Source organism: Arvicola amphibius, chromosome 4 (assembly GCF_903992535.2).
Source record: "Arvicola amphibius chromosome 4, mArvAmp1.2, whole genome shotgun sequence".
In the NCBI taxonomy this organism is placed as follows: domain Eukaryota; kingdom Metazoa; phylum Chordata; class Mammalia; order Rodentia; family Cricetidae; genus Arvicola; species Arvicola amphibius.
This window is the reverse complement of record NC_052050.1, coordinates 38,855,624-38,926,141: the sequence shown is the minus strand read 5'-3', so window position 1 is coordinate 38,926,141 and position 70,518 is coordinate 38,855,624. Positions and strand designations below refer to the sequence as shown.

At 52.3% G+C, this 70,518-nt stretch overlaps 1 protein-coding gene across 1 annotated transcript; it reads left to right on the top strand.

The window, feature by feature from the left end:
- The first annotated feature begins 37,508 nt into the window (after positions 1 to 37,508).
- On the top strand, positions 37,509 to 54,449 carry Tmem132e (transmembrane protein 132E). The gene is made up of 14 exons (XM_042054875.1): positions 37,509 to 37,753; positions 38,642 to 38,722; positions 39,567 to 39,842; positions 40,981 to 41,035; positions 41,613 to 41,865; positions 42,109 to 42,164; positions 42,806 to 43,887; positions 45,605 to 45,751; positions 45,967 to 46,159; positions 46,825 to 46,968; positions 48,965 to 49,170; positions 51,070 to 51,358; positions 52,015 to 52,206; positions 52,841 to 54,449. Exons 1-14 carry the CDS (start codon positions 37,509 to 37,511, stop codon positions 53,891 to 53,893), a joined length of 4,272 nt encoding a protein of 1,423 aa, XP_041910809.1. The 3' UTR covers positions 53,894 to 54,449.
- Positions 54,450 to 70,518: the final 16,069 nt, after the last annotated feature.

The window sequence follows — 70,518 nt, the reverse complement described above, 5'->3', positions numbered from 1 at the left end:
GAAGGTCTATGGGAATAAGAGCTAATCCTCCCTTCCTCCTGGTTAGTCCCATGACACCTGTGGGGTTAGAGATACTCACAGTACTGTTGTGAAAGTTGGGGTGTAAGGGGGACCTGAGTTAGGTAAAGAGAAACCCATGAAGCCCATGTCACTAGCAACCTGCCCAGCACACTATGCTATTTCTAGCTAGAGCCAGGAGAAGATGGTGAGCCCTCAGCCTCTTTGACTCCTGAGTCAGAGACAGACGCTGCAGAGAAGAGCAGCTGGGCAGAATCTTGGGGGGGAAGTGTGTCTCTGTCTGGCCACCTCCAAGTTCTGCAAGGGCGGCAGAACAGAAGGGCCAGCTTGTATTCCTCTTTACACGGAATCATTCCTACCTCCTACCTCAGGAGTGGATCTGTATTCTTCACCCCGACACCACACACACACACACACACACACACACACACACACACACACACACACACGGGGGGGGGGGGAATGCAGCTGATTGCTGGCTTGCCTCTCCTTAGGATGGTTAAGTCCTTAGGTGACATTAATTGCCACCAGGCATTAGGGACCTAATGAGAATTACCTTCTGTGATTACCCCAGCAAGGTCTGTCCCCAGGGCGTCCAAGGAGCCTGATAGTCCTCCCCAGTGGACCTCTGAGTTCCAGTCAGCCAGCCATGGGGGAGGTGCAAGAAGAGCTAGGCAGGTACTAATATGAAACCCAAGCAGGAACGATCAGCAGCTAGGAGGGAAAAGGTTCCCATAGCCATTCAAGCCTATTTTCCCTTAAGTGACCCTTTCTGGAGGAAAAGGTAACTCACCGGATACGGCAAGGAGGGGTCGTGAAAATCATGATTTGCCGAAGGCGGCTCAGAAGGGAAACAGCCTCAGGCTGCCTTTCTTGTTGAGCTAGGATCTCACGTAGCTCAGGCTGGTCTTGAACTCTGTGTTGCACAGGCTGGCCTTGGACTCCTGATCCTCCTGACCCCACCTGCCCAGTGCTAGGATTACAAGCATGCACCACCATGCCAGCTTTTTACTGGGCATGCTAGGCAAGCATTCTACCGACCAAGCTACATCACAGTTGAAGGGCAGACAAGGTGTGGACAAGGCGTCCACCAACCTTTGTTTTGACTTCAAAGCCTCATACTCTATCCGGTATAGAAGGGTGACACACAAGTTCCTTCCTCTCATGGGACGGAGTCTGCCACTCTGGAATAGGGCCGATTAAGATCAAACCTTTCAGGATTATCCCTCATGTCATCTAATAACGCTGTCAAATCACTGCCATTGATTCCCACGTCTGAGGGTCGACTGTCGGGTCTAATTTGAGTTCCCTTCTAATGGACGAGGTGTGATGGTGGGAGCGAATGTCCGCCCCATATCACTCCCTCTTCAGCCAATGACTAGGTGGAGTACAGAGAGACAGTTTCTCATATCTTCCCAACCCTTCTGAGGCTTGCAAAACAACCTGTAGGCAGTGGCAAATCCCTCCTCTGCCCCCAGTGGCGCCCCTTGCCCATCCCTGCCCGAGGAGCTCCAACCAGAGGAGCTGGGCGCGGCAGCAAGGCTGATTCCCACCGGGTGCCCTGCAGAGACCTACGCGGACTCAGAGGCTGTGGGAGGCTGCCCCCTACCCGCGCCTCGGGTGGAACCGCTGAAAACATCTCCGGCACCCGGCGGGGAGCTGACATCCTTTGAAAAGGGACATCGGCGGCGTCTGCGGTGGCGTCTACACAGGAGAACCGCAGTCGCATCAGCCAGGCGGCTCCACTCGGATCCCAGCACCAACCTGAACCGCTGAGGAAAAAAAAATTTAAATGTAAAGCCGAAGAAAACTGAACGGCGAGGCCAGCCCTGGGCTTACTCTCATTAAGGAGCCGCGCGCGCCCCCAGGCTGGGAATGCGGAATGGACACGTGGACAGACAGGGGAGCCGGGGGAGGGGGGAGTCTCCGTGGCGCGCGAGCCGTGGGCCGCGCGCTCCGGGGCCACGTGATCACGGGGAATCTGGGAGGGGGGAGGGAGAAGGGAGCGAGCGCGCCAAGCTGGGCGCCCGCCCGCTACGGTCCTGGTGGGCGCTGGATGCCGGACAGAGGAAGAAGGTGGCGAGCATCAGTGTGTGTGTCTCTCTTTCTGGAATCATTTACGGAGGAGCGCCGTGGAGGCGGCGGCGACTGCTTTGAGCAACTGTGGCTCCCCCCGCCTCTTCCCCGCCCCCCTCCTTGGTTCTTCCCCCCCCCCCCACGTCCAAGGAGAGCTGGCCCCCCTGCCGGCATCATTCTCTTCGCTGGGCCTCCTAAGCACCAGCTGCTGCCTCCTCGGCCAGGGGCTGCGCAGGTGCGGATGCCTTAGCCCCTTGGCCGCACTCCCGCTTCTCTCCATCCGCAGCCGGGACTGGAGCGGCGATCCGCTCGCCCAAACTGACTCCGAAAGAGCTACAGCCTATTCCCTGCCGCACCAAGGCAACGGGCAAGCGGGTGTCTAGGGGAAAGGCGGGGGTGATGGGGAGCACAAGGCGTCGGAGACTCTGAACCCCGGAAAAGTTCAAGGTTTGTGCAGGTTCCCCCAGGGAAGGCGAGGAGTGATGCGAGGCGGGGCAGGGCACCTCTACTGACACAGCGACACCCCACCCGAGAGGAGAGAGGGTGGTAGCCCAGTATTGCCGTGGGCTGACTACCCCTTTTCCCATTCTACGACGCTCACGGGCTGGATACTGGAAGAGACGCTCCGGGAAGAAATGGCTCGAGCAGGGGCGCCTTAGCTGGCTTTCCCGCTCCCTCGCTACTCCAAGCCCCATCCTTCTCCATGGGGCAGCGGGTGCCTAGAGCTCCACCCTTGCTTTGGCCGTCAAGCCCCAGCCCGGCCTGGCGGCGCCGAGTCGGCCTGTGCTAGCGCAGACTTGAGTCGAGACTGGAGAGAGCACGCTGGAGTCCAAGACCGAGCACTGCGAAGGGCCAAACATCTGGTCACCCACCTCAGGCGTTCCATCTGGGCGTCGCCTAGGGTGGTGGCGACCTGCGTCGCCTGTCTCATCCCTGCAAGGAAACTTTTCCTTCCCCGTTTGGATTAAAGTTGCCTGGATTTTCTCACTCTTTGCAAAAGAAATCATTCGTTTGTTCCCGACCTGGGATTTTCCGGGCTGCTGCAGGGCGCTTGGAGGAAGAAGAAAGCCGCGCTGTGTGTGTGGGGTTACCACCGAAACCAAAGCGATCCGGGCTCGCGTTGGGGATCTGCACCTTGAAGCGAGTACGGATAGGAGAGGCACGGAGAGGCCAAGGGCTTTGGCACGCAGCTCTCGACAACCTCCCAGAGGTGGGTGGCCACAGGACCCCGGGACCGCACGTGCGGCTCCCCCCTCGCCTCTCAGATCCTGCAGGGGGCACCAGCCCTGGGAGGTGGAGACTCCTCCGGCCCAGAGCTGCGCCCCCGCTGGCTCCGAGGGTGTAGCCGGTGGTGCCTGGGACGCCCCCTCCCCTCAGAGTGCCCCCAAATTGCGCTCTCTGGCCCATGAAACCTCAACAGAGACAGTTGGGCTCCACAGTGAGTGGGAGGCGACCGATCCTAGCCTGAGACCAAGTCGCCGTGGACTGCTGCCCCCTAGGACCCCTCCCGCCCCCGCCTCTGCCATGGCCCCAGGAATGTCGGGCCGCCACGGCGCCGCCCTGCTCTGCCTCTCCGCGCTGCTCGCCCACGGTAAGTGTCGCGGCGCAGACTCGGGGTGAAGATGCGGCGGGCGCCCCTGGAGGGGGCGGAGAGAGAATCGGAGGAAGAAGCACCCTTATCCTATTGCTCCCCTGGACTCTCCGCAGGCGCTACCAGCAGGGCGTCCCCGCTTGCCTCGAGAGCCTGCTGAAGGGACCTAGGTCGGTCCAGGGGAGATTGGAGAAGGGGGCTCTTTCCCGTGGTCTCCGAGTTAGAATGCAGGGTCCAACCTGAGACCCTGGGGGCGTGTCTGCCCATGAAGATCTAGAGAGATGCTAGAGATGAGCTAGATTGGGTTCCCGGCACCCGGCCGCGTTGGCCCTTGCAGCCCGCGAAGCTGGGAAGTATTGGGACCCACGGGATCCCGGCTTCCCGGCCTCGGCGCGCAAGCGGGTTCCGAGTCGTGCGGCCCGCTGCCTGGCTTCCTGCAGCGGGCCTCGGGCAGGGACGCGGACGGTAGGGGCCCGGGAAGCTTGTGAGCTGCATCTCAATGGCCGGCCGGCTCGCGGAGCAAGGCGGGCGGGGGTCTGGGCAGCGGGCACGGGCCGGGAGGCTGGCGGCGCGCGGAGGAAACGGGGCCGCGCTCCCGCGTTCTGCAATCTGTTGCGTCTGCTCCCCAGGCTCGCCCGGGGCTCCGGGCTCCGCGGGAAAGAGGTGACGGAGGGAGGGGTCTGGGGTAGTGTGCCCGTTCCAGTGAGACAGCGAGGATGCAGGTTGGGGACGCGGGGTGGGGGGGCAGTCTCAGGACAGCCTTCCCCACCCAGAAAGGGAACTCAGATTTTGAGCCAGGAGGATGCTGTGGCAGCTTCCGCAAGCTGGAGATGCTCCAAGAGGCGAGGGGCGCTGACCTAGGCGGGAGAGAGAGAGCTGTGAGAGTATAGCTCTCTGCTGCGCCCAACGTGGACGCAGCTGACCCGGGACATTTCTGTAATCAACAAAGGACCGACTAGGGGTGAGGGACTCTGATGTCCCACTTCGAGGGGTGAGCCAAGGACAGAATAGGAGAGAGGTTTGGTGGAGCAGGTCATCTGGAGGTTTTAGACCCCTCCACGTGTGGTGGTCAGCTTTTGCCCCTATCTGTGAAGTTCCTAGGAGCCTGGTTGAGCCTGCTGTGAACCCACCTAAGGTCTTTAACCAGGGTTGTTGCTCACCCCAACTGGGGTTCGTTTTCAAGGCTGAAAGAATAAGAAAGAATGACTTCTAGGAATTGTAGGATCCAAAGACTGGGAGGCAGAAGGGAATCAGCTAACCCCCCCCCCCCTTTGAGTGGCTGGGTTCTTCCTGCTGTGGGGTGAGCTGTTTTGCCTTTGATTCTGTGGGAATTGCTAGTCCCTTGTTTCCTCAGAAATTTGCAGGCAGTGGCTAGCGGGAATAGGGTACCGAGGACATTTAGGGGTGCATCCAGAGAAGAATCTTCATCCCTTGGAGAAATTGACTGTGGGTAAGGTTAAGACAGTTGCGTGACCCGGAGCTAGCAGGCCTCTGTCTGGGAGTGCCTCTTACCGGTGCTTGAGTTCCATTACCAGCTCAACGTTGGCCCCTGGGCAGCTCAGTTGCTATCCATAGATATTGCTACCCCCTGCATGTTCTCTGGCCTGGCTGTAGAAATCTGTTTCCCTTCCTGGCCTGTCAGAGTGATTCCTAAACCCCTGCCCTAGGCAGGCCTTCTGGAGTACCCTGCCTGCTGTGAGCCTTAGCTAGGGCTTCATGATGTGGCTATCTCTGGGCCCAGGGTACTGGGCCCAGAGGAACTGCTGTCCTTAACCTGTCCACACACAATGCTAGCACAGTACTTGTGTGGTTAGGACTAAGGGCTGACTTGGAAGAAGATAGTGGAGGAGGTGGACCAGTGCCCTATTGTTCCCACTTCTGGCTTCTTTCTAAGTCCTTCTCTAAGCTTGAATGTCGCTTTGTCAACCCATGACTCAGTGTTACTTTTAAAACTCGGACATACCCCCAACAAGCAAGAACAAAATGAAAGAAATGATGTCATGTGAAAACTAAGAGAATCTGAGCCCCAGGCCTTCATCCCGCAGGACTGCCTAGGACCCTCCAGCCACCTCCTCTCGGTTTGAGGAAGGTACACGTACTTACTGTCACTTAGGCCAACTTTCAATAGGTTTTCTAGACTATTCTAAGATGGAGGACATGGGGGTGCTGCTACAGTATACAATGCCTGGCAGGTGACAGAGGCCACAGGGTTCTGATCCCACAGCCGGACTGGAGGCCAGGCAGCCTGAGCTTCTTTCTGACTATGATGCCATTGGGCAGGATGACCTTGGACTGACTCCCTAGTGTCATGTCCCCCTCCTCCCAGCCACAACATGTGGTCTCTAGCCCACAAGTTCCTTCTCAGGTTCCATCAGACTGTTGGGCAGAGCCCTTGTGTGGACAGAGCACCACACTCTTTGTGGGCCCAGCTGAGCCCTGCAGGGTGTTCGGAGTGAGGTGTTTGGCTATCTCTTGGCGTTTCCAGTCTCGAGACTACCTCTGAAAAAAAGCGAAGAAGGTTGTTTTCTAGTATCTGTCTTTTGGGAGATGATCCTTAATTTTCAGTTTCAACAGGAGTCTGGGGGTCAGGGTGGTGACTGAGCCTGTTGGGGAGCTGACTTTCTGTTCTCTTACACAGTAGCGTTTATTGGTTCCCCATTGCCTATGAGACCAAAGACCCATTCTTTGCCCTGGTATCAGGGTCCGTCCTGATCTTGTTCCAGTTTGCATCTTCCCCACGGTGCTCCTGACCTCTGTCCTTCCTGTTGCCTTAGATGCCCTGTCTCACTTCCCAGCCTTCCATAGTCAGCACCTTGCCTCCAGAAACCCCTACCCCAGCCTTTAAAGCCAAGATCCAGTAGCATCTCCACCAGGGACTCTCTCAGGCCACTCCTAGCTCCTCAAGGCTCCTGAATGTTCTCCTGCCACTTCCGGCTGGCTACCTTTTGAGCTGGCGTCCACATGTATCAAGTCCCCTAGGCCAGCCCGATGCCTTGCACACACTCTCCTGTCAGTCCTATCTCCAGTGCACGCGCGCGCACACACACACACACACACACACAGCAGTGGGTCAGGAGAAAGGAATGAGGAGAAGCTGGCTCACTGGGATAAGGACTGAAGAGGGCAGGGAAAGAGACAGGTGGGGCTCTTGGAAGAGAAGAAGGGGGAGCAGGCCCAGACCACACTCCTTGAGTGACTCCTTCAGGCTATACACCTCATGTGGCACATTGGGCCATGCTCTTAGGAAGCTACAGGCCGTCTGACACACCCCCAAGGCTTTCTCCTGGAGGTTGTGTCTCCCACTCCCCTACTGTGTCTTTCTGGAGGACTGGGCAAGCAGCAAGACAGGCCGTAAGGCCTGTGGTGGTTGTGGAGCTCAGCTCTGTTAACGTGTGAGGCCAGTAGGTGGGGGTGTGTTCTAAACTTGGTGGCAGAGAATGAGCTTTGCTGGAATGGATCCTAAGAATGGCTGGGTGCAGGGTTCCAGCTATAGGAGGCTCTGTTGAAGGCCAGGACTGGAACTGAGCCCTGCAAAGGCACCCATGAGTTTGGGGGGGCGGGGCTACAAGCCCAGCCTCCATCCATCAGAATATAGCCCACCCACCTGGGCAAGGTCTGGCCCTCTCAGCTTCAAACACTGAAAGAGGAGACTCTAGGACAACCAAACCCAACCTTCTAGTAGGCACGGATGAGGAAGCAGACATGCAGGAAAAGGCCTGGAACTCATACAGCAAGATAATGCTGAAAATTAAGCCAACCCTGAGGCCTAAACGGGGTTCCTGGTTTGGCCCAAAGCCCTTGGGCAGGGTTTTTTTTTTTTAGATTTTTTAATTGCTTTATAAAGAATACCATTCAAAATTTCCACCTCCTCCTATTTCCCTCCCGCACCCCCACTCCCCCTTCCCTCACCTCCAGTCCTAAGAGAAGGCAGGGTACCCTGACTTCTCGAGATATTCTGCAAGTCCCAAGCTAGCCCACGGAGGCCAGCTATCCTGACAGTCCTAACTAGCCTTCCCTAACACCTCTGGTCACACACCACAGCTGATAGAACTTTAGGGCTGAGTCTCACTCATTGCTGGTCCCTCCCAGCCCAGCCACAGAGGCCAAAGATCCCCAACTTGTCCCCACCTCAAGGCATTTTGTATCCAGAGTTATGAGCCCAGCTTCTCAGAGAACTGACATTTGGAGGAAGCCAAACCCAAGACCTGTTTGGGCTACAGATCAAGTTCAAGGTCAACCTGGACAACTGTCTCAAAAGGTGAAAGAGAAATCGAGGTCATATCCCAATGGCACAATGCTTGTCTGCCCTGTGCAAGGCCATTGGTTTGATTCCCTTCAGCAGCCCGAAAGCAATTCTGTAAGGCAGTTGGGACTCAGAGTTCTCAGATCGCAGGACATGCAGCATGCCTTAGCCCCGGGAAGTCCCTTTCTCCTGAGTCTGCTTTCCACCTCTGCCATTCTTAACCTCAAAGTTCTCTGCCCCCTTCCACCCTTCCACCTGGAGCAAATGCCAACATGTGGCTCTGATTGCCCTCCCTGCTCCTTTGCCCCATCCCTGGCAATCCTTCCTTCTTCCCTGCTTGAGCTCAACACAGAATTTTAATAAGAAATTAATGAGCCAGGTGTGTACATGTGTATTTTTGAGAAAACAAATGTCCTTTTCTATTTTCCTTCTCTGTCCCTTTAGCTGAAAAGCGAAGTGAGCATGCCTTGCCATCAATTCAAGCTGGTGGTGCTCTGCCTAGCTGTCCCCACGGTTGGGCCACGTACCCACCAAAACCAGCGCCAGTGCTCAGCCAGCCAAACGCTGTCAATGGAGGATGAATGGAACTTTAGAGAAGGGGACAGGTGAGGCCAGTAGGGTAACAGAGACAAGCCAGCATTCAGGGTAGCCATCACCCATGGCCTTGGCGTCCATGAGTCACTGCTGTGTCTTGCCATTTGTCACTGTGGCTCTGCTTCCTTCCTTGCCACCTCTCAGTACACACGCACAGACACACATACAAAAAAACAAACAACCAGGCCTTGTTGGCTCTCAGCACCCAGCGGGATGAGTGGGAAATAGGAGCAATTACCTAGATAATTCAATGCTTGCTGCATGAATGAATGGACGCAAAAATGAATAATTCGCCGCAATAAAAGAGGCAAGAGTAGAAAAGGTGATTGAAGAAAGTCCTTTGTTTTTGTTTTTTTTCTTATTTTACTAAATTATTTAGGACATAATCTGCTTTTAGAAAGTTCCCCTGTTTATCAAACACAAGTCCTTCCTGTTGTATTCTCTCCCCAGACTCTTTGGTCCGTGAGAATAGACGAGTAGTTTGCTTTCTTACTCAAGTGGCTTTTGCAGTTCAGTCCATCAAACAGCTGGTAATTACATACTTGACTTGTGGAGCCTATCAGCCTGTCTTTATTTTCCTGGCCCTGTCTTTGTACCTGGGAGAATGACATGTCCAGGGACATCAGGATGGATGACTAGTTCTCACAATGGTCCAGATTCTCAGAGACATCTCTATCACCAGTCTCGAGCATGAACATGAACACTGTGGGACCCTTAAGAGCAGGGGCACAAGACTCCTTCCTACCTGTCTACAGTTGAGACCAGTGATCCCACTGTGGTCCCAAGTGGCCTTGGGAAACCACTTCCCAGTGAGCAGTTCTGGCCATGCCAGCTCTAAATCCAGGCTTTCTAACCCTATACCTGGGGCTCTCTTGCCATCAGGGACATCACTGGCATGGGCAGAGGAAGTGGGGGCCAGTGAATCCAGTAGACTGCTTCAGATTCCCTTTCTCCCTTGATCTCTTACATGTGTCCAATCTCTTAATGGCGCTCTCTCTCTTTCTCTCTCTCTCTCCCTCTCCCCCCCCCTCTCTCTCTCCCTACCCCCCCCCCCGTCTCCCTTCTCACCAACCTAGTCTTCAAGAAAGTAATTCACTCCTTCCATCCAGAAAGTCACTGTCGTAGGGTTTCTATTGCTGTGATGAAACACCATATCCAAACAGCAAGCTGGGGAGGAAGGGTTTATTTGACTTATTCTTCCATGTTTCTGTTCATCATCAAAGAAAGTCAGGACAGGAACCTAAATGGGGAATAAGCCTGGAGGCAGGGGCTCATGCAGAGGCCATGGAGGGGTGCTGCTTACTGGCTTGCTCCACATGGCTTATTCAACATGCTTTCTTATAGAACTTAGGACAACCAGCACAGGGGTGGCCCCACCCAGATGGCCTGAGCATTCCCATATCAATTACTAATTAAGAAAATGCCCCCACAGGCTTACCTATGGAACCATTTTCTGAGTTGAGGCTCCCTCTCTGATACCTCTAGCTTCTGTCAGGTTGACATAAAACTAGCCAGGACACCCACCATGGTTCCCAGACAACAGAGGACTCACTAACATTACCACCCATTCTGGTTTTTCCCCATTTGAATGGCACACTGCCTGGCTTCCCTCCTGGCCATGATCATAAATGTGCCTGGATGCCATGTGACCCTTCCCTGCCAATGCCATCCTTGTGTCCCCAGAGGCATGCTGGCTCATGTGTATATGTTGATTGTCTAAATAAACCAGTGCACAAACCTTGTGTATATCGAAGTATACATAGACACCATCTTCAGCCCTCAGAAAATATTCATTTGGTGCTTACTTACTGCACGGGGCCAGCTATCATCCCAGACAATCTTGGAATGAAGCTCCTCAGGCTGCTGGCTAACTGTCCTTGGACACAGTCAGGGGGGCAATAGTCAGGAGTACACACGTTCATTGGGTATGCTATGCTGTCAGGGACAAAAGTCCTGTAAGGAGAGTGGGGAGTTCTAGAGCGACTGAGCTGACAGTTTGTCATAGCAAAGCGAGCTCCCACTGAATGGGGCATCGTTAAGTATGAACTCCAAGGAGAGAGGAGATGAAAGTGAGACCCTTCAGTATCTACAAACCTTCACGGAGGAAGCATGGTGAAGAGCCCTGAGTAGGTGTGGCCACTTGAAAAGGTGGGACGTTGGTAGGACTGGGGTCTGAGAGAGAGAGGAGCCTCCTGACCTCCCTAGGAAGCCGAATGCCAGTGTGGTCACCTCACAGGCCCACATAGCATTCTTCTCCTTCTCTGCAGTCTCATCTTTGAACTAATTATCTAACCTTGCAGAAATCCTGCTCACTGGGACCTGTGCGTGACATGTTCTCACTTGGCCTGATTTTATATCGTTTTGATTTGGGGATTTAGGGTGTTGTGGTCAAGGGGTGGAGGCTCTGCCAGCATTCAGAGACCACAGAGCCTGCTTCCTATAAGTCTCTGAGCATCCTGCAATGGTTCCAGGTCACCTGCTCTGGGACCTCTCTGCCTCCCTCCTCATTGACCTGCAAGTGTCTTGGTGTTGGCCTAGCCTCCCATGGTCAGACACTAGCCACTGATCTTCCCTGGTGCCCACATCTCAGCCAGGGGTCCATCCGTCTCTCACCTTGTTCTTCTTCTGGCTCCATAGCTGTTTGGTGCCTTTGTCTAATGGGAAGAAACTCTTCCTTTGGAAATAGGAAAAATGGCCATTTTCTCTGCTGCCAATACAGGAAAAAAAATGATCTCAATTTTCTGTGGCTGTTCTCAGAGAGGTAAAATCTGCCAGTAGCCAGCCCATGGATGAGAGAGCAGAGAGAGTAGAGAGGACAGGTGGTGATAGGGCTTAGGTCCCCTGCCCTGGGGCACTGACAGCCCTTCCCAGGACATTCTCCCTAACCTTGGCCTCTGTGTTGGGCACCCATTGCTCTGTCTGCTGAGCACTGATTGTGCCCTCCAGTTGGTACCGGGCATTGAGTCATCTCTGGAGCCAGGAGATGACCCTGTTCTGTCCACCTGGCTATGACATTCAGAGCTTTCCTCCTCCACCCTCCCTTTCCCTGCACTGGGCATTAAACTCCCTAACTCCGTTGCCCCTGGCGTGGTGGTTTGGGCCAAGTTGCTTAACCACTCTCTGCTTAAGCTCCTCTTCTGCAAAGGATGATGGTCAAAGCACTCGGCTTGCAGGGTGTGTTGTGATGATTCAATGAGTTATTTTATGCCAAATATTTCAGCAGATCGCACCCAGCACAGTACAAACGCGTAAAAATGACGGTTGTCAATATTATCATTACTAATGTTATTAGTGTGTGCCAGGAGCCATGTTGAGTGTGAAGACGAAGCTATCTGTCTCTGCTAATCTGTTCTTAAAGAGGTTTCTAATGCAATGTCTTAGAGAGAGGAGACTTGTCACTGAGCAACTGGAGCCACCACGGAAGGGACTGGGAATGCTGCAGGGAAGGTGGGAGGGAGGAAGGAAGGGAGAATTGGTAATTTAGAGAGAGCATGGGAGGCATCTGGGAAGAGGTGGTCAGGTTCCAGGATGCTGTTCTGCAGGTAAGGCAGTCAATGTTGTCTTCTCCAGTGAAGACAAAACCAGGGCAAGGCGACTGCTGGCCTAGTGCTCAGCACCTAGGGGTGAGGTGAACAGGTAAACTGAGGCTGCATGCTGGGGAGATGTATGGCAAGCTAAATGCCAGGCGTGTGCGTAGCCATTCCTTTCCGAGATGTTCTGTCTAGAGACCTCTCAAAGCTGTGACCCCATGTTCCACAAAGTGCTCAGAAGCCATTGAGAGTTGAGGTTGATACTGTACAGGCAGCATTCTTAACAGCAACCAGGTCAGGGAAAAAAATTGCAGATTGGTCCAGAGTGGAAGGAAGTTGTAGTGCTACCATCTGGAATTGTGGGTCTTGGCATGGGAAGTGGCCATTAACTGTCATCTCATGTACCCCCTTGGGCGGTGAAAAGCCCACATTCAGAATCAGGTTGGGTGGGGAGTGCTGCCTCTGTGGCTGGCTGAGGAGCTGAAAGGGCTGGATTCTCTACCTACAAAGTTTGGTCTGCGGATGTGCAAATGGAAGGTGGGGAGCCTGTGGCCCAAGGCTCAAGACATAGAACTGTCAAGACCCAGAGTGCCTGGAGCCACTTGCATTATGGACTCTTGGACAACTCATCAGAGCCCAAGCCCAGAGACCCCAGCTCCCCTCACTGTGTGATGGAGGACTCATTTTACATTCCATCCCTCAGCCAAAGGCTTCTGTGAGCCTGCGGTCTACAGGGAGGCCTCAGCAACCCAGTCACATTGGTGAGGGTGTTGGGGGCATTCCACGGTACCCCAGCCTGTGCAACCCTTAACCACTACAGTGAAGCCAGGTGACCTGAGAGCCAGGATCTTGAGAAGATTGATCCCCAGAGCCTTAGCTTCCCCACCTGCAGCCTGGGAGCATTGGAGCCTTCTCTCAGGAAGATATGCAGGGGTAGAGCCCACTGTGGAAGCACCCGGAACAAACAGCAGGCACCTGCCACAGGGCTTAGTAAACACAGGTTTCTTCTTTCCTCCCTTGCCCAGAGTCAGGCCTCTGCCTGCCAGAAAGCACATTCAAGATTGTGCCAAAGGCTTCCCGGAGAGCAGTTGTCTGCTGATTGGAGGTTTTGTTTTGTTCTGTCGGAGTCTTTTATTTTAAGCCTTAATGCCTCCTAGCAACACACTGTTGGGTTTTAGGACCACAGTAGCCATCTCAATACCCCACCCACCCACGTGAGGGCCCTGCTGCTACCCAGGTCTCTGCAGCAGCCCAGGTCCCTAGCACAAGCATGGCACTTGCCTGGAGGGGTCTTGACCTCCTGAGATTCAAGCAATCCTCAAGGTGGACAGAGGATGACCTCCACCCCCATAGTCAGGGTCCACGTGTAGGGTCCCAGGGCAGGGTTCTGACTCAGAACCCTGGTCTCCCTGCTCCTGCAGCCTGGAAACTCACAGGGACAACACGGAATGAGTCTCCAAGGCCTCGTTACACTTCTGTGTATCTATCCCTGCATGTCTACCACGGGAAGAAAATCTTACTCATCCTATAGAGTCCTCAAAAGGTGGGTCGTTAGAGCAACGTGCCCTGTATGGCACCTACAAATCTTGTGGCAAAAGTCATGGAGCCGCTGTTAGTGGTGTTATCGGCACCAGGGAACCCCCAGGAGTCGATTTCCACAGGCCTGTCTCAGTGGCCCTCACACACACTCCTGCCCCCACCACCTCTTCGTCCTCTGCTATTTTCTTTCCCCACCCACCCCTCCCCCACAGTGATGGCATGGATGGTCAAACCTATCCTGCCAGGGCTTGGGGATAGGGGTTAGGGTCCCCCACTTTATTGTCCAACAGTAATATAGCAGAAGCCATGTGTCTGCCACAAAATAATTTTAACAATATATTCCTATCCATCTGTGCAAAAGATGGTTGTTTCCTCATGGAAGCCCATAGGAAGCTGTAAGTGGATGTTTGGAGCTCCTGTTTCCTTCTGTCTGGGTCACAGCCTCAGAATTCTGCCCTTCCACTCTGCCAGCAGCAGGCTGAGTTCCTTTTTGAACCCCACCCCCCAGGCACACCAGCTGGCTGTAGGCACCCAGACTCTTCCCGTCAGAGGCACTTCCAAGGCCTACTTTTAGGGGATCCCACTAGTCCTGACCAGCTTCTCTTGATTCTTGAAAGTTCCCTGCCAACTTAGAGCTGGCCCTGCCTTTCCCGGCTGCGGTGATTCATGCTAGTGATGATGGTGACCCCAGTGATGGTGCCTGCAGCTTCTGTACCTCACCCCCACCCACTGCCGGATTCTGGCCATCAAGGTCAAATGCAGTCACCCTTCTGCTCAGTGTCCCCTCACCTCACCAGGAGAGAGAGCCAGAGCCTTTGCAGCCGCTCCCGAGCCTACCGGGACTGTCATTTCTCCCCACCCCACCTCTCTGACCTCTCAGCTCACACCACACTGGCTTCCCAGCTCTCCTCAGCATGCTGGGTGAGGTGCCTCAGAGGCTTGGTCTTCAGGCCCCTCTGTCCTTTGGTCTCTCAAATGCTTCTTCCCAGTGCAGACTTCCCTGGCTACCTCTGTCCACTCCCACAGCCCTGGGACTTGTCCTATGACATAGTCCAGAGCTGTGTCTACTAAGAGGTTGAGCCCCCAGCTGAAGGGGCCCCTGCCAGCAGAGAACACATTTGTTTTGTTGAGTGTTGTACCCAGCTCCTGGACCAGGGCCCAGCACAAGGATTCTTAGTCTATAACATGAAAGGAAGGAGTCAGTGGTAGGTGTGGCCCCCTCCTGGGCTGCTGGGCAAACAAACTAGTTCTTAAATAGGTGACAGTGACAGGAGCCAGAGGTAGAGAAGTTATCCCTTCCCGCACTTAACTCATTCACCGTTCGTCTGTCAATTCCTAGCTGTGCAATCTCAGAGAAATGGCTTACCTTCTCTGTGCTTGGTTTCCTCGTTTACATAATGGAGTACTAGTATGATCCTCATGAGGTCATTACAAGGAATGAAGGAGAAAACGTGGGCCTGGAGGAAGGTTTGGCTTATGGTACTTGCTCAGTAAATGGCAGCTATGGTTAACTTAATGCCGTTGAAGGCTTTCTCTGTGTGGAGAAAGTAGCAAACACTGGACGTGTATATGGCAGCCACAGGCTGGCACGAGGCAAGTGTGCAAGCAGGTTTGGTGCAGTGCAGTTGATGCCAGGTGGCAGAGGTGCCTGCAGAGTACCTGGTCTCACTTGGGTTTTGGAGAGGGCCAGAGGTGGCTTCCTGCTGTGTAAACCACAGCTGCCAAACTCTGTGCTAAGCAGCAACATGTTGAACCACAGCAGTGCCATGGCAGTGTGTGTGTGTGTGCCTGAATGTGAGTTTTTTCTGGAGCCTGCTCACTGGTCCATATAGTATGCAGGGAAGAGAACTCTGATGAGGCAGGGGTCAAAGGTGTTTCAGCTCTATGCCACACTGGGGGACACCCTGTTTCCTGGCATCAACCTTCTTATCTGTGAAGGAGGAATCCTGGGAGTCAGCAAGCCAGTGGGAGCAGAGGTTCCAGAAGCAGATGGTAGGTGGGTGCCTTGTGGGCATGTCAACACAAAAGGGGAAACTGAGGCTCGGAATGACTGATTTCCTCCCTTACTCTCTTCCCCCCTTTGTTTCCTTTTCCGTAGTCCACAGCTGTTCCCTCTGGTCCCTGCTCTGGCATAGGGCACCATAGCCCTATAGCCCCATCCCCCAAGAATCACATTCCTGCTCTAAGACTGTATAAGCTGGTTTGCATAAAACTATCCCTAGGCCTTGCCTTTAAAAGTCTTTGTCTTTTCTCTAAACAGCCCCTAAATGATTTCTGCAAATTGCTCTAAGTAGGAAAAAAAAGGAAGAAGGAAAAGAGAAGGAGAAAAAGAAATAATAACGTCAGTGCCCGCTGCCTGACCAGAATGTTGATCAATCTCCTGCCCGCACCTATTCCTTCCCACAAGCCGAAACCGTGCCTCCTCCCTCAGGCCGGAGGTGGCCAACAGACAGGAAGCCGTTCTCTCAACCTGCCCTGCCACTCCAGATCTCCTTGGGGACATGCACCTCCCTTGTCAGTCTACCACTCTTCAGGAGGACCTGCCCTTCTTGTCAGTGTAGGGGCTCCCTGGAAAAGCCAAGGCCTGCCCATCAGAGGGATCCGGATTCCCTCTAGGTGAGGATTGGGTGGGAACATTGGGATGCCCTCTAGAGCCTGGTTTCTTCCACCATCGTTCAGATAGCACAGGCTGGTTCCCAGACTGAGACCTCGGGCACATGTTGATTGGTTTGATCATCTGTCACCCTGCACAGCTTTCCCCAGCACCTGCTGTGTGCCAGAGCCTTCAGGATGAAGCGGTCTGAGCGCTGCATTAATCTTTGGGCATAAAGATACATCTATAGAGGCAGTGTGATACTATGTATATAGCAAAAGAATAGTAGTAGGCTCACCCCTGAGGCTGATGACCTATCCGACATGGGTTCTTGTTTCTGTTAACTGTACCATGCACGAATTCCATCTTGTGAAGAGGAACTTAAACCCAATAAGAAAGTGGTTGGTTACTTCCTTCTGCAAGCACAGCCACTTAGAGGAGATCTAGAACCAAGCCCTAGACATGGCCTGGCTCTCCTGGGGCGGGACCTACACTTGAAGCTCAGCATGGAAGCCACCCCTATAGTCTTAGATCTAGACTCCAGTTCAGACCACCCCCATGCCATCGTGACCACAGTTCTGTTGTGGTGGGAGGGCTGAGGTAGGGGCATGCAGCTCTGGGACAGTTGGCCTACTTTCTCCTGCTTCTCTCCTGTGTGCTCACCATGCTTGCTGCTGTGAAGTGTTAACTGTTGCCTAGCATTGCCAGCCCTGACATCACCATGTAGCCATAAGACCTTTTTCCTTTCCCAGGCCAGTTTCTCTGTGTGAGACATAATAAAATTGGATGAAATCAGTGATTTTTCTCCAATAATTTTAAGCACAGAAATGTATGCCACACATAACACAATACGCCATAACATCTTCATACCACATACAGATGATAGGTGTCACGATAGATAACGATAGATGAAAGCCAGTAGGTGGATGAAGGAAAGTGAGGTCTCACGAGTCCCACTTTCCCCAGGACACCATGGCAGCCCTCAAACACATCCATGAAGCCAGTAGACAGGCACTAAGTCTGCTGTCACCATGCCACTGAGAGCCCACAGGGCACTGCTGATAGAAGCATACGCGGACCTCCACGCTCCCTTTCCCTGAGACCTCAGTATCCCAATAGAGGTGTGCCCCAGGGAGATGGACTAGCTCCAGCATCCATGGACACTCGATATGGGATTAGAGCCACAGGCACCGGAAAGGCTTGGGTGGTAGCAGACAGGGGCCCGTACCAGTCCTGTCCACCTTCCCACAGGCAAACTGTTCAGATGCTGCAGAAGCACCATTTGTCATCTTGTGCTCCCTTTGATGTGCCGAGAAGGAAGGAGGATGAACACAGACACAGCCTCTGCTCCCTCTCCCACTTAATTGGAACCCAATTAAGTGAATAATTGTTACAAATGTGAAATCACCTTCCACAGCTTGGGGATGTGGCCTGCACACAGCATGAGCCGCAGGCCTCTTAGAGACAGATTTGACCTAGTGCTTGGATCCCCACTTTGACCTCCAGAGCTCCCCACTCTTACTCTCCACTAGTGACCATAAAACTCAGCCAGCCGCCACCCCAACTCATGGCTGTTGAACAGAGTAGTCCATCCAGGCTTCAGCCTCTGCTCAGACATTCACACCCTGCTAGATTGTCTCTGTGCAGGCATGGCTCACTAACCCTGAGCTCACGCATACGGGCTCACCCCTAATAAGTGGCAAACATGCATAGGAAGTAAATCAAGGCAGAGAGCTTGGTGCCACCAAGGACAGTGAGAAGAATCCAACTGGAACATCAAAAGCCTTAGGCAAAAGCTTTCTAAGGAAGGAGATGTGCTCCCGGGACTGTCCACAGTCCGTCTTTCCTGACAGAGGGAGCAAGGACAGGTATACGGAGAATCAGAGCATGGAAGACAAATTGCTCACTTTAGGGAGTGTCCTAGAAGCCCATGAAGTGAACACCCCACCCCCAGAGGTATTTGTTGACATCACTTATACCTACAGTCCTCTGGGCAGTGGAACCATGGTGGGATGGTTCATTTGGTGTAAGATTCTGCACACGGGCTTTTAGAGCAGGAAGACTTTATTAGTGACAGAGACAAAGTGGATGGCAAATCCCTTTGCAACTGTGTGTTGAGGACTTGGATTGAATTGGGGTTGTCTAGGATCTGGGTTGTCTGGGTTCAGATGTGCTTAGTCAGAGGATGATGATCTTGGCCACTCAGTAGAGTCTGCCGTCCAGCTTAGCATCTGAATTTGCTCCTATTCAATTCTTGGACTAACCCAATGCTAAAGCAAGGCAGGGAGTAGAGAATAGCTGGGACCCAGAAGCCAGCATTGGCATAAGGCTCCTGGCATTGAGATTGGTCCAGGGAGATTTCCCAATGCAGAAAGACTGGGTGGGTGAGAGATCTGGAAGGATCTCAGGGGTCAAAGGACAAGGCTTGGAGAGGAGAAAGTATATTGGAGATGGGCCCATGCTATTAGCGTGTGTGTACAGGTTCATGCTTATATGTATGTACATACGCATGTAAAGTCCAAAGGTCTATGTTAAATGTTTTCCATTTCCACACTCTGGTTTATTGTTTGAGACATGGTCTCTTACTAACTTTGGAGCTCACTGAATTGGCTAGGCTGACTGGCCAAGAAGCCTCAGGGACTCTTTTGCCTCTACCTCCCCAGTGCTAGGGTTACAGGTACCTGCCACCACACCTAGATTTTTATATGGGTCTCCGTATTTGCACAGTAATCACTTAACCAATGGAACCATCTCAGATCAGTCCCCAGACCGATCTTTGAATGATTCGGAGGAAGCCTATTTTTGTTTTCTATCTGTATCTGTGGTTGCCTTTCTCACGTGGTTCTCTGTTCTGGGTCTAGGGGCTCAAGGCAGGCCTCCTAGCACCGCTGTTAAGTCTCTCTGTTTATGAAGATGGAGCTGTTTACTGCATGAATTGTGAATAACGTGTTCGGTGGGCTAGCCTTGGAACGCTAGCACAAACACCACACGCTTAGCATTCCAGATCTGAAGTCCAGAATGCTCCAAACTCAAGAGACATTTTGAGCGCAGATGTGACCTCCCCCAGGTGGAAAATTCCACACCCCACCTTATTAAACAGGCCACAGTCAAAATGCAGATGCATTAGAAATAATATATATGAAATATCCATCAAGGTACATATTTGAGCAAGACATAAAACGAATTTCGTGTTTACTCTTGGGTCCTATCTCTAAAATGTCACCAACCGAAAAGAATCTGAAACTCAAGACCTTTTTAACCCTGAGAAGTGTTTTCAGGCTCCACCTGTCAATCTCCAATCAACTGTTCATAAGCAGTGTACTTAAAATTAAAAAGTCTGGGTGGAACATTAATGTAGGAGGGGACAGGGTCAGACAGACACAGCCTGCTTGACCTGTCCTAGCAGGAGTCTCTTGAGGGTCCTCTCTGAGGTGTTTCGTTCCCAGACTGGTGGACATAGGGCTTGGAGCCAAGGAGAAGCAGCTGAGACCCGAGAAGAGCTGCTGACAGGTGTGGGACAGGCCTGGCCCTGAGCCAGCAGTGGAGCTGGGAATGCATAGAGCATGGGGATGCTTTTCTAGGGTCCTGAAGGGGGGAGACCAAGAAAACAGCTGGAGAGGGGGAACTGTGAGGCCCAGTGAGGGCATCTGTGGGAGCTGGGGTACGGAAGCCCTAGGTCTACATGGACTCTCATTGACATTCACTGTGGCAGAGAAAAGATCTCCAACTTGGATAATGGGGATGGATGGACAAGTGGCCTGGTTGCTGCCTCTGCCTCCTCATCCCTTGTCCTTCTCCCTCCTCTTGTTTTTTGTTTCGTTTGGGTTTTGGTTTTGGTTTGCAACAGGGTTTCTCTTTGTAGCCCTAGCTGTCCTGGATCCCCCTTCTCTAGACCAGGCTGATCTTGACCTCAGAAATCCACCAGCCCCTGCCTCACTAGGACTGGGATTAAAGGCATGTGTCACCAACTCCTGGCATCCTGCCTTCTTGAAGTATAAAATTCTGGCAAATACAGCCAACAGGCATTCTGTGAACTAAGGTACTCAAGGAGTTCTGGCCGATAGACAGGCATGGGGGCGGGCAGGTAATTTGCCCCTTCATTGCTGAGGAGAGAGAAAGCTCCTAAGAGAGGGAGACAGTGGCACCCAGCCCTGGGAGGATCATGTTCTGCTGCTGCCCCCTAGGAGGCCCAAAACTGTCAAAGATCCCATGCAAAGTGTCTTTGGAGCCCTCCTTCCGCTGATCTCATACCATTGACCCATTGCCCTCAGAATAAGGGGATTGGGGTCTCCACTGAAGCTGTTCAGTCAGCCCTAGGGGGAGCGAGGTATTTACCCAGAGACCACTTTTTGTTCCCCAAGCCCCAGCCCTGCTTCCTGAGGATGGTGGACTCAGAGAGGCAGCCATTCACAGGGGAGATGACCCCGTGGCCTTGGGGGAGGGCTGTCCCTGACCACACAGGGTGACAGTGATTAAATGCACCAGCAGCTGGGCCATTGGGCCCTCCCTGCTGCTAATTTGGGTCAATTAAGCCAATTTGTCTTTGTTGACTGGATGTCCCCTCTCTGTAATGGCTTTGGCCCCTCTGGGACCAGGGAAGAAAAAATGGGGAGGAGGAGTCTCCTGACTACAAGGCTCTTCTCCTCCCCCCACGACACCCCAAAGCCCTGGGCTCAGGGGGTTTCTGGACCCTTGTGACCTTCGCATTGTCCTGAGGGTGTTGTCAGCAGCCTCATCCGGCAGCTGCCCCAGACTTCACCTCGTCTCACAGCAGAGTGAACTGTTCAGAGTGCTCAGAAGGGAGCTGAACCCAGCCGTGGGGCCCTAGGCCCAGTATTACTCTGTCCATACCTTCTGACCTCTGTCCTTCCCCAAAATGCTTGCTTTGGGCTGGTCCTGCTGCTATGAAACCCCCTCCCCAGGTTTCCTTGGAAACTCACTTCTGAGGTAATCAGGTTCTACCTTGCTCAGAAGAAAGGGAAGAAGGCTCAAAAATTGATGGCTTCAGAGGAAAGAGTGCTGTCTGGCACTGGGCATGCTCCTGAGAGTGTTTCTGGCTGTAGGATTATAATGAACCTATACCCACAAGTCTGGCCTCCCCACTGTTGACAAAGGTCAGAGGCCAGACTGCCACACAGCCCTGTCTCCTCTTGCTGTGAGCCCTGCATGCCTCTTCATTTCCTGGACCTCAGTTTACCTCTATCTAGCCCTGGAGGCATGGGGCGATGGTTGGCCTGGTCTCCTGTAGCTCTCATATTGGAAGGGTTGGCCTAGAGGTAGTGTAGTATGATAGGCAGTTTTCTCTTGTTCCTGCCTCAGAAATGTCACATTACTTCTTTCTCCACTCTGGACAAATGAGTCAGGGAACTGTTGTCATATATAGGGACACGTGGGGACCAAGAAGACACAAAGCTTCCTTGTGTTTCCCAAAGAAGTTGCGTCATCTCCGCAGACTCAGTGGAGGGAGGTACTATCCAGGTCAGTGGGTCATGGGGGAAGGGGCAGCAGTCTCTGGGGAGAAGACAGCCGGGGAACAGAGCTAGGCAGGATCAGTCCCAACCGTGCACGCATGGGTCAGTCATGCACACACATAGGATGGCTTCCTGAGCCCACCCTGTGACAGATGAAGATGAGAACAGGTCAGAGGGGGACAGAAACAAGTTGAGGTGTGAGTCATCACTTGGAGTGCTTTCTCTCTAAATACAGCTCACTGGACTTGTCCTGTGTGGCATCAAGGATACCTTCCCATAAGCTGTAGCCCTTGGTCTGAGCTCTTTTGTGTGGGCCCAGTGGTCCCCATGCTTGAGTCCTAGGTGCTTATCTGAGTGGACGAACCTAGTGGATAGAAGGGAGACTAAGTGAGAGGCTAAGGTGCAGAACAGTGGCAGTGTAAGAGATCCGTGCCCTCTTCCTGCACCAAGTTAAGGGCTAAGCCCCTGAGGTGTGTCACATGTGTGACCTGCTCAGCTGCCTGTGCGTCAGTACTGAAGATGTGGCGCTAAAGGCTGATAAGGGGCTCACTAACAACTCAGAGTCCCACAGGGACCCCAGGGAATGGCTCGGTCCCTTCTCTCACTGCTGGTGTAGACATGGAGACCCAGGTGATTCCCAGCCAGAAAGCTGTGCAGGTACATGCCGTGGGGGCAGTCCATGGTTCTTGGGTCCAGTGGCCTCCTTGTTCATGCTGAATTGTCACCCATACTGTCTGGGTACCCGCGGAGAAGGGGAAGTGTGTGGTAGTTTGCCTTCTTGGGGGCCTGACAGACGGGTACATATAATGAGGCTGAAGGCACATTGGCTTAAATCATGGAAGGCCCCTCACCACTTCTCCTTCCCCGGGTATGCTCTTGACAAGGTCCCCCACCAGTCAGCCTTTTCCTGGGGGTGGTTCTGGGTTCCCAGGCTGTGCCTTCCCACCTTTCTAAGTCTCCTCTACAGTGCCTGTCCCCTAGCTGGTGTGCCTTCCTGGGTACCCCATCTCTGCTGACAGCCTTGAGATCCAGTGGAAAGATGCCCTTTGAATGTTCTGTTAGGTCCTCAACCCTGTCCCTCTCCTAGGCTGGACCCCATATTGTTCCCCCCCTTTACTCAGATGTCAAATAGGAGCCATAACTGTTGTCCTACCTACCCTTCCTCCCCACCCTTCCCTCCACACCTGGCCCGAGCCCACCTGGTGTCTGGACTTTGTTACCAGAAAGTCACACCTAAAGTGACAGTAAGCACCATGCACCATGTGCTCAGATGGCCCTGGGCCCTGACCTGGGGGCTTTTAATTTATAAGCCCCCCCAACACCAGTAGCAGGAGGAGGTGATCACTGGGGCAGCAGCAGGAGGAGGAAGAGGAGACCACTGGCCCAGAAGTGACCAGAACTTGTCCAGATAGCCCTTGTCAGTGTGGAGCAGCCAGGCCTTGGCAGTTAGTTTGTGCTCCTCAGAGAGCTCTCAGGAAGGGCCCTTTCAGTCACTCTTGATGCTCAGGAACTGTCACTCAGCTCGACCTGGGCAATCGCATCCTTAGAGCGCCCCCTGCAGCCTGCTTTCCGAGTTCCTTCTCACATAGTCAGCCAACTTGTCCCCAACACCTTCTGTCCCCCAATCAGGAGAGATGCCCCAGTTCCAACTAGTGACTCCCATCGCCCTGTTTTTGACCTTACCGTGTCTTCAATGTGTCACACATTTCCTTACTCTCTTCCCCAAACACATGCGCCTCACCCCATACCAATGACCAGTGACATCAGACCTTAGCATCCTGAGGGACCCCAGTTCTCTCTCTGACCACCACCTGCTTGCTCTTCCTGCCTGTATTTCTGTTGCTGGTTTTGTGTTTTGAGACAGTACCTCAGTGTATAACCTAAGATGGTCTAGAACTCACTGCCATCCTCCTGCATCCGTCCCAGAGTGCTGGGATTATGGCTCGACACTATCAAACCTGGCGTCCTAGCTAATCCCTAGCTATTCTCCTCACTGCAGGCTCTGCTCAGGCCTTCCGGATGGGAATCCTTACCCCTGCACTACGCCCCCAGAAACTCTGTTAGTTGTTTGCAGTTCTGTCCCCTCAGAGACCAGTTGTGACCTCCCTATGAACCCCCCTCCCCCAGCACTCATGGGGCCTGGAAGGAAGGAACCAAAGAGTAGATGCACTCTGAGGAGAGAGAGCCCGTGGCTCGGGTAAAAGATTGCTATTTATAGCAGCTGCCAGCGTTCATTACCAAGGCAATTCTAGACCAGGCTTTGGAAGCCCTCGCCTGTCCCTCTGCCAGCCCAAGAGGAAGGTGGGAAGGTGGCTGACTCTGTAAAGGACTGGTGACTAAGCCCCAAGAGGTTAAGCAGATTACTCAAAGTCATACAGCAGGAAAGAGGCTGGGCTAGGATTTGAAACTACCTTCTCTGGGTGCAGAAGGGAGACTTGTGGGTCCCGGGGCCTGAACCCAGCTGTCCTGTGTGGCTCAGGGAACCAGGTAGCCCAGGGAAGAAGCAGAATATTTGGAAGGTGCAAGAGCAGACTGTGCTGGTCTTTTACTTCCTGGAAGGCACTTGTATCTCCTTATGTAATCAACCGTGACGTCGTAAGTGAGCAGACACAGGTCTCTTACTCTTGACTATTGAATGGTCAGTTTGAGGCTCTCAGACCATGAATAGTATGGCAGGTAAGGCTGGGTCCAGCTCAGGAACCGTGTTGTGAGTCAAAGCTGGGCACAGCAAAGCCTTAGGAACAGAGGCTAGGCACCCTCAGTGCACCCTCTACAGGGGATGAGGTCATGTAAACAGGATTTTAATGCCAACACCTATTGAAGGCCTCCCTCTGCTGAAGCTAATCCACCCCAGCCTTGTGACTACCCAGATGGGGACCATGTCCCATACAAGCAGATGATGAAAGAGCCCTGTGCTAAGTAAGGCACAACCCTAAGCCAAGGCCTTGTGTATGGACATATGGAGGGTGGGGTGGCATTCAGAGGCCCCCTCCACACATCTGTGAAAGATTTTTCATCAGATATTGTCACAGAAGCACACATAACACATACCCTCAATACATACACACTCAAGAAATCTCATGATCTGAAGCAAGGAAAGTCAGCAGGTACCCAAAGCTTGGCTGTATGGACCTGGGCTTTGTCTGCTGGACTGAGAGTTGTCTGCCTATGTTTCTCCCACTGTGTGTGTGTGTGTGTGTGTCTATGTGAGTGTGTATCTGTGTGTATGTGCATATCTGTGTGTACTTGTGTATGTGTGTGAGTGTGTGTTGGGGGGTGTTGCTAGGGAGTGAGCCAAAGGTCTTCTACAAGCTAAGCAAGCTCTCTACTGCTGAGCTACCTCCCCAGGTCCTCTTTTTTTTAAAAAAAAAAAAATACTTTATTTTTGTGTGAGTGTGCACACACACTTACATGCCACTGCATATATGTGGAAGTCAGAAGACCACTTTTAGGAGTCAGTTCTCTCCCTCCATCCCGGGCTCTGGTGGTTGAACTCCATTTGCTGGACTCATGCAGCAAGCTTGTGTATCTGCTGACCCATCTTGCAAGTCTCCCAGCCCCTCTTTTTATTGAGTTATTTTGAAGCAGGGCCTCAGTAAGTTACCAAGATTGCCTTGAACTTTCTTGACATTCCAGGCAGGTCTTTAATTTATGATCCCCCTGTCTCAGTCTCCTGAGTAGCTGGGGTTGAAGGCTTGTGCCAGCACACTGGGCTGTCTGTAGGTTACTTCTAACGGCCACTTCTTCGATCTGTTCTGTGAGACAGTGTCTTGGGTATCCCAGGCTGACCGTGAACCTGCAATGTATCTGACGCCAGCTGTGTATCTGTATCCTTCTGCCTCAGCCTCTCAAATGCTGAAGTGACAATTCCGTACCGCCACACCTGAATTTGCCACCCTTTATGTATACCTGGTCCAATTTGCAGTGTGGTATATTCTGCCCTTACTGACAATACTGTCTTGCGAGCCTCTATGGGTAGGTACCCTGTGGGTAAAAATATTATCAGCTACCACAAGCCAAGCACTCCCCAAGTCCAGAGAGGATGGTGTTCTTTCCTGCAGGCTAAGAACAGGCTGTAGCTTGTTCTGCTGCGTTAGAGCCTAAAGAATTGGGACCAGTAGTGTGTCAATTGCCCAGCAGCAGAGCACGCCAGAGGTTAGAACTGGAAAGAACTCCAACAACCACCCACAAAAGGAACTGAAATCCAGGGACTAGAAAGACATGCCCTGCCTGAGTCCTACAGCAGGACTGGATAGAACAGAAGAACCACCAACCTGGTCCTGGATCTGATGTGCCCCAGGTTCTTCCTGTCTGCCCTGGATTTGGTGTTCACCATGTGTTCTGCCTGTTTGCTGCCTCCCAGACTGCTGCAAAAGAGGTGCCTAGCCTAGAACCAGGTACGACCAGTGTGTCGGTCATCAGTCACTAGTAGCTAGAATGCCACCGCTTGTGCTGTGCTGTCTGTCCTGCAGAGGCAGTGAGCAGGGATAGGAAATGGACCTTTAAGCTGTGCTGTTATTCAGAGAGCCTGCAACCAGAGAAAGCAGCGGATTGACATCTTTGCCAGCAGGCTTTATAGAGAACTAGAAGGGAACTGAATAAAGGTCACTCTAGAACTCAGCCTCGCTACTCTGGGAAGGTGATTAGACACATGTCTGAGACCTAATATATGTGCCTGTAGTAGTTGGAGTGTAATTGGCTCCCATAATCTCATAGGGAGTGGCACTGGTAGGTGTGGCTTTGTTGGAGTGGGTATCGCCTTGTTGGAGGAAGTATGTCACTGTGGGGGTGGGCTTTGAGGTTTCCTATGCTTACGATACCGCCTAGTGTCTCAGTCAACTTCCTGTTTCCTGCAAGATGCAGGACCCTCAGCTCCTCCTCCAGCACCACAGCTGTGCGTGCTGCCATGTTCCCCACCATGATGATAATGGACTGAACCTCTGAAACAGTAAGCGAGCCCCCTCAATTAAATGTTTTCCTTATAAGTGTTGCCTTGGTCATGGTGTCTCTTTGCAGCAGTAGAAACCCTAACAAGACGGTGGCCTCCTCCGTGTCACCCCAGTGCTCTCCTCTCCTCTGCATGTCTGGGTTCATGCAGTTCAAAAACATCACATCTCGCTAGTTAGTACCCGCTGACTTAACCTTGTATTCCTTCAGAAGTGTGTGTGCTGGTGTGAGTGGGGATTAACAGAGAAAAACAAACCATTCACAGTGTGTACATGACACTCTGTGGGGCACAAGGGTGTCTGTACAGCAGAGAATATGATAGCAGTGTCTCCATCCATCTCTAGGGGACACTTGCGGGCCGCTAGGGTACCACGAGCCATCCTCCGCTTCAGCAGCTTCCTGACATAGCCACTCAAAGAACTCAGGACAGCTACTCACTGTTCCCAACTCCTGTGAGAATTGATAAAGAGCACAGCCAACGGTCCCATGAAGCGGTGTGCGGAGAGAGAGATCTTCCCCTTTGAGTCTGGGGCACACCACTGTCCTGTCACATGTTGTTTGCCAAGCCAGCAGCTTCCCATGCCCCTCACTGTAGGCTCCTAATGGAGGATCCCCTAAGTAGACACAACAGGTGAAATCTCCGAGGCGTTGGTATTCAGCCTGGACTCCTGGTCCCAAAGTGCCTAGGGTCAATGGGTGGGACTAAAAGTTTCAATTCTCCAGCCCTGTGGTTGGTTCTTCTGCCAATCAAGGTGCCCTCCCCCCATATCAGCACATTGACATAATTAGCTCAAGTGTGTTTGGAAGGGCTTTCTGTGGTTGTCAAACCCTGCTCCTCTCATCCTTTCTAGGGGAATTCCAGAGTCTGGGCGGTCCCTGAGGGAACAGAGGACAAGATTAAGTACACAGATCTTAAATCACGGAATCACCCTTCCCCCAGGACAGTAGAGCTGGACCAGAGTCCCAGATCTGGAGCCTGGGATGCAGCTGAGCTGCTGTGACCTCTGTCCAAGGTTGAGATCATGGCTGTGGTCAAAAGGGATGTAGGGCAGAGGTCATGAGGGCCTTCTAGGCTTGATGCTGCTGTCTTGTCATCACTGCTAACAAGGCCCCAGGATGGAACTTTCTCAGCAGAGTTGTACTTTTGAGGTTCAACTTTGACCTTCTCTTTTTTAACCTTGCCATAAGAGCTGCGTGCAGGCTAAGCAAGCAATCTGCCACCAAGATACATCCCAGCCCAACTGTAACCTTCTGAGGGGGACCTTTCTCTTGACCTTGTGCTGGGAATGTTGACTGCCAACTTCTCTGCCATCTGTGTCTTCCCATAATGGAGGACCTGGTGCTTGGCAACCAGCGCCAACTGCAGGCACTTCAAACACACAGAACACAGGGGTTATCTTGTTAGTCCAAGCCTGGGGAGCAGGTGGCCTTAGCGATGAAGAGGATGTAGGTGCTTTATGTGGCCTTTGCAGAAGCTGTGGACGTCAGATGACCTCAAAACTGCCTCGTTGAATGTTCCATCCAACATTTGGAGTCTGGAGGGTGAGGGCAGTAGAGGTATGACTGATATGGCCTCATTCCCACATGGCCCTCACAGCAGGACCCCAGGGTGGGATCAGATCTGAATTGCTGTCATCTCAGGCTTCTTGGAATAAAGAGAAAAAAACCAACCTGTGAACCAGCCTGGCTATACAGTGAACCAGCCCAGCTGTGCAGTCAGGACAGGCTTTCTGGAGGCAGAGGCACCTCTAAATCTATCCAAATGGTGTGGATTCTAAGAAGCAGTGATGAAGAAGTATATTCTAGGAGTTTGGGGATGTCTGGGAAGGTTCTAGGTTCAGTTCCATGCAAGACTGCCTATTCTCACCTGTGCCTCCATGCTGGGCTTCCAGGACCCTATAGTAGAAGTAGGTAGGGGCAGATGGAGTACACCTCTACCCAGAGGGCAGTGGGAGGCACCGTGTACCCCATGCCAACAGAGCCCTAGTTGGGGAGCCTTGCCCTCCTTGCCCAGCTGACCTCATGGGTGATGAGCTCTGGATTATCTGTTGCTTCTAGCTCCCGGCGGCCCCTGGGATCAGTAGTCTGTGTTCTTTCGCTTCCTCTGCTGCTGTTCGCATCTATGGGCAGGAGCATGCTCGAGAACAGAGTACCATTCCTCTGCTCCAGTGCTCAAGTGGCTCCCCATTGCTAAGGCTCAACGGATAAACATTATTAAGGGGTTAGAACCTATAAGACAGGTAGAACCTGTGTGAAAATCTACAGTGAAGCTGCCGCTGGGAGTGGGGCTGCTCTGTAGAGCCCCAGGGCTCCAGGGAGTGTTGGAGAACTTTCAGAATCGATCTCAGCTCCTCACTTGACATTCAAGGGCTTGGCCCTCTTGGTGTCAGGCCACCTAGTCCAGTCCCAGCACTCTATACATCTCTACCACATGCTCCGCCTTCCAAACTGCCTTTTAGCCCTGACTCTTGTTACCTTGTTCTCCCTTCCTGCAATGTCTCTGACCTCACCCAGTCCCTCAGCACACAGAAGTCCCCAACCCAGTGTCCCAGCTACGTCATGTTTCTGGTTCTCTCTGTGGGTTGCTGGTGCCAGAGCCAGGCACTCCCGTGAAGGCTCCCAACACTTCCCACCCTTTAGCACGTTATTTATGTACTTGTCTGGCCTCCCTGTTAGCCAGCAAATTCCTTTAGGGCGGACTCTACCTTCTGCAGCCCTCTGTCCCAGCGGTTCCCAGCAGGGTCTCTGAAGAGCTGAGCTGGATAAATATTTATTTGGTGAATGTCTGTGAGAGTTGGCTCCAAACCCTACTATTTCATAAGGCATTGAGGCCAGCTGCTCCATGAAATCTCAGCCACTCCCTGTCCGTAGCAAGGCCACTATCGATGAGGAATTAGAGACAGCAAACCAGCCTTGGCAGAGTAGAGAGGAAGCACAGAGAGGTGGGTGCCCACGTCTCAGAGAACAGGACCTAGCCCATCCCTGAGGAGGAAGAAAGGAAAGCCCCATTGTGGAGGATGCCTGTCCGTAAGAAGTCGAGCGCAAGTGAAGCCCGGGAGGTGGAATGTGTGGAACACAGCTTAGCAGATGGAAGAGCTAGCAAGTGTGAGGCACAGAGGCCTGAGAAAGATGGGTGGGGTTGCTTGGGAGTGTGGGTTGGGAAAGGCGAGGTTACAGAAAGAGGGGACAGGAGAAGGTAAGGACAGATGCTGCACGGTGCTGAGAGACTAGGGGGGCATTTGGGAATGTTGATGGGCCACAGAAAGTCAGCACCTTGGCTGAGCAGACAGAGCTGCCATGAGGCGGAAGTCCTGTGAGATCCCAACAGGGGGGATTTCTTCTTCCTCTCTGGACCCATCTTTGCCTAGGGTCGGTGCTACCCACAGTGGGCTGGGCCCTCCCTCACGGATCGTCAGAGGACAGTTAGTCCCCCTTCCAGGTCCTCTAGAGATTCTTTGCTTTTCTTGGTGCACACACCTGGGCTTTCTGTCTCAGGCATCATGTTTTACAGCTTCTGGTGACCTGGTCCAAGCTGCAGGCTACGCCAGACTCTTGGAAAATGATGAGCTTAGAACTGAGGCAGGTTCATTTGTATGCAAGGAAGCCACTAATGACACCCACCTGGGGAAATGGTTGATGGGCATTCACTCCAGCTGTGTGTCCTGGGCACCCCCTCCTAGCCTCTCTGAACTTCATTTCTTTCATTGACAAAACAAAGGACACCATTGTTCTCCCCAGGGGTTATGGTGAGGGCCAGTGACAGGGCCCAATGCCTAGCACTTCAGATGCAGCTCTGAAGGTTAATTAGATCCTCATGCGCCCTACCCCTAAACAGATAGGGCCCTGCTGCTTGCTGTAGTCTTCTTCTCTGCTCAGCCCTCATCAACAGGCTTGGGGGGATGACTTGTCTCCCCAGCTCTCCCTAGAGCTTCCCTGCCAAGCCCCACCCCCTTACTCCAGCAGATATGCCAGCATGCAATCTCTCTGTCTCTGTCTCTCTCTGTCTCTGTTTCTCTCTCTGTCTCTGTCTACACACACACACACACACACACACACACACACACACACACCTTTCCTTTCCATTTCTGTTGTTTGGGGCTAATTGTTTATTAGGAGATGCATGCAGGCGGCCCACGCTGGTGGGGGGCTCAGCTTGCTCCGCTATAATTAGGATAATGCACATTAGTCATTTAGTGTAACTCGGCGCTGCGCCCTCCCCTGCCCTCCCCCGCAGACTCAGTTCCAGCCTAGGCCTGCAACTTTGCACAGGTACTGGCCTCCTTCTCAGTCCTCCCCAGCCCTCCTCCTGCCCTGGCTCCCTTCCTCCCTCTCCTCACAGTGGCGACTGTGCTCACCCTCCCTCCCTCCCCCAGGCCTTCCCTCCAGCCTCCTCTCAATCTGTCTTAGTTCAGGTCTCTTTCCCTCCCCAGACCCTGCCTCTCCCGCTGGGTTAGGTAGGTGGATTCCAGAGCAAGCCAGAATTCTGCAGGGGATGGTCTCAAGCCCTCCCTTGTCCTGTCCCTCCCACACTGCCCTCCTCGCTGCTATATGCAGCTCCTTCCTGGCTGGCTGGCGAAGGCAGGTCTTTGTCTTCAAGGCCCTTTAGTGCTCTGTCCCTGTGGTTGCCTTCACCCCTGTGCTCCTTGCCTTTTGTCCACTTGACATGAGCCTAGACTTGTCTAGGAAGAAGGGGTCTCAGTTGAGGAATTGCCTCCATCAGATTGGCCTGTAGGCACATTTGTGGGGGGCATTTTCTTGATTAATGATTGATGTAGGGGGTCCAGTGATGTCCCTGGATGGGTGGGTCCTGTATTGGATTTAGAAAGCTGGCTGAGCAAGCCAGCAAGTAGTGTTTTCTCTTGGCCTCTGCTTCAGTTCCTGCCTCCAGGTTCCTGCCTTGGTTTCCTCTGATGATGGACTTCAACCAGAGAGGCAAAATGAACCTTTTCCTCCCCAAGCTGCTTTTGGTCATGGTATTTTATTAGAGCCATAGACACCCAAGCTAAGACACTCACCATCTTCACCAGTCACTAATGCTCACTTCAAACCCTAGAAGCCTTGCCCTGCAAGAGGCTCTTATCTGTGGAGGTCATGATGAGGTCTCAAATAGTGATGGTTGAACAGGGAGCTTTCCATGCCGTGGATGCTGGCCTGGACAGGGGCTGCAGATAGTAGAGACACTTAGGAACAAAGGGCTAGCACCAGAGTCTGAAGGATCTCTTTCATCTCTAGATGTACACCCACTAACTGACCCCAGGCCCTTGACCCCACTTCCTCCATCCCTGCCCACCCACCCCCATCACAGAAGGGTCCTCACAGGGGAGGTGGTGACTACTGGGCCTTCCACAATAGCAGCTCCAGGGCCTGAGCTGCTGAGCTGGAAGCACAAAGCCTCTTGGTCTTCACAGGCCTCTCGAGGCAACCCTGGGGTCACAGATGCAGATGGACCAGCAGACAGAGGCTCTCGACACACAGGCAGGCATAGGGAGACAAAGAGTCACTGAACTGGCAAGGGAAGGCTGTCTCCCTGCAGCTCATCTCGTCCCCTGCTCAGACTTCTCTCCCCTAGGCCTGAGCCTCTGGGATCCCTGTAGCCCGGGGCCAGCAGCCTGGGTTGTACCTTCTCTAAGCCACAGGCACTCAGATCCCATTGCAGCTTTGCCTTCTCGCCTTCCGTATCTCCACCCCTTCATGAAAGTTTCTCCCAGAATCCCACTACAGCGGAGACTAGCAGGGACTAGCCAACTCCCAGACCAGAGAGAGAGCCTTTCAGCCTGGTGGCGAGGTTCTGGGCTGGCACGCAGAGACCCAGGGAGCTCTGGATCTGATACTGTGGTGGCTGTGTACTGTGAGCAGGCTGTACTCACTCACGGGGCCTCGGGTTCCCTGAATCAGCATCAGCTAGCTGTGGCTGCAGAAGCTTTGTGGGCCCCTGGTTGCCTGCCCTGGGGTACCTGCTGCTCTTCCTGACTCTCGGATGCAGTCCCCCTGCACTGTCCGGGCTGCTCCAGTGGCCTTCGTTCTAAGGAGCTGCAGCTGTCTCGATGGTGGAGGGTTGTGGCTAGCAAGCAAAAGGAGGAGCTAGTTCAGGATGGGTGAGCCGAGAGAGGGGATGCAGGGAGCCTGGCAGAGGTACTGAGACATGCACATACATGTTACCAGGCACAGCCTTCTCACTAAGACCACCTCACTCATTTATTCATTCACTCATTCATACAGTGCTCCATTCAGCAGGAAACTGGTACCAGACTATGTGCTAGTTGCCAGGAATCAAGAGAACAGCTGGGCCTACCCAAAGTAGGAAACAAACCCCACTGTCAGCAAAGGAGCACTAGTATTGGGGTTCCACGTGGGAAGGAGGACAGTCAGTAACTGGGTCTTGGAGGACCCTGGGGCACTGACCCGTGAGGCCATGTGGGGATGCAGTTAACGGTGGTGATGATCACATTTAGGCATCAGCCGGGCTGGGGACATCGTGTGGGCAGTCCTTCATTAGACTCTTAGAGGCATCCCCTGGAAGAAGGTGCTGTTCTCACTCCATTTTACTGAGCAGGAGGGGACCCGAGGTGGAGTGCAGAGCCCATACTCAGGGCCACACAGCGGATAATGGCTGAGCCTGATGGCCACAGCCTTCATGGCCTGTGTCTTCTTCTTGATGCCCTTTCAGTAAAAAGAAGGGAGCGCCCAAACAGACATAGAGGTGGGGCCCCTGAAAAGGTTAACACAACAGAGAAGGGGACCTGTCCTGCATCCTACCCACAGGGCATTCACTGAAGCCTTGGCTTCTGTCCAGCATAGGGTAGGGGAGTAGTGGGTGCCAGTCTTTGGGGCTGCTTCAGCATCTAGGGATACAGGGAGGTTACTGAAGCATCTGGGAGCTCCGGGCTGCTGGAAGCTTCTCCTCTCTTCTTCCCCCATCTACCCCCGTCTGCTGTGGGAACCAGCCTGTCGCTGGTTAGAAGCATCCTGGAGCACTTAGAAACATCCAGAAGCAACCCCATGCTGGTCACTGGGTGGGTCAGCAAAGCTGGAGCTACTTGGTTCCCGGCTTAAGCAGAGGACCTTCACTCCAGACACGAGGAGACTCTGCCTGGGAGGAGGAGGAGAAGGCCCAACTACCAATGCTTTGTCCCTTTTAGATGCATTTTGTCCAGAACAGACCTCCCTGGCTCACCGTGTGACACAGGGCAGGGATTTACTTCTCCTGTGCTGGGAGGTTGAGGCCCAGAGAGTACAGGGGCTCTGACATGGGTCACATAGCAGGCCACTGGTAGGACCTCCTGGCTGGCTTCTGGGGCCCCAAGAGCTGGTACTCCTCCCAGTCTCTGTGTTTCTTGGGACCCTGCATTATGCGCCTGTCACCTCTTAACTTCTCCCATTTAACTTAAGAGAAATTGACAGGATACTTCCCATTAGCCAAACAGTGTTCTAAGTACTGAGGAAACCATGTCAGCGTTTCCCTCCCCTTGAGCTAAATGACCGATGAGTGTTGGTAAAGAAACACAGGAAGAAATGAACACGTGACACCAACTCCATCCCTGAGGACACCAATTTACCTACAATGACTTTGTGAACTAGACCGTGACTCTGATTTTACAGGTGTAAGAAATGGAGGCTCAGAGAAGTTAAGCAACCTGTGAAAGGTCACCCAGCTAGACATGTCAGAGCTGTCACTTAAATAGGAGTTTGTGCAACAGCAAAGCCCCACAGGTTTTCTTCCTTTTCAACAGTCCTTTATTTTTATTCTCAGAACAGCCTCTACCACTTTTCTTCCTTTAAAAAGGCATTTATTGTTTTCAATTTTATAAGCCATACATGTTCATTGTAGACAACTGAGAAATACATAAAAGGATGAAATAAAAAATTGACAGTCACCCAAACTCCCCCCCCATCCCAAGATAACACCATTAGCATCCTGATGCATCCTCTCCCGGGCTGGGCTGCATCTGCACACATTGTTCCCTGGTGCTTGGCAGCCCTTCTCAGTGCACCTTCTCCGAGTCCCTCCCCTTTGCACACGTCATCAGCACCCGATCAGGTATTCATTTGCATATATTTGCATTTTTAACCCAGTTCTCCTTTCAGACATTTTAAGTTGTCTCTTGTTTACTTGGCTCATGACTGCAAAGCCAATTTCTATACTAATCCTCCATCGTGTTCCTGCTTATTAGTCTCCCGAGGGAGGGTTTGCTGAGGAAAAGATGTGAAGGGTTTCAAATCCTTTAAAATATTTTGTGTGTGTGTGTGTGTGTGTGTGTGTGTGTGTGTGTGTGTGTGTGTGTGTGATATGGAGGATTGAACCCAGGGCCTTGCGTGTACCAAGCTGGGCTGTGAGTGGCATCCCCAGTCCCTTGATGACACCTTTGAGGCCAGGAGTGTTTGCTAGGCAGTAGGCAGTTGCCTGACACACCGGGCCCAGGCCCTTTGTTTGATCCCGAGCCCTGGTGGCGGCAGGGACAGTGCACCCGGTGTGAACTTGCTTCCTAGACAGTTTGCGTGGTTGGCGCTGTTGCTGTGGGGCCAGGGAACACCCTGCGTCTTCAATACTTGCAAACAGTGGATGTCGTTTGTTTATTATCTAAATGAGCTTTCTCTGAAGCAAGGTTTCCCCCATGGCAGTCTGCCCCACAGGGACACTGGTTGCCATATTATTCAATTTCCTTTTCCCTGCTGGGATATAGGTCACGGAGGTCAGAAAACAGCATTCTAAGCCAGACCCACTGCTCAGCCCAAGGAGAGCAGGCCTGGACTCACTCTTCCCTGGGACAGAGCCCTCTTCCATGCCAGCTTTAACTTCCTCCACAGCGTAGGGTTGGATAGTTGGTGGCAGGATGCCCCCTGAACATGGATGACGTGACATGGCCCCTAGGAAACCCATCACCGGCCTTAGTCATACTTCTTGTCCCCTCTTGTTTGTTCATCCACCCATGCCTGTACCCACCCACAGGTCCAATGAACAGGCTTCCTCTGGCACTGGTAGTCCAGGCACTGCCATGGGCTCTGGGTGTTTGTCATCATAAAATGTCATCATTGCTGCTCTTCGGCCATGAGAATCTGCCCCTTTGGTGCCCTCACCCTCTTCCAATTAAACTTCTGTGATGCTAACTACCTGTATCCAGGGTTCAGGTGGACATAGAAATCTGGAACTAACTCCTGTGGGATCCCAACTGTGTCGGCCTGCCTGGTTCTCAAGGCCCTATCTGCTCTTCTTCATTCCAGCTTCGAAGCAGGAACTGAAGGGTCCCCAGACAACAACCTTCTGTGTGACCCACATGCCTGTGGGTGTGCGTGTACACACACACACACACACACACACACACATACACACACACATCACAGCCATCTCCTAGCACACAGACCAACACCCATGAGCACAGCTGGGCTCCATTGCCTCAAACTCACCAAAGCTAATGACACTTTTTTTTTCTAATTTGAAAGTGATTAGTTTTAATTTAGGGACAATTAGAGGTAGAGGCAGGAGGCATCTGATCCTGATTAGATGCAGGGAGGTGGCCAGTGCCCCCAGCCCTGAGCCTCCAGGGAGATTTATTTCTGCATTCAATAAAGAGGAGAGGACTAGCCTCTGCACCCAGTCATCGACCATATGTCTAAGGCCTGTCTGAAATGCCGAGGGCGGGAACTCTGTCCACCCACCTCCTCCTTGCATGCGTCCCTAGCATCATAAAGGCGTATGACTGCCATTTGTCCAGCATCTACTGGGAGCCTCACTGTACCACACAAAGCCAGTCCGGCCCCTGGCTGTCATATCCCAGCTCAGATGGAAAGGCAGATACAACAAAACGCAGGCTGGCAGGTCTAATGGCAGAAGTGGTTTGAGGGGCCTCCATACAGACCAGCTGAGGTGATCCAGCATCCTCCCATCCCAGGACAATAATCACTGAGTAACTAATGTGGGAGCTCTTTGATGGTCTGCTTGATACTGGCTCCAGAACTGGAGCTGCTCAGAGAGATCAGAGGCGAGAAGAGCTTCAGGGGCTGGGGATTGCCAACACCTGAGGGAAATGCCTCATTCCCAGCTGCCCAGCCCACGGGCAAGCCGTCCCGTGTGTCCTGGTAGATTGGATGCCCTTCCTGCAGGACATTGCTCATTCCTTCATCTTCCCAATGGTGGGGAGGATCGACCTGGTCCCGCCCTTACAGGAAGGGTTTCTGGCTAGGCATAACCTGGAAGGCGTTGGGATGGTCCCCTGAGTGTCCATCACTATCCCACATGCAAAAGATGGACAGTACCAGCAAGTTTCCTTCCTCTGTCACACTTACACAATCACGTACTGGAAGAAACGGAGGCTGTGAAGGGGCAGGAGCAGCCCGTTCTCAAGTAATGATTTTCCAGGAACACCAGGATAAGGTGTAGCAGGTGGGTGGCTTGGGCACCTGAGACATGTCATCTCGCAGTTCTAAGAGCAGACAACAGAGGTGGTGTGGGTGGAATCTATTGCAGTGAGAGCCTCTTCCTACTGGTCCCTCGTGTCTCCTGTCATCTTGCCTCTGGGTATACCTGTCTGCTGTCCCCTTATGAAGACATCTTGTCACACTGGGCCCGCAGCTTCCCAATACCTGCCGGGCCTCTTTAGAGACCTTATCTGAAAACAGCTACATGCTGAGATCTTGGTTGTCTGAACTAGGAGGACATAGTCCAGCTCCTGACACACATCAGAGGACAAAAAAGACAGAATCCTCTTGTGCAGGAGGTGCTAACAAGAAAAAGAGACCCAGGCACCAAAATGTGGCCAGAGGCACAAAGGCAAAGCCAGGCACTGTAGCTTAAACTGAAGAGCCAGGTGACCTTAGAGCCTAGGGTCATGCCAGTGAAGTTCAATGGGCAGCTTGTTTGAGGGGGTGGAGGGAACTGAGCAGGCACGGGTGAGATTCTACATGTGCATGCATGCATAAGGCAGGGGGCATGCGTAGGCTTCCAGGCCAGTCTGTAGGTTGTCATGCAGGTCATCGACAGCTGCTGTGTGTGAGTCTGCCAAAGCTGATCCCAGCTGTCCTTACCCCTCTGTCTTACCCGTCAGGCGCCTCTCACTCTCCTGCCACTGACATTCCCAGACCTCCATCTTGGTGTGGATCTTCAGACACTACCCCACATCTGTCTGTCTTCAGCAACCTTCCAAAGCACATTCAGGGGTGCAAATGTATGTAATCCCAGAACTCGGGAGTCTGAGACAGAATCATCCCAAGTTCAAAGTCAGACTGGGTTACATAGTAAGACCCTGTCTTAAATACACCAGAGAGAGGCAGGGGAGACAGAGACAGACAAAGAGAGAAACTGAGACTTCCAGGTGTTTCTTCTCCCTAGGAGGTCTTGCTCCATGAAGTCCAGTGTTTACAGCTCTCTGCAAAGTTTCAGGGTGTGTGTGTATGTGTGTGTGTGTGTGTGTGTGTGTGTGTCAGTCAGTGTCAGCACTTACACTCAGGAGGCACATGTTCACTAGCTCTGAAACCATGGCCTCTGAGTGACCTCTACTGACTCCATCAGCCCTACTTCCTGTACTTTGCAGCCACCCAAGAAAACGTCCAGAGCCTCCCCTATTTCCCAAAGGAAACCAGGGCCTCTAGAGGCCAGGCAGCTTCCTTTTGACTGAAGACGCAGGATCCAAGGCAGAGGCCAACCCTCTTCCACCACAGAGGAGAGCCAGCAGGATACAGTGACTCAGAATCTCTCTTAGAGGGGGTGGGGGATGCGGGTGACAGGGGCTGCTGTGGGTCACCATGCCACAAACAGGAAAGGGTGCAGTGCTCTGATCAGCTTGAATGTTGGCTGTTTGCTTAGGGCAGGCACTCCCTTTCAGAAGCTTAGTGTCCTTATCTATAAGGTCAGGGAAAGAGGCTAAGAGCCACTAAGAGCCAGAGTCAGAAGCCTCCCCCATCTGGGACCCATCTAGGCTCCATCCAGGCTTCTCTGGAGACCTCACCAAGGAGAAAATTACCACTCAGAGAAATTCATTTTCTCAGTGAAAACTGGCTGAGGGTCTGCTATGTGTCGGCCATGTCCTAAGTGCTTTACTAATACAGGACACTTGTTGCTGTCATTGTCCTGGGGGAGCAAAGTTCTGGTGGACAGAAGAAACCCCAGCTTCCTGCACAGTCCACCAAGTGAGTTGAGTGGCAGTCTTATGAGGGAACTATATCGAGAAAGGCTCTCCTCTAGCTGTCTGTGCTTGGGATGTAACTCCATTGGTAGAGCATCTGCTTAGCATGCAGGAAGCCTTGGATTCAATGCTCACTACCTCAAAAAAAAATCTGCTGCAATCCCAGCACTACTGAAGACGAGGCAGGAAAGTCAAAAGTTCAGGTCATCTTCTGCTACATAGCAAGTTTGAGGCCATCCAGGGCTACATGAGACCCCACCTTCAAAGAAGGGGAGGAGAGAAAGAAAGGGAGGGAAGAGCCTAGGATGACTGCAGAGGTGGAGCTGATTCGATGGTCACTCAGGAAAGATACCCCTGACCAAAGATGGATGCTGTGTGACAAAACTTTCCCTCGACCCCACACAGGGATCCCATGACAGACCAACGTATAGATAACAGAGTCCAACTTGGTGAACCAGTGGCTTTTATTGGAGTTACTTACAGGAATATGGGTGAGGGGTTACTTGCAGGAGCAGGAATGACTCAAAGGCAGCTGCATTACCAGAGCTCACCCCAGCACCCGTGGCGGCTCACCTGGCTGGGAACCTGGAGCCCGGTGCACAGCCTGCAGGCAGCTCTGCGTGTTGGAGAGTGTCCTTTCTGGGTGACTCTGGTCTAAACCTCTTCAGGGCAGCTCTGTGGCAGCTCGGCTGGTCCCAGCTTCTCTCAGGCAGCTGCCCTGGTCTGAGTCAATGTAGCTCTTTTGAATCTTCTTTGAGAGATCAGCTTGTCTGAGTCTTAGCAGCACAGCTTCCTCTCCCCCCCCCCCCCAAGAGGGCCTCTCAACTTTTATTGTTTGCTCTGTCCAGGATGGACCTAGAGAATCTGGTCAGATTCAGGGAGTTCTTGAAGCTGGTTGTTTTCAAGTTGTTTACCTCCCTGCTTAAGCTCCCCTGCAGGATGGAGTGTTTTGATCTCTGGACAAATTGTTACACAAATGTCTATAAGAGGCAGAAAGCGTGCTATCAGGGAAGAGGGCTCCAGGGAATAGCCCATGCTAGCCCAGGGCCCCTGGCAGCTCTGCCCTGCAACCCCCCTCCCCAGGGAGGCCCCAAAGGGTGCCTCAGATTCATGGGACACAGAAGGTGATTTGGAAGATTTGATAGTTTGAGTCTGCCAGGCTGGTCTTACCCAGGAGACAGAGGAGCTGTCCCCATCTCTTCCTTCACTTCCATTAGAACCCAGTGCCCTTTGGGTGGCCTCCACTCCCAGGCTGCCTCCAAAGGTTCCAGATGGTCAGCCATGAAGAGAGTAAAGGGGGCAAATGGAGTGAAGTGCCACTTAGCAGCCTCCAGGAGGGAGGCTCACGGGACTGTTGGCTAGGGCAGGGCCACGTCAGGGTTTTGACCTCCCACCCTGCCTGGCTCTCCCTGTCTGCATTCAGAACACAGCCCACTGACTGTTGCTGCTACTCCAAGCCAGAGGACAAACACGGTGTAACTCCACCTCAGCCACAGTCTTCACAGCCCCTTCACAGATAGCCGAGACCCCACTCTCCTGAGGCCGCTCTTCCCCGCTCTCAGGATCCCTGTGAGGATTGCGGCTGTCCTCACAGGGTGAGGTGGCAACAGAGGCTAGAAGTAGGAAGCCATCTGTACTGGGAAAAGCCTTGGCCAGTATCAGCTCACTGGCCTCCTGCTGCTCTCAGAGCTGACTGGCTGGTGCCCTGACACCTTGTTTCCACAGGGCTTAGAGGCCAGCCCTGAAGCTGCTCTGCTCGAGGGGGCCAGGTCAAGGTTCTCTACATCGCCACAAACTCCTCCATGAGCCCATCTTAGCTACTTGCTCTCCTCCATTTCAGTGCTTGCCAGGACTTGTAAGGAGCGGCAGGAATGAATAGCTAAGGCTGTTGGAGCCCTGGGAGCAGAGGAGGGCAGCCTGGTGGAGATATTCTTGGCTTCCAGGGACCAATGGTGCCCCTGGGTGACCCTGTGGGCTACTGGAGAGAAGACAAGTGAGATCAAGTGCCCCTCATACCACAGTGGATTCTGGGACCTAGCAAGGGCCCTTTGCTCTCGGGTTTTATTTTCCAGTTTGTTTTGAGTTGGTGTCCCTATGTAGCCCAAGCTAACCTCAAGCCATCCTCCTGCCTCAACTTCCTATGTGCTGGGATTATAGCCAGCACATCAGATTTAGTTACCTTAGCTTTTCTTTTTCTATTTTCATATGTGTGTGTCTGTATATGATATCCATGTGTATATATGCATGCTTGCATTGTACAAGCACATGTGTAAGAGTTGCTCCTGCACATGTGTGCACCTGTGTGCGGAGGCCAAAGGTTGGTGTTGGAAATCAACCTTGGTCACTCTTCCACCTATTCACTGAGGTGGGGTCTCTCAGTCAAACCCACAACTCCCCTGTAAGGTTCGTCTCACTAGCAAGCTTGCTCTGAGGGTCCCATCCACCCCTTCCAAGGCTGAAGTTGGAATTCCAAGGTGTCTTGGTCTGCCCACTGAGCATTCGCATGGGTTCTGAGGATTCGAACTCTGGCCTTCATTATTGCATAGGAAGCACTTTAGCCACCGAGCCACCTCCCTAGCCTTACCTTAGCTTTGAATTAGGAAATTAAACTGCAGGTTTTAAGTAGGTTAGAGACACTGGAGCCTCAAGAGCAGACTTCACAGCTTTTGTGAGGAATTGGTAGGTATATTTTTGAATCTGGCAAAGTCTAAATGACATTGATGGAATCACGGGTATGGGTAAACTGTATGGAATGCCACGTACTGACTGGGGTCTCCACTGCCTGACAACGGATGGAGGGTCTGCGGTCATTCATGGCAGAGTGCTTGGACTGGCTAAAGGCTCCCTGGAGGCCAGGCCCCATAAGGCTTAGATGAGAGCACCCCTCTGAGAAGGAAGTTTCCCAGGGTGGAGGCTGCATCCCGGAGGGATTCCTGGAGAAGGTGGCACTGAGGCTACAGCCTGCTTGTATAAGGAGAGAACTGGAGGGAAGAGCAGATCATGAACAAGAAGAGGCAGTAAGGGAGAAGGGTAACAGTGAGGTGCCCCATTACAAGCTGGGGCTAGGAAAGAGCACTAGGGCCAAGGGGCCCCGGATGCCACATGTCAAAGACATTGAATTTCTCAGTAAGGTGCCCGGTGTGCTCGGTGGGCTGGGGTTTTCCTGTGAGAGCAGGCAAGAGAATCTTCAATACCTGAAAAGATTTGCATCGTGTTGCATAAATTCCATTTAAAAAAATGTAATTCACAAACACGAATGGCATACAGCACCTGGCTGGGCGTTAGCACCACTTTGATTTGGGTTGAAGGGATAAGTTCAGAAAGCTTACAGGAAAACACAAAGTAGACTTCCAACCATAGGCCTTCGTCTGCAGACCTTCCTTGTTCCAGGACTTGAGCTGGGAAGTCCCATCTGTGCCCAGGAGAAAGGGGGAAAGTCAGAAGGGGTAAGGGGACTGCAGCTCAGGACACAACTGTGATCAAGACAAAAATCATCAGAACCTGTTAGCTTTCTTGATGGCTCGGGGGAGGAGCCGCATTTAGGATTAGGAGACTGAGGACAAAGTCCTCCAGTTACATAGTGTGTGGTGAAGGGACTTGAGATAACAGGGGCTCCTGGGATCCTACACCATTTGGGAGGGGGCAGGTTTGAATTTTCTCCTGAGATTTACGGTGACAAGTCCCTTCACCTCCAATCTTTCATCTGTAAGATGTAAGTGATTGAGTGTATAGAGATCACGGTGCCACTCCTAAAATTGATGTGGAGATCAAATACTTTAAAAGGTGCCAAGTGCCAAATGCCAGCCCACTGTACAGTGACAAAGATCACCTAAGTCAACCCTCTGGTGCGGGAGCAGGGCATGAGCAGTAATCTTACTTTGTGCACAGAACTTTGGCAGGTGAGGCAGCAACCATTTACTCATTTTGCAGTGTTTTTTTTGGGGGGGGGCTTATGCCACAGCTCGCAGTTGTTGAAGTCAGTTCTCTCCTTCCACCATGTGGATTCAGGAGATGCAACGCTGGTTGTCAGACAGGACAGAAAGTGCCTTTACCCACTGAGCCAACATAGAAACCCATTATTTTGTAGGTTTTCAGGATACCAGTGGATACAACCCCACTGAAGGCTCTCTGGGGAGATGGGATGGGTGAATTAGTGGGGGGTTGTGGGATGAATAGTGCCATGAGGTCCCCAGAGGCCTCTTCTGACCATTCCGGACCTCTGTGCTTTTTGTCCATAGTCGCCAGCCGCTCCCACCCAGCCAGCCCCAGTCCCCCAGGATCGCAAGCCAGCCCTGTGCTACCGGTTAGCTACCGCCTGTCGCACACGCGGCTGGCCTTCTTCCTGAAGGAGGCGCGGCCCCTGCCGCCAGCCACAATCAACGGCTCCCTGCAGCGCTCAGAGCCCTTCGTGGTGTTCCAGACCAAGGAGCTGCCGGTTCTCAACGTGTCCCTGGGACCCTTCAGCACCAGCCAAGTGGTGGTGCGGGAACTTCTGCAGCCATCCAGCACCCTGGACATCCCCGAGCGCCTGACGGTCAACTGGAAAGTACGCGCTTTCATCGTGCGCGCCCGCGTGCCCGTCTCGCAGCCCGTGGCACAGGTGCTTTTCTATGTGGCCGGTCGCGACTGGGACGACTTCGGAGTCACCGAGCGGCTGCCCTGTGTCCGCCTGCACGCCTTCCGGGACGCACGTGAGGTGCGGAGCTCGTGTCGCCTGGGCGGGGCCTTAGCCACCTGCTTGGTGCGCGCCGAACTGCCCCTGGCCTGGTTCGGACCCCCGGCTCCGGCTGCTCCGCCCAGTGCCCGCCGCAAGTCCCCCGACGGACTGGAGCCCGAGGCGACGGCCGAGAGCCAGCAGGTAGAACTCTACTATACGCTGCACGCCCCCGATGCAGCGGGCGGCTGCGGGAGCGCGCGGCGCGGGCCTGGGCCCGGAGCAGCCGCGCGTGCCGAAACCCCCACGCAGCACCCGCTGCTGCGCATTGGTAGCATCAGCTTGTTTCGGCCACCGCCGCGTAGGGCCGTTCAGGAGCATAGGCTGGACAGCAACTTGATGATCCGCCTGCCCGACAGGCCACTCAGGCCTGGTGAGGTACTCAGCATCCTTCTCTACCTGGCACCCAACTCCTCCTCCGCTGCCAGCCCCAGCGTGGAGCACTTCACACTCAGGTAAGGTACCTGGGAATGGGAGAGGCTTCCTAGCCCAGATGAAGTGCATCTCTGACCCTTCAGGGCCTCAACATCTTCATCCTGTCTCCTCCAGATTCACCTCACTAGAGCAGCTACATCTCTGAGCCTGTTGGTCCTTATGTTCAATGCAACCACAATTTCTTTTTTTTAATTATATTTTTTTTGTTTGGTTTTGTATGAGTGAAGCCTGCCTGGTATTGCCCTCTTGTGATGGTTAGAGGGCAACTCTCAGGAGTTGGTTTTCTCTGTCCATCATGTGGATACCAGGGATCAAACTCAACTCAGGCTTGGTGACTAAGGCCTCTACTTGCTGAGCCATATTCCAAGTTCCCCACCACAGCTTCTTTCTCTTTCTCTGTGTCTCGTAAAGAAAAGATTTGCAGTGGGCATAGATAGGAGCCTTTTTACAAGCATGGATGAAGAAGGGCAGGATCAGGGCTAGGAAGGTGTTCAAGCACAAGCTGGGGCAGCTCACCCGAATTTCACAGATGAATCCAGGACATGAAGAAGTAAGGATGATTGGTCCTTTCTGCACAGAGCACACCCACTCCCAGATGCCTTGATCATATCCCACCCTCACTTGACATTGTATTTTTTTTTTTTTTTTTTTAGTAGGAAATCACGGTTTGAGTCAGGGCGGGGATTCTGAAGACATTAGATTGGTCCCACCAAGATGCTTCTTTACAAACACACAACATGTCTAGGAACTGAATTTCCCCATCAGCCTTGCAGCTTCTCTCAAGACTCCCTCCTCTGAGCACACGCCCACAAAGCTCACAGATTCCCAGAGAGTGTCTACCTGATTCGGTGGTGACGGAGACTTGCATGTGAATGAGTTTTCCCAGCCATCCTGGGCTGCATTAACAGTAGTAGAGCATGTCCATGTAGGGAGGCGCTCATCAGCCTGCTTTTAGGAGCAGTAATTAAGGCCCAGGCAAAGCTTGTTTACTGCGGGATGCACCTCACACATATCCAGAGGGGGGTGATGAGGCTGTGAGCTCCTCCAAAACCATGGTAAAAAGCAATGGGCAGGGCTGGAGCTGTAGACTCAGAGGAGACCTCCACCTCTTTGCTCTCTGAAGCGTTGTCACGGTGAAGATGGGGGATGTTGTTCTTTCTTGCCCCAGCAGAACTCAGGGCTGCTGTGTCTCATGTCAATAAGAATGTGGTTTTAAGGCTGGGAAAGTAGCTCAGTCCTTGTCTAGTATGCATGAAGCCTGGGTTTCATCCCCAGCACCTATAAACTGGGTGACACATTGCATACCCATAACCCTAGGGCTCTAGAGGTGGAGGAAGAAGGATTTTCAGAAGTTCAGAGTCACCCATGACTACGTAGAAAGTTGAGAGTCAGCTTGGGCTACATAAGGTCCTGTCTTTATAAAAGGCAGGGAGGTGTGTTCTCTGAGCTGCTGTGAGTTCTAATGGGCTTACTGAGAAAACCTGAGGGTGTATAGAGGTTGTCGTGTTACTAATGTATGGAGAGACCGAGTAAGGGATAGGCTAGGGCCAAGACAGAAGGGATGACAGTGTCCAAAGTTGAAGCTTCAGAACCGATCACCCACCCAAATGTTAAATGTAGATCCCATGGTAATTCAGATCACTTGCTTCCCCGGTCCCCAGCTCCAACCTAGGGCTGGTAACCAAATGAGCAAGCTTTGCTTTAAAGTCTGCCTTTTCTTCTTCACTTTTGCTCCAGAGTGAAGGCCAAGAAGGGTGTGACCCTCCTAGGCACCAAGTCTCGAAGTGGCCAGTGGCGTGTGACCTCAGAGCTGCTGACTGGGGCGAAGCATTCAACAGCCACTGTGGATGTAGCCTGGGCCCAGGGTACACCCCTTCCTCCCTGGTGAGTTTCACTTCTGCAGAGCAGGCACCTGGGGACTGGGGTAACTAACCTCCCTGGAGAAAGATGGAGTCACAGAGTGCTGGTGGGAGTCAATTTCCAAGAATCAGAAATGGGATTCTGGGGTTAGGGTACTCTGGTGGGCTGAGGAGAGGAGCTAAGGGCTGCAGAGCCCTGCCCTTCATCCTCCGTCTCCCCCACTCCTGTCTGCTTTGCAGGGAGGGTCAGGGACCCCTGGAGATCTTGCAGCTCGACTTCGAGATGGAGAACTTCACCAGCCAGTCTGTAAAGCGGAGGATCATGTGGCACATTGATTACCGAGGCCACAGTGCCCTGCCCGACCTGGAGCGGGTTGTCACTGAGCTGACGGTCATCCAGAGGGATGTGCAAGCCATCCTGCCCCTGGCCATGGTAAGCAGGCCTCGACCAAGCACCCCAGCCCAGCCCATGAGTTCCCATGTGTGTAGTGGGACCGGGCAGGGCTGAGCGCGTGTACATGTGGATGGAGGGAAGAAGGACCACTTCACTTCTGAGCTCTGTTCCTGGCGAAATCACCATAGAAGGACTCTCTGAAAGGGGGCTGCTTAGGGGAGCTCTTGTAGAAAGTGGTTGTCCCAGTAAGGTTTTGGAAGCCATCAGAAAGGAAGCACTCATTCCCACCTAAGATGAAGAGAGGAGTGCGCTCTGGAAGGACCCAGCTCCTGTAGGAGAAGGCACATGGAGAGGAATATGGGTGGTTTGCTTAGAGAGGCAGTGGATGTAGCCAACATAGTGGGATGGAGGGCTGGTGGCTCACCCAGAGCGCTGTGACCAGCCAGGAGGGTGTGTTGATGTCACTCTGAGAGCTTTGGCTCAAGGGATGGGATGGATGTTCCCGGAAAGCAGGGACAGCTTCTGCAACCGTCCGTCTGGGCTGGTCATCTGAGGAGCCGGGGGTTGGGCAGAGGCAGACCCTTGCTCTCACGTGCCACTTCCCCAGAGGAAGTGGATATCTGAGGAGTGGCAGCAGTGGGTGACAGGCATGTCTCTGGGGAAACGCACTCAGCAGAGCTTCTCCCACCCCTGCCTCCCTGCAGGACACAGAGATCATCAACACTGCCATACTGACAGGCCGGACTGTGGCCATTCCCGTCAAGGTCATCGCCATTGAGGTGTCTGGCCTTGTCCTTGATGTTTCTGCCCTGGTGGAGTGCCAGTCTGACAATGAGGACATCATCAAGGTGGGTCTTGGGGGGGAGAAAAGCCCCCAAACCCTTCCAGGTCATCCTTGAAGATGGCATGTATCTATCTGCCCTGCTGTGGACCAGCTGCTGCCTCTCCTCTGCCATCCTAAGCAGCACCCCAGCTCAGTCCTGTATGTGTGGGTATCCCCATATAGACTCAGATTCCCTCTCCTAGTCCAGAGGACCACTCCATCCATACCTAGTGACTGTCCTGGCAGAGTAATCGAGTAAGACAGTATCCAAAAGGGGACAGGTAGTGTCGACAATGTAACTCCAACTCAGCAAGTCACTATTGAGCTCTGTATAAGACTCAAATAAGCCAGAAAGGTAAAAAGATTTGCCCTGCAACCTGGGCAGGAAAGGAACAAGGTGGAGAAACTGGAGCTAGGGAGGGCAGCTTCAGGAATAGAGACTCCAACATGCCCCAGCACCTAAAACTTCCCATGACGCTCCCAACTGTGGCTCCCTCCTACCCCCAGATGCTCTCCAGAGACCAGATTCACCTGCTCCCAAGAATCTACATGTAGTGCTTTCTCAGGCACATTTCCCCATCCTGTGAGGGCTGAGACACCAGCAGGACTCAGAGGATTCTAAATGAACTGCTATACATCTCTGTGAAATGTGACTTTTTTTTAATGGAGGCTGAGCCAACCAATGGTTGGAATCCCCTGCCTTCCAGGATGGGAGAGATTTCCTGCTTTCCTCCACCCCACCTCTAAGAAGATACAAGGAGCAAACGGCCAAGGGTTTGGCATGGTCCAGGGATCCATACGTACGGATGAGACATTTCTTAGTTACTGTTCTATTGCTGTGCTAACATACCGTGACCAAGGCAACTTATAGACAAGTTTATTGGGAGAGTCTTAGTTTTTAATTGCCATGACAAAACACAATAACCAGGGAAACTTATAAAAGAAAGCATTTAATTTGGGGCTAAGTTTGCAAAAGGTTAGGTCCGTGACCACCACAGTTATAAGTATGGCAACAAGCAGTCAGGCATGATGCCGTGGCAGTGGCTGAAAGCCTACATATGACCCAAAGCAGGAAGGCAGAGAGAGCACACTGGGAAGGGTGTGACCTTTTAACACTGCAAAGCCCACCTCAGTGACACACCTCCTCCAGCAAGACCACACCTCCTAATCCTTCCCAAGCAGTGCCACTGGGGACTATGAGCCTGTAGGGGCCATTCTCATTCAAACCACCATAAGGTGTACTCTAGCACCCCCATCACTGCAGAGGCTTTGGGATGTGGACAGCTCAGTGGCCACATGATAACTTCTCCAAGACTCACAGAGGTGCCCCAAAGTATATTCCAGCAGGAGTGTCCAGGTGCGTGCGTGCGTGCGTGCGTGCGTGTGTGTGTCTGTGTGTGTGTGTGTGTGTGTGTGTAGTGTGTACATGGGATCCACTCAAGGTGTGTCAGGTGTCTGCATGGATACCCAAAGCACACTCAGACACCTGCACCTACCCTGAAGCCTTGGCGGTGGCCCCCTGGGATGGATTGAGCACTGCTTCCAGCAACATATCCTCAGTAGGCACATGGGTTCCATGAGGGAGCCTCTGGGCATAGTGTAGTTAGCCTTGTGGGCACACATTTACATATTCAGTGGCCACCATCCACCCACCTGCACTCGGGCTTCTCTGATCCTGCTCCTACATACCTGCCAGGAACAGCCCTTCATTTGAAATTAACGAGCTGCCTACTCGCCTAGCAAGCCATGCTACTGTGGCATGGAGGAGGCAGGGACCTGTTCCTTACTCCAGCTCTCCGTTCCACGTAGTCAAACACTCACTGTGGGGTAGAGAAGACCATCTGGCAGACACCCAGAGCCCTCGGTACTCTGAGCTAGAGAGCAGCCCTGGGAAGCCTCTCCCCAAGCACTTCCTCTCCAGCAGCCTTGCTGGCACTGTAGTCAGACCAAGTACCCTGAACTGCCTGGCAGGACCTGGAAGGCAAGCCATACCCATGCTATATGTTCCTGCCCTTCCCCAGGTTTCCAGCAGCTGTGACTATGTGTTTGTGAGTGGGAAGGAGTCTCGAGGGTCCATGAACGCCAGAGTCACCTTCCGCTACGATGTCCTCAGTGCCCCCCTGGAAATGACAGTCTGGGTCCCCAAGCTACCTCTGCACATCGAGCTCTCCGATGCTCGCCTCAGCCAAGTGAAGGGATGGAGGGTACCTATCCTTTCGGACCGAAGGTACAGCCCCAGCACATAGTGTATACGTGGGACAGTAGTCTGATCTGCACGCTTATAAGGCCTTTGGTGGACCCTGTCTGCGGGCTGTGGTGCAAACAGCATGCTTGTATTGAGCAGCCGCTGTGTACTGGGCACTGACAGGTATTTGAAATGTGAAAAGAGTGTGACTAGCCAGGCTGTCAGTCCATCGGGGTGGGAAGACATCCCAGAGCATGGTGGGAAACTCTGTGGGCAGGAAATGAAAGGGCGTGAAAGAGGGAGTCCCTCTTTATCCAAAAATAAAGCCAGGCTTCCTGGAAAAGCTGATTCTTGAGCTAAGTCTTAAAGGACAAGTGGACAGGGCTCAGCTGGGGATCCATAGGTTCCAGGGGACTGGACACATCCTTGAACACAGTGGCACATAACTGCACCTGTGTCCCCCAGCCAGGGATACCCACAAAAATAGCACACACACTATATCCGTTGCCTCAGCTGGGCACCGAGGGCAGACTCCTAGGTCCATAGGGACAGATTCACCACAATGCATAGGTCTTCACAAGCTCCCTGGCCAAGATGCTGGACCTCAGTGCCCACCTGTGGGCCACGTACATGTTTATTTACCATGCTCCACCCACCCATTGGAGCTTCCCAAGTGGAGCCCAACAGGGCTCTGTGGGCAGCCAGGGCTATGGAGAGGAATAGGGAGGGAAGGGAGAGCTGGTCCAGGTTCAGAGCTGTGGTGGCTCCAACAGCAGAGAGAGTAGCAGAGCCCCTCCAGGCAGAATGCGCCCTTCCATTGCTGGGGCTTTTGCTAACATGCAGCCTCTGCTTCAGGGCTGGGGCACAGCCTGGGACTCTGCTTTGCCAACCAGAGCAGTAGCCATACTGCTTTCTTTGAGTGCTAAGGTTGTAGGAAGCTCTTTGGTTTAAACCCTGGTTTTGTCATTTACTAGTAGTGCATCTTACACTACTTATTCAACGTCTCTGACTCATTTTTTTTTCTCCTCCGTGAAATGGGCAGTATTGACTGAATAGCAGTGAGAATTAAATTCTTTAACACAGGTAAAAAGGGACTTCCATGTGAATGGTTGTCTTAGTTGGTTAGTTCTAACAAAGCACTAGCAAGCTTACTCTACTGCACACCCCCTGCCAGGGAATCTCCTGGTTTTAGCATCCTTTTCCAATGGTGTAGGCTGAGGATTTCCTTAAGCCATTAAGTCCAGGTTCCCTTTTGCTTGATGCCCTACTTTTTTTCTCTCTCTCTTTTTCATTCTCTTGGTCTATCTAAGCAGCAAGAGGGGACTTAGGGTGTGATTCATGCAATAGAATGCTTGCTGAGCATGCATGAAGCCCCGGGTTCAACCCTCCACACAAAACCAGGTGTGGCAGTGAATGCCTGCACAATCCTGAAAGTTGAGGTAAAAGTATCAGGAAGTTCAAGAGAGACCTGGCCTGAGCTGTGAGGCCCCGCCTTTCGAAAAAGGCAAATAAATAGAAGCACCAAGAAGAAACTGGCTTCATCTCTACTCTTTGCTCTGAGTCTCCTCGGTTAAACGTCAAACGTGATCCCTTATCATTCATGTTCCACACATGACCATATAACATGTCAGCCGAGCTTGTGACAAGGATTCCTCCTTGCTAGCGTCTAAGGCTCAGCACAGTGTCATGTGCATGCTCAGTCCTGAGGAAGAGGCCATTGTCACTGTATGGATGGGATACCAGCTGTTGGCAGCCATGGGTTGGGAAGGCGAAAGAAGGAACCTCTCCAGGCGAGAGAGGCTGGGATAGCTGGCTCCATACACAGTCAGAGAGGGGACATGCAAAGACTCGCAGAGAGAAGGAGGTGTAGCACAATTACAAGGGGAGAGATGTGTCAGAGCCAGAGAGTGCTCCCTCAGTCCTGATATTGGCATTCCCCAGGTCAGCTCGGGAGAGCGAAGATGAGGAGGAGGAAGAAGAAGAACGGAGACAGAGTGCCAGCCGAGGCTGCACTCTGCAATACCAGCATGCCACCCTGCAGGTCTTCACCCAGTTTCACACGACGTCCTCCGAGGGCACCGACCAGGTGGTCACCATGCTGGGCCCTGACTGGCTGGTGGAGGTCACGGACCTGGTCAGTGACTTCATGCGGGTGGGTGACCCCCGAGTGGCTCACTTGGTGGACAGCAGCACACTGGCAGGACTGGAGCCAGGCACCACCCCCTTCAAGGTAGGAAAGGGCTCTGTCCAGGCACAAAGTGGTAGACCTGGGAACCTGGGTTACCCACAGGTAGAGAACTCGGGTGAACTCGGGACCTTCACTTCCGAAAGCCACCGCAGTGACCCCCGAGAAACTCTTTCCTCTCCCTGCGGTTGCACCTTCTAAGACCAAGGCTCTTTTTTCACATCTTGGCGAAGTTCTCAGGCAAGCCTCAGCAGCCATCAGAGCCCTCTGGACAGGGGTAGAGACATTGGAACTGGATCAGGGACTGTAGGCATGGAAGGAAAATCACACTGCTGAGTCACTGGAAGGAAACTATGGGTGGTCTAAGAATTCAGCTCTTGCCTTCCTGACAGTTGGGTGGCCAAGTAGAAATTAGCTGTCCAGGAGCTTGTAAATGACCACAGCTTACAGAAGTATTTTGTTTATAAAACAACTGATCCTACAGTTCAACCACCAGTTCCTGTTCACCTGTGTCTGCATTTCTGCTTGGCCCCTGGGAGCCCCCGACTCTCCATGTTCCTCCTTACAGACCTAGGGGAGAGCAGGCGTCCTGTCCTCTCTCACCCTTCTCCCCAGCAGTGCTGGGAGTTCCCTGTGGGTGTGGTCCCTGAGCAAGGCAGCTGCTTCCCAGGTATCCCCCACCACCATTTGTTCTGTCATAGGTTGTGTCCCCTCTGACCGAGGCTGTGCTGGGGGAGACGCTACTCACAGTGACAGAGGAGAAGGTCAGTATCACACAGCTGCAGGCCCAGGTGGTGGCCAGTCTCGCTCTGTCCCTGCGACCCAGCCCTGGGAGCAGCCACACCATCTTGGCCACCACAGCTGCACAGCCCACCCTCAGCTTCGCCAAGCAGGTAACTGACTCCCTGAAACCACCCCCACTCCCAGCCAGCATGTGAGGTGTAGAATGGGACCTGGACCACCCTGGCCATCCATCCATCTTCAGACGAGGCCTTTAGATATATAGGGAGCTCTGCACCTTATCATCCAGTCCTTTACAGGGGCGGGCAGGGCTCCAGTGTCCCTGTCAAGGGTCCCCTACTGGATTCTCAGTGAGCGCTCTCATCTCCTCCTCCAAGCTCCTCTCTGGTTGAGTCTGTAGTGCACCAATACTTACGGAGTTTAGGTATCGGCTATAGGATAAAGATGGAAAGATGATGGATGGTGTTAGGCCATAGGGGTCCCTTGTCCCTTAATTGTTGATCCAGTTTCCTCTCTTTTCTCTGGGCTTCATTAGCCAAGGGTCAGACATAGAGAGCTGGTTATCTCGACGGCTGATGAGGGAAGCCCAGCCAGGAACTCACCTTCAGGTCAAAAGAAGAAGGGGGGAATGTTCAGGGTGGTAGATGAGACCTCGCCTTGTACCTCAGAAGTGGTCTTGAGTTCTACCTAGTACCTAGCATTTCGGGTGCTGAGCCAGGCAGAGCTGGTACCTATCAGAGAAGATGCTAAGACCGGCCCTGACTTCTGTCCCCTCTCCACTTTCAGGAAGCCCTGCTGAGTCTGTGGCTCTCCTACAGTGATGGAACCACAGCCCCGCTCTCTTTATACAGTCCCCGGGACTACGGGCTTTTGGTGAGCAGCCTGGATGAGCGGGTAGCCACTGTGACCCAAGACAAGGCTTTCCCACTGGTGGTGGCTGAGGCAGAGGGCTCAGGAGATCTGCTTCGTGCAGAGCTCACCATCTCAGAGAGCTGCCAGAAAACCAAGCGTAAGAGTGTGCTGGCTATTACTCCCGTGGGCCTGCGAATACACTTTGGGCGGGATGAGGAGGATCCCACATACGACTACCCGGGGCCCAGCCAGCCCGGGCCTGGTGGGGGCGAGGACGAGGCCCGAGGAGCTGGTCCACCAGGCACTGCCATCCCCGCTGGCGAGATCCCTGGATTGGGCACTTCTGGCCCGGTGCCACTCACAGAGGACTACCTACCGCTGCCCACGGGCTTCCTGCAGATGCCCCGGGGGCTGACGGACCTAGAGATTGGTATGTACGCACTTCTGGGGGTCTTCTGCCTCGCCATCCTTGTCTTCCTCATCAACTGCATCGTGTTCGTACTGCGATACCGGCACAAGCGAATCCCTCCCGAGGGTCAGACCAGCATGGACCACTCGCACCACTGGGTGTTCTTGGGCAATGGGCAGCCACTGCGGGTGCAAGGTGAGCTGTCGCCACCTGCAGGGAGCGCCCTGGAAACCGTGCCTGCCTGCTGCCACGGTGATCACCACAGCAGTGGCAGTTCGCAGACCAGCGTCCAGAGCCAAGTGCACGGCCGTGGGGACGGCTCCTCTGGGGGCTCGGCCAGGGACCAGACAGAGGACCCTGCTAGCTCGCCCACCTCCAAGCGCAAGAGGGTCAAGTTCACGACCTTCACCACTCTTCCCTCAGAGGAGCTGGCCTATGACTCGGTGCCTGCTGGCGAAGAGGATGAGGAGGACGAAGAGGACCTGGGTTGGGGTTGTCCAGATGTGACCGGAACCACGCGGCCCACTCCACCCCCGGACCTGCACAATTACATGCGCAGAATCAAAGACATTGCATAGTGGTGGCCTGGATTGGCAGGATATCCCCACACACGCAGTAGCCTCTGGCTGGGAGTCAGCCAGGACCCCCAGCTCACAGGGACTTGGGGCAGCTGAATGGATTTTATAGTTCCTGCCATTGCAGCTTTGGTCTGACCGGATGTGGCCAGGCCCACCTTGATCTTCTGCCCCCTACAGGTGGAAGACTCCTTCCAAACCCAGCGTGGAACGGGGAGACATTTCGGCCCTGTTCACCCTTTCCAAACCTCATTCCATCTTAGACATCCCCCACTGCCCCAAGATTGAGGCTCCAAGGCCAAACTTGGGGCCAGGTGGGCCCACACTGTGCCCTGCCATGCCTCTCACGTCCCCAATGGTGCCCCCTGTGCAGGGGACCCGAGTGGGGTCTTGTGTCACAGGCTGCACAAAGACTTTTCTTAAACCAATATTCAGGGATTTCTGTCCTGCAGGGTGGGAAGTGGCGGCTGCCTGCCTTGCCAAGGATCTTGCTGCAGACAGAACATGGGGTATTTGGGGGATAGTTGTGATGTCTGCTGGTTTCTGGGTTTCTCCCAAGCCTGGAGCTGACTGCGGGGGGGGGGGGGGGGGGGGGGGCAGTGCAAAGTGGCCACTTTCCCATGGCTCCCTCTGCTCTTTAGACTGCGGAATGGCCCAAGTCAGAGGGCTTTTCTTATCTCTCTGGCCGAACCATACCCACATAGCAAGCGCAGTGGGTGATGGACAGCCTGTCCCCACAGCAAGGTCAACACTACTGCGCCTTAGCCTGGGCTCTGCTCACTCCTGCTTCCCTCCACACCAAAGGGCGGGAAGCCTTTGCCAGCGTCCCTGAGATGGAGGAGGCTACCGGGAGTATTGCAAGGGTCCATTGGGTGGGTGAAGGCAGAAGGGAGCTATTGCTCTGTGCCTTCCCCAGTCCCCCAGCCTCACCTCTTGGGTTCTACCCACCACTGTGTCCGTTTTTCATAAATAAATGGAAGGCATCAGTCTGGCTCGGGGACAACAGCTCCCTGCAAACAGACAGTACACAGAGGCTGGCTCTGTCTCTTCCTTGCATGTTTGCCACAAGACATGGGGCAGCACTGGCTACCCAAGGCTGGTGACCTGCTCTTCCTTCCCTACATGTTGTGTCTCTTAAGACACTTGGGTACCATGGAGACACCCACTTTGTGTGACAAAAGATCCACTGCCTTGAAAAGGTGATCTTTAAAAAGTGGGTTTTCTTGAGGAGTTCTTATCTGGAGGAAGCTGGCCTCAAGACTGGCTCAGGAGAAAGGTCTTGTGGGTGGAAGGGGACAGAAGGGAGAGGTGTGTGACTTGGTATGCCTGCCAGAACTTCCCATTCCTTTGTCTATGTGGCAGAAGTCTCTCCGTGCATCCACTATGGCCGGAGTATAGATTTTCTGAAGGTCAGATGGGAAAAGCCATGTTGGATGTGGCTCTCACATTGAACGGGCAGAGCCTCTCTGGGCTTGGGAACATTTGCAGGGTCTTCCAGGCCCTGAAAGGTCACATCAGAACATAGGAAACAGGTCAGGCAGGGACACTGCAACTCATAAGATCCTGCTGGGGTAACCGGTCAACTCATGCACAGGGCGGGGTAGCTGGGCAGCTCACGCACAGGGCTATAGTAAAATCATCTTAGGGAGGGCAAAGACCTGTGCCAGCAGCCTGAAGTTGCACTAATAGAACATTTTTCAGCGCACCATAGCAAGTCAGCTGGCTTCCAGGGCCACCTGTCCCACAACCTGTCTAGTGCCCGGAAATGACAAGCTGAGAGTCTCCCAATGAGTGGATTTTTTTGCCAGGACCAGAGTCCAACTTCTGAGGAAGCTGAATCTGAATGGGGAAACTGGAAACCGACATTCTACTTGTTCAGCACGTGTTTGACAACAGTGTGCGGTGGCAAGAGAGAGCTACCCCAAAAGCTGAGTACAAGGTGGGGCTCCATCTCAGGTCAGGGTTCTTCTTCAGAACACAGACACTTGCTGGGCCAGTCTACCTTGCCTAGCTGGTGGGGGACCCTGAGAGGAATCATTTTCTTAACCCTTTGTGCCTAACGTTGTGCCTGGAGTTGGTAAGTGCTCAGCCGACGCTTGCTTACTAAATTAAAGTTCAATTGCCTGTGTAGTGATGGTTCTTCATCCTGGGCCTGGTTTTATTTTCATACTGGAGACTGAATTGAGGACTTGTCACAAATTAGGCAAGCTCTTTACCGCTGAGCCACTCACCCATCCTCCTTTGACTTTTGTTTAATTGTTTGAGGCAGAATCCTCACTAAGTACTAAGTGGCCCAGAATGACCTTGAACAACTCACTTTGTAGCCTGATCAGGCCTTGACCTTGCAAGCCTCCTCCCTCAGCCTCCCTAGTATTTGGTGTTCCAGTCAGCATTGCTGTAACAGTCTGGGATTTCCTATACAACCTTTTTTTTTAGTGCAGGAAGTCACATGTGTCCAAGGCATCCCCTCGGAGCTCCCAGGGAGAGAGATGGGAGAACGCAGATGCATCTGCAGAAGTATTCCAGAGTTGTGGGTGAAAAGTCACCACTGTTAAATATTTAGCATATTAATTTCCTACTGTGTGTTAGTCTCTGCCAGAAGTCTGGGCCGCAATATGGAATAGTCCTCAAGGGTCCCACTGCCACCTAGGATAACCATCGAGTTTTGCCTTGGGTGAAAGGAGGTGAAGGAAGACGACAGTAAAAGACATTCCCAGTGGAGAAGGAATCCCAGGCTGCTGCTCAGCATTGCAGCCTTGTCCTTCTCCCTGTTGGCCCTAAGTCCTCACCAATAAGGAAACAAGAAGAGCTTCTTGAAAAGGATGGGGGTTGCGGAAGGAGTGCTATAGGGTTTGGGCATCATGATCCCAACTGAGGTTTAGATGTTTTCCTCCGCCTGGGCAGGGGAGGGGTAGTAAGGTGATCAGACCATGAGGCAATAGGTGCAGCAGACAGAATATAGCCCAGAGTCAGGCAAGAATAGAACCAAGGCCTACAGCAGTGTGCAGAAGCAAGACTTGCCAACTGCTTCATCCCAGGTAGAGATGTTGGGGGGAAGAATGAGCAACTGCTTAATTGTAGAGACCTCATTCCCCTACCTCCCCAGAGCTGAGGATGCTGTAGGCAAGCTCACACTATTTCCAGCCAAGACACTAGGGCCCATGGTGGAAGCAAAGTAGGCAGAAGCCACACAGCAGGCTTTAGAACTGGGTGCCCAGCTGTGCCTGTCATCCTGTCCTGTAATTTGTGACCCTTTCTCCTCATCCCTCACACTATCCGCATTGGAGAACTCAGAAGCAGTCACTGGAAATCACTACGTATGACCCTGGAGGACTTCAAACTGGAGCAGGCTTGACAGGAATGAGGCAAGGACCTTAAGTTAACAGCAGCTCTGGAATAACTAGGCACTGAGCTGCTCTTTTTATAAAAAGCTGTCTTCAACCCCCAAATGAATAGAAACATCGTGTACAGAATAGTTATTGGCCAAGAGATCCTTGGATATTGGGGAGCTGGGCTCAGGAGTCAGCTTACTAGCAAAACGGGATTAGGATGTGTCAGGTGCCCTGCCTCCCTTTAGACACTGTTCGGGAGGCAAGGAGATTAGTCTGGAAGCAAAATGGAGAAGCTACTACGTGTAAAAAATTGAGAAGTCAAAACTCTTAAAGGGGACAAACTTCCCAAAACAGACCGTCTGGCACCTGCAGCTCAACTGTGCTGTGCTGTGCTGTGAACTTAAGCGAATGTATCTCTAGCTCTGGTCCCTCATTTCCCCATTTGTGAAAGCATAGATACCTAGCAGACAATAGCTGCTGGCCTTTCTGAAGTGGCCCATGACTCTAATCCTCAGATTTCTACCAAGCATATTAGGGGAGTAGAGATCCCCTGCTCCTGCATCATAGGTGAGGACACAGGCTCAGAAAGGGCAAGGTCTCCAGCCTAGATGTGCTCATGTGGAAGTTGTGAAATCCTTCCCTCGAAGGCAGCTGTGACAGGTACAGCGGTTAAAGCTGGAGAGGATTGCAGTGGAGGAGGTTGGGGGATGGATAAGGACTCCAAGCGCCCATTAGTGGGTTGAGGCTGAAGCACCTCACTTGAAGCATAAATAGAAGGCAAGTGTTTGGAGCCACTGTCTGAGGGACACACTCCCTCTCTCCTGGGACCTCCAGTCTCAGCTGACTGCCTTAACCAGCAACCATGCAACCCTCAGAGCAGAGTACCCCAGGGGCTTTCCTGAGTAGGTGCCCCATTTGGGGAGCTGGTAGCACAGCACAGATGCCAGAGCAAGTAGCTGAGAACGATCCTGCACTTGCCTTTTTGCTGGGGCGCTAGGGGAAGTCAAGAAAACCTGGGGGGCAGGGGTTGAAGTTGAAGGCATCCCTGAGGACCCCCATCCTTGCCACAGTGGTGCAGATGCTGCAGAGTGTCTATTACACCTTGCCACATCTCTCATACAATGCAAGCACGGAGGAAATTGGGGTAAGAAATCACACTTCTGAGGGTTCACTCCCTGCTCACTGCGTTAGAGCTGCCATTTCATTGACTCTTTCCAGCTGCCAGGTCAGGTAAGTACTGTTGTATCCATCTTAGAGATGACCAAACTGAGGCCTGGAGAACTTACATCGTTGGTCTCCTGGGTAGAGACGGTGAGCTCAGTAGTTTTGACAGAGGCCAGAGTACCAGACTGAAGTCCTTGGGCGTGATGAGAATCCTTACTTCACTGATGTCTTTGTACTTATGAGACTGTTGCTGCTCACATATGCAAAGAGACAAGACCTTTCACTAAAGTCTGGGAGCAAGATGTACCTCTGGTGCCTTTGTTGGTCCTCAGGCTCCAAGACTTGAGGCCCAGGTCCCACCCATCCCTGCCTCTTTGTCTCCATCCCAAGCAGATGGCCTCCTGCCTTCAGGGAATCCAAAGGTGCATGGGGATGGTTGTGCATACTCCACACCCAGGGCAAAGGAAGAGAAATATAGAAGGCGGGCAGTTAATACAAAAGGGCAAAGTGGGAGACAGTGTTGGGGGTCTACAGATGGCTAAAATGTCACTTTAGAGATTTGAGGTGGTGGCCCCAACCCTTCTTGCCTAGAGAAACAATGGAGGAAGGTGCTGGAAGAAGACCCATTAGGAGGAGATGAAGTGGGTCAGGGACCTGGCTTAACTGTCCTGCGTATCTCAGTCTCTGACCCACCTCGGAAAGATACTATGTCCCTGAAAGGCGTCCTGGTAGGCACTGCCATTCTCCTACTTTAAAAGATGTTCTTAGTGGGTTTCCTGGGGTGGTTGGCTGAGGCGGGGCTCTAGGACTGTTTCTATAAGAGGGGCCTGCCAGCTGGAGAGATTGGAGACAGGACAGAAAAAGGAGAACATGCCAGTTCTGGGAGCTTAACACTCCTCAGTAAGAGAAGACAGACAGCTCATCGCCTACCTTGAAAGTTGATTGACTCCATGTGACAGATCCCACAGTCAAAGAAGCCTAGAAAGTAAAGATGAAGGGTCAGGACAAAGGTTCCATCTTTGCTCTTTGTCTCTGATCCTCCTGTATATTTATATATACAGGAGTCTGCTGGGCACAGACTCCACTCTCCAGAAGATGGAGATGGGGAGGAGATGCCATTTATCAGAGCTGATGGGAATCTGGATGCCACTCTTCCCCCCTTCACCCTCTGTCCACACAGACACACACTAGGACACTATTGAAACTCTCCCACCTGCCTTAGGCATTGATGGGCGGCAGGGCATCTCTCTCCTGCCCTTGCCACCACATGACAGATGAGTAATGGGGACAGCTCGTCCATGCTTACAATATCAGGACTGGCTCACCAACACCTCTGCCAATGGGGTTGGCTCTATTTGCTGCCCAGGTGAGGTGCAGGGCCTGTTCTCCCAAGTGTTGCAGCTGGTGGAGGACAGGGACTTCCAGTCCTCTGACCTGAGGGCCAGCTCTCCCACCTGCCTCGAGGCACTGATGGGTGGGAGAGGGAGGACATCTTTCCCCTGCCCATGCCACCATGTGACAGATGGGTAATGGGACAGCCATCCCATGCTCACAACTGTAGGGCTGGTTCACCCACACCTCTCCCAACAGGATTGGCTCTTTTGATACACACACTTGTTAATTGTGCATGTGCAGAGACACCTGGAGCCTCACCACACCCATGCAGTACTAAGAGACAGCAGCCAGTCTCCCACTTTATCAGGTCTGAGCTAAGGTTGAGAAGATACAGATTACAAGGATGGCCACAAGGGTTGTAAGTCCAAGCCTGGGCCTAAATGGAGGAGGCAGCATTTGAAGCTCCAGTGCCCATGAGGTTCCTCTGTGGACAGGGGCTGCAGCCCATCTTCATAAATAACCTTCAGGGGCCCCAGTGTGTGCTGAGCTTGTGGAAGCAGCCCATACTTACAGCAGTAAATAAAAGCTCTGCCCGCATTCAGAAGACTGCCATTCACATGCAAGCCATCACTGAGTTAATTACAAAGATTCTTATCTGTTCATTAAAGTGACTAGAGGGCCCTGTATTTGGAAACACTGCAGTTAAAGGGACTGTGTTATTAACTCTAATGAAATGATTCACTCAGGGCTGGTGCCTGGTGAGGTGGAACCTGGGGACAGAAGCTCTCATTTAGGGTGCCTGGTCTTTTGTACAACAGTCAGGAAGGATTCTGGGAGGAGCCCTGGGTGAGGCTGGCAGAAGGAAAGAACCATGTGGTATGGTTCAATTCACTGGGCCATGGAAGGAACATGGCTGATTCTTCCCCGAGCTTTGGTTTCCGTCTTTGAAGCAGGGATAAAATGCCCATTTCAGAGGGTTCTCGTGGGAGTTAAATGGGTACTCTACTGTTGCTGAGATAACAGACATTGGCTAAGCCTCTAGCTCACCTCAGCTATTTCATAATCATTCAAAGAAAGATGCATTTCTCAAGTGAAGTGAGGTCTGGTCGCAGCGACCATCTAAAGCCACTGATTTTTTCCCTTGGTATTTCAAGACATGTCTTCCTTCTTGACCTGAGTCATCTCTCGGGGAACTTGGACAGTTCCAAGAAGAGTTTGAACGTCTCTAAAAGAGAGACACTGATATTTTAATTTACTATACTGAAGTAGTGAGGGGATGGTGTGTGTGTGTGTGTGTGTGTGTGTGTGTGTGTGTGTGTGTAATGAATATAGTAGGCAACTCAAAAGAGGGTAGCTGTGGGATGGTATAACATCGCCTACTTTCAAAGCATTTCTTAAGACATACTTAACCTGAGCTCCCCAATCCCTGGGATTACTGTAAAATGAGGGGACCAAACTCAGAACAGGGACAGTGTGTCAGGTTATATCACAGGGAACAGAGTGGAGAGGACAGGCCTGGGATGTTTAGAGCCGGATCCTCTTATACAATAGGCCAGCTGCTGTTTATAATGCAGGACCACACTCAGCCCCCTTCCCCTCCCCAGCCTAGCACAGGGCTAAGGGCACTAGTGCCTATCTGCAGGGTGAGGGGCAGATAAGGCCAAACCCAAGCCAGGGAACTTCTCTCTCTGGTTTTTCTCAGTTGTATTCACAGGCTGGTAAGGATACAACTTGATGGCTGGCTGCCACTTTGTCCAACTCGATCCCTCTGTCCTCCTCCTCTCCCAAAGCCTACATCCTAGTCCTCCTGAAGACGACTTTCCAGAGGGAGGGAGCTATGGCAAAAGAGGAGAGGAGTGACATCAGGAGCCAAAACTCTGGAGCTGGCAGGTATGTGGGGGGTGTTCTTTTCCTAAAACAGGGCATGACCAGGATATGTGTGTTACCCACAAACCCTTCCTCCTGGGGATGAACCTTCTGGTGGGATGTGGTTCCTAGCCATAGATGTGCACAGGCTGTACACAGCCTCTTAGGTCCCTGAGACAGGTCAGGAAGTTGACTTCGACTTGTTTCCTCCAGACCCAGATGAGGTCATGAACCCAGTTTCTGCTGAACGGCTCTAGGGCCCTGGGAAAACACTAGGAAAGGGGGTGACTTGACCTCTGCCCACTGTTGCACCTCAGAGGCCTCTCTTGGCTCCTTCGCCAAGACCTCCGTATGACTCACCCTCCAGCAAACCTAGGGTCCTTCACCAGACCTGCAATCACCTGGCCTTCTGTTTAGTTAATGCTCTGTCCTCCCATCCCAACACTGGAGTGCAAGTCTCTGAAGACACTGACTTTATTTACTCAGTACTGCATCCCACATCTGGCTTGGGGCCTGGCACACAGGAGGTGGTTCATATGTGTGCTGTGGACAAGGCCACATTGGATTGGCTGGGGCTGGGGCTCAGGGACGAGGCCCTGATTCTCACATGCACTCCCAGGGAGAGGACCATCATGGGATCAGCTCTACCTCCAGCCAGGGTGTGTATCAGGAGCATTCTCTCTCTCTGGGTTAAATGGGAACACAACACAGCAAATCTCAGGTCCTATGCTCCTCCACCCAGCACTCCACCATCTCCCCCATAGCCCTGAGTCTGTGAGGTAGCTTGGAGACTTGCACAGGCCACTAGGAGGCCAGAATTCCAATGATGGTCAGCTCTAGGGGAAACAGGAGAAGATGATACAGGAATGAGGGTTCACGTGCAGGGGCTCCCACACTGTTGGAGCATCTGGAAGGGAGGCAAGCCCAGGGGATAATCTTTGAGAAGTCTGCCACTTCCCAAACTGGTGTGTAAAGGAAGTACAGTATTTGCATGTGTACTTCATCCCATTCTCAAAGTGGCCCAAACTGCATAAAGATCAACTTGAGGTAGGAGGCGAGAGCATTTAAATCCCATCCCAGGCCCTTTTTGGCCCCTCCTCTCCCAAGTCACTGCAGATGGCAAATCCTTTTAAGAGTAAATAAGGCCACTTTCTCATTTCAGATTGGAATAGAAGTTAGAACCCAAATGAAATCAAACCCTAACTAGCCCATAATGCACTCCCAATAAAAATGGAATGTGGGGTACAGTGATGAGAGTCTGTGGGAGACTCTGCCCTTATGCCACCCTTCTCCTAGAAAGGCACCCACTTTTATGTTCCCCTCCTCTGGGCACCTGTGCAGACTGGCACCTCTCTGACATGAGGACTGGATCTCCTGGCACCCTAGAGCCCCGTCAGTAGGTGGTCATGGCAGTAGAGATAGTAAAAGAGCCCTAGGCTGAGAGATGTGTTTGCCCTGTGAGTTCTAGCCCCGTGAAAACAAGTAAATAAAAATAAGGTCAGGTATGATGGCATGAATGGTGGTGCATACTTGTAATCCCAGCAGTGGGAAAGAAAGACTGATCCCTGGGGCTCACTGACCAGCCAAACTAGACTACCTGGCAAGTTCCAGGCAAATGAGAGACTCTGTCTCAAAAATAAACAATAAGCAAAACAAAGTAGCATTTGAGGAATGACAGCTTAGGTTGTCCTACACTCAAGCACCTGCATACACTAAACACACACACACACACACAGAGTCCTTCTCTGGCTGGCTCACAGCCATTCACACCCTGTACATCTGTCTCCTGTAAAGAGATTAACCTGCTGTGTTTTGTTGAGTCAGGGTCTTTCTGTGTATCTGAAGCTGATCTTGAACTCATTGTATATTCAGGCCCTTCAAAATCCATCCTCTGGCCTCATTTCCAGAGTGCTGGGGTTGCAGGCACACCTGGTCTATAGCTAACTCTTTTCTCCAGCAGCCCTTCCCAGGGACACGGGACAGGAAGGAATAAAGTTAATGGCCGCATGTGTAGGAAAGGCATTTGTAAGACTCAGACTTTCTGTGGATAATGTGCAGACAGAGGAAAGAAGACTCACACTCCAGAGGGGAAAGTAAACACAGGCGAAAGAGCCTGGGGAATTGCAGACAGAGATAAAGATTCTGCTACTAAACAGTGAGAAAACCAGAGCCACACAGCTGGATACAGGCCAGCCCAGCAAGGATCAAGACTATAGTTGTTATCCTGACCTAGTGTGTACCAGCAGTGGCTGTTAAACATGCCTGGGCAGAGGATCCCACTGGATTTCAGGAAGTTGTTCTGGTGGGGAGGGAAGATGGAGGATTGGGGTGGATTAGAAACCAAACCACACTAGTATTAACTGAATCCAGAACAGAAGGCTAAGGGGTTCTCTCAAGAGTCTCCAGTCCCCTGTTTCAGTGTTTTCCTCTTTGGAAGGTTCCCTAAGGGCTGTGTCACCATGCAGGAAGAAAGGACTTTGAGACCTGGTACTGCCATTTGTTGTACATTACTTTGGATCTGTATTAAAGTCACACAATCTATACAACAGGAGTGATTTTTGCTTTTTTCTCCTTGTGGCTATGGAGGCCAGTGGTCATTTCCAGACAAGCTCAGACACAGTAAATGCTTCCTTAATAAGACCATCTGTGTCCTGCCTTTAAATGCTTCACGTACTGTTAGTCTGGAATAAGTAATAAAAAGATCCCATTCCAGTACTGGAAGAAACCAAGACCCTGAACCTGGAGTGACTAGCCCTTAGTGCTTAAATGTGTAGTATAAAGAAACAAGGATTCAAAGATAGGGCTCCTGACCACTACCCTCTGCAGACCTGGCTTTCAAGAAGTCAGTGAATGTCACCCTTCACCATGCTGTCTACAGAGGTGAACATGCCTGGGCCATTGGCTTCCCTCCATCTCTGCCAGATCTAGCTTCGCCTGTCCTGTGCTGGAAGAACTCTTTGCAAAATTATCGTGGCCATCCCAGCCTATGGAGGCAGTCAGCAAGAATGGAGGAGGGCCACGGCAGCAGGGAGAGATGCTAAATGTTCACCAGTCTGTCCCCTGGGCCTCAGTGTGGGGCTGAAGGATGGGCCTGTGCTCTGTCAGTGGCCCCAGTCTGCGATGGATGTGCAACCTGGTAAGATGGTGTCGGCAACACTTGGCGAGATTCATTTTCCCCGCTGCTGTGGGAGAAAAATGGGACCTGCGAGCCATCCATCTGCTCAGTGGGAAAGTGGCAAACCGAAGAGCAGCCTTGCAGAGAACAGTCCAGCCAGCCCAGCTCAGCAGTCTCAGAACAGGGAGGTGGAAGGCGGTACAGGACTCATTCCCCTGGCTGCCCAGGATGGAGAGGACTTGGGGCGGGGGCACACTGGCATGTAGGACCTTCAGTGCAGCTGCTTGCGCCTTCAGGAACTAAATGTTAGAAAGTCACAGTTCATGGTTTCTAGTATAATCTTTCTTACCTCTGAGAAGATCCTGGAGAGAAACACCTGTTCATCCCAGTGTTCTCAGAGCCTGGCCTTTCTGTCCCTTCCAAAGAAGAAACCTCAGCTCTCCCCCTTAATAGCATGCCTGGAATTCTACCGGAGCCAGTTACATAAGCACTTCAGCCATGAGTCTTCTAGACTCTTCCGGTCATACATTCCAGCATCTACTTTACAACTGAATTCTGCTTTGGGATGTAGAATAGCCTATTCCACTCCAGGCACATCATTTCCTTGTATATTTTCTTAGATTTATTTTTAATTCAGTGTATGCTTGTGTATCAGTGTGTCATGTTTATAGGTAGCCTTGGAGGCCAGAAAAGGGTTCTCTGGAGTTCTGGGTGGTTGTGAGCTGCCTGACATGGGTGCTAGAGACCAAACTCAGACCCTCTGAAAGAGCAGCAAGCACGCTTAACCACTGAGTTATCTCCTCAGTCCCTAGCCACACTGAACCCCCATCCCCTCAGTATCACAGCTATAAGGCACCCAGAGCAATCAGGGCTGGGCTGGGACATATCTAAACACAAAGCTCCCTATTTTGCTCCCTCATCAAAGTTTACTGTCTCCCAGCAGCTACTGTCAAATACACGTGCCAGATGCATTGTGTTTCCAGGAAAGTGACTGAGTCACAGGTGTTCCTCCATTTACAGAGGCGTTATGTCCTGTTAAGCCCTTCACAGCCTGAAAACATCATCAAATGAAAATGCATTTAATCCACCAAATGCTATACTTCAGCGTATCACGCAGGAGAGAGCACTTTGTGTCCCCTGATGAGCTCATGACTAACTGTGAGCATCGACTCACTGCTTCTATCCTGCATCTTGACAGTATATCCCACTTCGTGTCTCTGGACTGGGCAAAGATTAAAATTTGCAGTACAGTTTCAGGTTGGGGTCGTAGCTCAGTTGATACTTGCCTAGCATGTACAAGGTCTGGATTGGTTCCCCAGACCCCATAAGTCAGGGTCTAGCACATGCCTATAGTCTAAGCACTTGAGGGTAAGATGCTGTGGGATAATGCTCTTGTACACTGTCAAGATTTCTCACTCATATTGGATTAATAAAATGCTGACTGGCCAATAGTCAGGCAGAAAGTATAGGCAGGATGACCAGACTAAGAGAATTCTGGGAAGGGAAAAGGCAGAGAGCAGTCACCAGTCAGACACAGAAGAAGCAAGATGAGAATGTCTGAGAAAAGGTGTCAAGTCACATGGCTAAACATAGATAAAAATTATGGGTAATTTAAGTTGTAAGAGCTAGTTAATAATAAGCCTAAACTAATAGGTCAAAGAGATTATAATTAATATAAACCTCTGTGTGTTTCTTTGGGATTGTATGACTGTGGGACCAAGCAGGGCATAAACTTCCCTCTACAGTGGGGTAGGAAGATCAAGAACCCAGGGCTAGCCTCAGCTATAGAGTAAGCTCAAGGCTAGCCTGGGATACATGAGATCCTATTTCAGAAAGGGACAGAGACAGAGAGAGAAGGGGGCAGGGAAGGAAAGTACCTTTCCAATAGATCTGTACCTCATCTACACCATCAAGAAGTCAAAACACTGAATGGCAGACAAACCACCAGAAGTAGGGGGCTATCTATAGAGATCCCATGGGGTTTGATTCATCCAAAGTCAACAAGTTAAGCATGAAGATGTTTCTTATCTCCTAGTCATGATTCTGAAATTGAGTAGCCCTCAATACCAGAGCAGGTTTAAAAAACACCGCACTGCAAGTGGTCGGGAAGAATTTGGGGACGGAAAGCAGAAGTGAGCATGGAAATAGGAGTGAGATACAAAGCTTACTTGGTGTTGAATTGGCTGGCCTCCCGGCTGGCCTTCCAGTAGTAACTGCTGCTCAGCTGCTACAATTGACCAAGACCTGGCTGTTGTTACATGACTGTATTCCTAAGTTCATTAGCTTGGCTTAGCCTGAACAGCTCCATTTTGGTTTGGTCTATTGGGCCAGTATAGGAGTTTGGTTCAAATCAATGGCCTCCTACAAATTGTATTTGCTAACTTCTCCCTCTTTTGGCTTTCCTCCCCACCATCTCTTCCCCCTAGAACCTTTCTCAGATCCTTGACACTAGCTCTTCCCTTTGTTGTCTACAAGTGTGCTTTTGTGCCCACCGTCTTATCCTTAGGCCTTGCTTACTAAGAAGGTTTGTAATCTGTTTCCTCTCATTGAACACAGAGGGAATCTGATGCGGAGATGATCCTGGCCCTGACCAACAAGAATTCAAAGCAGGGGCTAGGAGTGCCCTCATTCCAAAATCTCAGAAGCAATCTTTTCCATATTATTTTAACTGTGTGTGTGTATGTATGTGTGTGTGTGTGAACGTGTGTGTGTGCGAGAGAGAGAGAGAGAGAGAGAAAGAGAGAGAGAGAGAGAGAGAGAGAGAGCGCATGTGTATGACTGTAGGCAAGCATGTGCCACAGTTTCAGTGTGGAGGTCAGAGGTCAACCTTCGGAGGTAGTTCTCACTTTCCACCTTGCTTCAGGCAGGTACTCTTATTTTTGCATAGAGCAGCCTGGCTGGCCTGGTTACTTTTAGAGATTCTCCACCCCATCTCACCATAAGTGCACCAGGATTACCAGCACGTGGCCTCACCTGGCTTTACATAGGTTTTAGGAAATCCCAATCCAAGTCCTCATGCTTGAGCTATGTCGCCTCCCCAGCTCCCTTGAAACCCCAGCACCAGCATGAGGCCCCTGCTGTTTCCTTTATCACCAGCAGAGGCAAGGTTCATTCCAACACTAGCTGCCTTCCCACTTGTGCTCACCAGGACACCCACACCTCCTACCTGGCCTCCCTGCCTGGCTTTCCCCACTGCAGCCCCTCTCTAGCCTGTCTCTGATCTGATCCTGTCATTCCTGAGGCGACTGAGCAGAGATCAGACATTTGCCAGCTTAGGGGCAGGATCTCTGCACTGCTCTGAGCCTGCTTCTTCAAACATAAGCCTAACTCTGCAGGCTCTGGGGAACAGGAAGGACAACTCTACAATTAAAGCATTCCCTCCTGGAGGAAGAAGCAGGGGTCATAGGAACCAGGGAACTAATGACACCCATAGGATTCCCAAGGCCTCTCTCCAAAGACACATAAGCAGTGAACATTTGCTTGGGGTGGAGGAGATTCTGCCATGGAGCTGCCCACAGGTTGGGCAGGAAATCCCAGGAAAAGCTTTTGTTAGTCCTTGCCCAGGCTCACTGAGCCCTCCCAGATAGACTATCCTTCAAAGTTCCACAGAAGCCAGGCTCATTCCCTGCAGCAGGTTCTACACCGTCCTAATGTTGCAACCCTTTAATGCCCCCAACCATAAAATTACTTTCATTTTACTTGATAACTATAACTTTGATACTGTTATGAATCATAGTATAGATGTCTGCTGTCCAGGATATCTGATATGAGACCCCTGTGAAATGGCTATTTAATCCCTACCAAAGGGGTCATGAGCCACAGGTTCTTATGGACCTTTCCAGATCTTGTGTCCCACGAGTGGCTAAGTAGGAAAAGGAACCAGTCTTTCCTCCCCCCTGGTGGCTAGACTCAGCCTCAGTAAGGAGCAGAAGCGCTTCTCTCATCCCTCAGCTGGGGTGTTAGTGGAACCAGCAGGGCCATAACTTATTGAGCCAATCTCTTGCTCTGAGGCTGACCCACCCCCACTCTCCCCTCCAGAGAACAAAATTAAAAGAGATTTGTCCTCAAGCAGCGACAGCTCATCTTGCTTGCTCCTGCTCCAGATCAGCAGCCTCCCTGGGCTATGGCTCAGGCTTTCCCTGTGGGAGCCGCAAGTGGGGATCATTTGTTCCTGGCCTCAGTGGGTCCTCCAGCCCTCAGCAACCCTCCCCTGCTTGCTGTCCCCACCCACAAACTTCCCCTGTCCTGCTTTCTCTGGGGAACGTTTTACAGGTATTCAGTTGAAAATTTCAGCGATATTGCCTGTCCCCCATTTTTAAGGTTCTCAGCCTGAGCGTGAGACTCATTTGTTCCCATTTTCATTCAACAAGTAGCACGATTTATTTCCTCTCTGTTGAGGCCCCTAGATTGTTCCAGGCTGAATTATGGATCCTTGGTTGGAAGCCTCCTATAGAATACATCTTTAAGCTGTTGCCCTCCGGGAGAAGGTATGCTGCTGGTCTGTCTGCCCTGCCCCCCTGCCCCAGGGCAGCAGTAAGCTATTAGAGAGCACAGGCCCTTTAAATTAGTGTCTTCCCCTCCCTGGTAATGGTATACAGTGTGAGCCAAAAAGAACTCACTATGGCTGTAATCTCTGGTACCACCATGTGCTGCATACAAGGTGTAAATCAAGAATGAGATAGCTAGGGGAGGACACAAATATAGAAACAAACAAAATGTCCCTGTAACTGTGGATTCAGGGTAAGCATCTCCCCCGTAGCATGCTGCTACATACATCCACACTGACCACAGATGGGCTGGGCTCCTGTTCAGACAAGGGGCCCAGCTCTCTTTGGCCTTTTGCCCATTCTGATCACCATCCAGGGACCAGAGGAAATCAAGATTCAGTACCAGCTATGCGCCTGAAGAGGAGAGTAGAGGGTTGTGGGAAATTCTTTTTTGGCGTGTTTTTCATCTTACTATAGATAATGAAGGGCTAGCAACATGGGGAAAGTGAAAATGAGCCATTCTCATAACCGCTTGCTCCCTTTGCACTCATTAGGGAAAAACCATTGCCTAGCCGCATCCCGGGCTGTGATGGCTCATCTTGGTTGTCCGGCTTGACTGCATCTGCAGCAACTAAAACACGAGCTGGCGGGAATCCCTATGAGGGATTTTCTCAATCTGATTATTTAAAGCAGAAAGACTCACCCTAAACGTGGGTGGCACCCTCTGGCAGCAGTCCAACTTCTGGATGCCAAAGAAGGAAGCTTTGCTTTTTGCCTGCTTGCCTTCATGCTTGCCGTCAGGTTCATCTGCCCTGATGCTGCCACGCTCCCTCATTAGTAATAAAATCAACTTCTATGGCATTCCAAGACAAACCACAGGAACCTTCCAGGCCTTCAGTGCCAGGCTGAGACTACGAAGACATCCAGCCTCGTGGACTGAGCAACTGTTCTCAGGATCTCGGCCTTGCAGGTGTAAGATAGCTGTCGCGGCTACCCAGACCACATCCTGTAGAGAAGCCATCTAAAAAATCACCTCTTTGTGTATGTGCCCATCCTGTCGGTTCTGTTCCTTTCCAGAAGCTGGATGGACACAGATCGACTTCAGTATTAGTTATTTCCTGTTGCTGTCATAAAAATGCCATGACCAAAAGCGACTTGTAGAAGAGTTGATTTTGGCTTATGGTTCCAGAGGGATGGTCCATTATCACAGGCAGACATGGCAGCAAGCCGCACATGCGACAGCCAGACGGAGGTGCTGAGAGGGTACATCTTTGATGCTAAGAACAAAGCAGAGCGTAAACTGAAAGTGGGTGGGACTATGAGCTCTCG

Excerpts from the sequence above, each read along its gene's own strand:
- Tmem132e (XM_042054875.1), top strand. The coding sequence starts at position 37,509 with ATGCATAAGGCAGGGGGCATGCGTAGGCTTCCAGGCCAGTCTGTAGGT. Across the intron at positions 41,036-41,612 it reads CCTGTGTGCGGAGGCCAAAG|GAAGTTTCCCAGGGTGGAGG; the intron begins GTTGGTGTTGGA and ends CCCTCTGAGAAG. Across the intron at positions 52,207-52,840 it reads CCCTCAGCTTCGCCAAGCAG|GAAGCCCTGCTGAGTCTGTG; the intron begins GTAACTGACTCC and ends CTCCACTTTCAG.